Source organism: Helianthus annuus, chromosome 13, assembly GCF_002127325.2.
Source record: "Helianthus annuus cultivar XRQ/B chromosome 13, HanXRQr2.0-SUNRISE, whole genome shotgun sequence".
Taxonomy (NCBI): domain Eukaryota; kingdom Viridiplantae; phylum Streptophyta; class Magnoliopsida; order Asterales; family Asteraceae; genus Helianthus; species Helianthus annuus.
This window is the reverse complement of record NC_035445.2, coordinates 67,378,444-67,450,532: the sequence shown is the minus strand read 5'-3', so window position 1 is coordinate 67,450,532 and position 72,089 is coordinate 67,378,444. Positions and strand designations below refer to the sequence as shown.

Here is a 72,089-nt window from a genome sequence, read left to right as displayed (position 1 = left end):
CTGTGTAGCACCTTCGGCATCGAAGGTGTGAATCTTGATGCCCGCTATCTCCAAGTCTTCCCCTTTTCTCTTGCTGGCCGCGCAGCCACCTGGCTTGATTCGCAGCCGGCAGGTACTTACACCACTTGGGCTGGACTTAGAGATGCCTTCCTTGCTAAGTATTTCCCACCTGCGAAGGCCTCCCGCCTTCGAGATCAGATCCATTCCGTCAGAATGGAGCCTGACGAACCTTATCACTTAGCATGGGAGAGGTTTCAAACATTGCTCTCGCGTTGTTCCCAACATGGACTGTCGGATTGGGCCTTAGTAGAAAAATTTTATAACGGTCTTACCCCTGAGTGCAAGGCCCGATTCGACACATCCGCAGGAGGCCACCTAATGGGAAAGAAAACTGTGGCTGACTGCAACGACCTCTTTGAGAGCTTCGCTCATGCTGATATAGATCATAGTGCTACTGGCAGGAATTCCAATCCTGTGATTACTTCCTCATCTTCTCGAGGAGTGAATCAAGTCGTTTCAGACTCAAAGGTAATATCTCAGCTTGACTATATCACCAAAGAGTTGCTAGAAATTAAGAAGAAGCTAGATAGATGCGAGGTTTGTAGAGGGGGACATGACTCCATAGATTGCCCAACCATCACCCTAGAGCAGGTCGAGTATCTAGCAGGTCAAAATAGGGGTCCAACTAACCCGTTCAACAATAGTAACTCTAATTGGCGTGCTAATAATTATCGCTCCTCAGGTAACCCCCCTGGTTTTCCGTCAGGTCAATACCAAAGTAGGGGGCCAGGTTTTTATTCTAGTGGGGGGTCGGGTCAAACAGGTCAATTTGCTAGTTCAGGTTCAGGGGGGCAGTTCAGAGGTGAGGGGTCAAACCAAAAGGTTCAACCTAAGAGTGAGGGGTCGGGTGGTAGTTTGTGTAGGATAGAGGACCTTCTTTCCCAATTATTGGTTAAGGATCAGGCTACCCAACGTACCTTAGAGGACCACGCTACGCTCCTAAAGAATAATCATTCAAGCTTCTTAGACCTTCAAAGGCAAGTTGGGGATATTGCACGCCAGTTGCAAGAACGACCTCCCGGTCAATTTTCGGGCAACACAAGGCCCAACCCATCTGGCTCTTTGAAGGCAATTTCGACCCGTAGTGGTAGGACCTTAGGAGAGGTAGTGAGACCCGAGAGTGTTGAGATAGAAGATGAGGACCCCGTAGATGAGGAGATTGAAATGGAGACGCCCGGTAAAGTGCAACCTAGGTTAATCCCAGAAAGTACCGCACACACCGAGGGGCCTTCGAGTGAGAAGAGTGTAGGAAAGAAACCCGTTCAAGTCGTTCCATCACCTAATGTTGATATTTCCCGTGCTCCGTTTCCTTCCCGCCTTAAAAATCAAACCTATTCCAAAGAGTACGAGAAATTTTTAGAGATCTTTAAGCAGCTTAGGATCAACCTTCCTTTTATAGAAGCTCTTCAATCAATGCCGAAATATGCAAAATTCCTAAAAGACCTTCTAAAATGCAAGGATAGATTAGGAGAGGTTTCTAACATCCCCCTTAGTGGAGGATGTTCCGCCGTAGTGTTGAATAAGGTTCCGGAAAAATTGACGGATCCGGGCCTTTTTACTATCCCGTGCTTGTTTGGGAGTGATACCGAGTGTAGGGCCCTAGCCGATCTAGGAGCGAGTATAAACCTAATGCCATATTCCTTGTATGAGAGGTTAGGTCTAGGAGAGTTGTCACCTACATGCATGTCTTTGTCGCTAGCCGATAGGTCCGTTAAGTATCCACGAGGTATTATTGAAAACCTTCTAGTCAAAGTGGATAAGTTCGTCTTCCCCGTAGACTTTGTTGTTCTTGATATGGAAGCCGACGAAAAGGTTCCCATCGTTCTAGGACGCCCATTCTTGTGTACCGCCAAGGCCATCATCGATGTCTTTGACGGGAAAATCACACTTCAAGTCGGCGAGGAGAGGGTGACTTTCGAGATAGCACGCTCCATGGAACACCCTAGTGGTTCCGACGATCTTAGTAGTCCTTGTCATTCGGTCTATTTCATAGAGTCTTTCTTATCTTGTGTTGACCATTGCTTTGACTATATTAGTGGAGCCGACCTAGTCGAGAGTAGGATAGAGGAGGTAGTTGAGAAGGTAGAGGAGATTGTTAGTGAGAGTGAAGAGGTAGACGAGGACGAGTGGGTCCCCGAAGTGCTAGAATTGAGTGAAATTAAGAGTGAGAGTGAGAGTACTCCTATAGAGAAACCCGCCCCTTTAGAACTCAAAGTCCTCCCGTCCCACTTAGAGTACGCTTTCCTAGGTGAGGGGTCCGAGTATCCCGTCATTATTTCGTCTAAGTTAGAGGAGGGAGAGAAGGGTAGGTTGTTAGAGGTGTTGAGAGTGAATAGGGAAGCCATTGCATGGCGTCTTTCGGATATCAAGGGCATAAGCCCCGCCTATTGTACCCACCGGATACTCATGGAAGATGACTATAAGCCGGTGGTGCAACCTCAAAGGCGTCTAAATCCGAACATGCAAGAGGTTGTTAAGAAAGAGGTTCTTAAGTTGTTAGATGCCGGGGTGATCTACCCCATTTCCGATTCACCATGGGTTAGCCCGACCCAAGTCGTCCCAAAAAAGGGTGGGATGACGGTGATCATGAATGAGAAGAACGAGTTAATCCCTTCCCGTACCGTTACCGGTTGGCGTGTATGCATAGACTATCGAAAGTAAAACGACGCCACCCGGAAAGAACACTTCCCCTTACCATTCATTGACCAAATGTTGGAGCGTCTAGCGGGTCAACAATTCTATTGTTTTCTCGATGGATTTTCGGGTTATTTTCAGATCCCCATCGCCCCGGAGGATCAAGATAAAACGACATTCACATGCCCTTACGGCACTTATGCGTATCGCTGCATGCCTTTCAGGTTATGCAACGCTCCGGCAACTTTCCAAAGATGCATGGTTGCCATATTCCAAGACATGCTTGAGACTTCCATGGAGGTTTTCATGGATGACTTCTCGGTTTATGGCACCAATTTTGAACAATGTCTTTCTAATCTTGATAGGATGCTTAAGAGGTGCATAGAGACAAATCTTATGTTGAATTGGGAGAAGTGTCACTTTATGGTGACGGAGGGGATAGTGTTAGGACACAAGGTGTCGAGAGAGGGCATAGAGGTGGATAGGGCCAAGATAGATACCATAAGTAGATTGCCTCCACCTACTAGTTTTAAGTCCGTTAGGAGCTTTTTAGGTCATGCGGGCTTTTATAGGCGTTTTATAAAGGATTTTTCCAAAATCACACGCCCGGTGACTAGGCTTTTAGAGAAGGATGTACCTTTTGTCTTCGACGAGGAGTGCATCAAGGCGTTCGACTTCTTGAAAGAAAAACTTGTTAGTGCCCCGATACTTGTTTCGCCCAATTGGAGCTTACCTTTCGAGCTCATGTGTGACGCAAGCGATTATGCCGTAGGTGCGGTCCTAGGTCAAAGAGTCGATAAACACTTTCATCCGATCTACTACGCGAGCAAAACTCTAAACGATGCTCAAGAGAACTATACCACGACGGAAAAGGAACTCTTAGCCGTAGTGTTTGCGTTTGATAAGTTTCGCTCATATCTCGTGCTTTCTAAAACCACCGTGTTCACCGACCATTCCGCTTTGTGATTTCTTTTCCAAAAGAAAGATGCAAAGCCACGTCTTATTAGATGGATTCTTCTGCTCTCCGAATTTGACATAGAAATTAAGGATAAAAAGGGAGCGGAAAACGTGGCCGCCGACCACCTGTCACGATTAGAGGATCCAAAGAGAGAGGAGGTTCGTGAGGATTCCATAGGAGATACCTTTCCCCACGAAACCATAGATTTTGTTAGTGCCGAGGTAGAGGGTTTGCCATGGTTCTCGGATTTGGCAAACTATTTGGCAACCGGAGATCTTGTGAGGGGTATGTCCTACCAACAAAAGAAAAAAGCTTCTTAGGGAGGCTAGGAAGTATATTTGGGACGACCCATACCTCTTTAGGATAGGTGGAGATAGAGTGCTTAGGAGATGCGTTTCAAAGGAGGATGGTGTAGACATCCTTAGACATGTGCACGAGGGTTTAACGGGAGGCCATCACGGGGCGAATGTGACGGCACAAAAGTTATTTGATAGTGGGTTTTATTGGCCAACGGTAGTTAAGGATGTCGTAGAGTTTGTTAGGACTTGTGACCGTTGCCAACGTACCGGCAACATCTCATCCAAGGATGAAATGCCTCAAAATCCCATCCAAGTCTTGGAAATCTTTGACGTATGGGGCATTGACTTCATGGGACCTTTCCCATCCTCTAGTGGGAATAGGTACATCCTCGTGGCCATTGACTACGTTTCGAAGTGGGTCGAAGCTCAAGCTTTGCCCACCAATGATGCCCGAGTGGTGGTGAGATTCCTTAAGAAGTTGTTTACGTGTTTCGGAGTCCCTAAAGCTATCATAAGTGACCGTGGCACGCATTTTTGCAATTCTGCCATGGAAAAGGCACTTGCACGCTACGGTGTCACTCATCGTCTTTCTACCGCGTACCACCCGTAAACTAGTGGCCAAGTAGAGAATGCTAACCGAGGGGTGAAGAGAATCTTAGAGAAAACGGTAGGAAAAAGTAGAAAGGATTGGTCGGAAAAGCTCGACGACGCTTTGTGGGCATTCCGTACCGCCTATAAGACACCGTTAGGAACAACACCCTTTATGATTATGTATGGAAAAGCTTGCCATCTTCCGGTAGAATTAGAGCATAGGGCGTTGTGGGCATTAAAAACCGTGAACCTTGACCTTACCGAAGCCGCAAGGAGGAGATTCTTCCAGATTCATGAGTTGGAAGCATTGAGGGATGCCGCTTATGAAAGATCATGGAGTATCAAGGAGAAAACCAAGGCATTGCATGATAGGCGGTTGCGAGGTTTGAAAGATTTTAAGGTAGGTGACAAAGTACTTTTGTTCAATTCACGGTTGAAATTGATAGCAGGAAAATTGAAATCGAGGTGGAGTGGCCCGTATGTGGTGAAAGAAGTGTTTCCATACGGCACGGTTGAGCTATACGATGAGGTCGACAAAGGTCTGTGGAAGGTAAACGGCCATAGACTGAAACATTACTTGGGAGGTCTTATTGATACTACTGAAGAGGAAGAAATTCCTCTAGGGGACCCACCTACCTTTGCCGAACAGTGAGCGCGAAAAGCTTCGCGTGTAGAGTATGTACCGTTTGTAAATTTCTTATTTTTTCGTGTTTTTCGTAGTTTTTCGTAGTTTTTTCGGTGTTTGTTTTGTGTTGTTGAGAATTTTGCAGGTTTCATCGCCGATACGGAACGGAGAAGGCATGAGAAAAGAGGTCCCAGGTAAGTGTCTTGGACACTTAGAACCATTTTTGAGGGTCTTGGATGGGTTGGGAAACTTTCAAAAAAAATTCTAAGGCATGGAACAAATTTTTGGACGAAACATTCTGTGAAAAACGATGCCTCGCGTGACGCCTAGCCCCTTCGCGTCACGCGAGGGGTAAAGGTTCAAAAACAAATTTTCTCGGACATGCCGCGTTACGCGAGGCCCCCCAGGGACCCCCACTGCGTCACGCGACGCCTTGTTGAACCTTTTAAATTCGTTTCTTTTGACCCTGTTCACTGCATTTGTTCCTTTCCCTTTTTCCAAACCCTAGAACGCGAAATTGCACTAAAATCACCATAACTCACTCATTTCTTCACCAAATCACTCCGTTCTTCCTCCTAATTCACCACAATCACATTCCCCACAATCTTAACCATCTATTTCACCCGATTTCGCACTCCATTTTCACGTTTTTGGGCAAATTCGTGTGCAAAAAGTTCAAGACTTCATTTTTCTTGTTCAATCCGATTCCAAGGTATGTTTTCTGTGATTTCTCACTAGTAGGTAGCTTTATTGCTTTGTTTTAGTGTCGGGTCAGTCTTGTCTTGGTTTTAGGGTTTGTGTAGGGTCTTAAAGTTAGAATTTTTTGACCTTCTTCTCATGTTAGTGGTATGCGGGTGGCTATGTTTGGATGTTTACATACAAATCGGGTCTGCGGATGGTTCGGGTTGGTTTGCTTGAGGGTGTTTAACACTTGTGGGGTATGTTTGTACTACTAGGCATCACGTTTGAGCTTTATGGGTTTGTTTGGGTATAACTATGAATTGTTGCTAAAAAAAATAAGTTTTTGAACTGATTTTTGCAAATGAAGTTAGTTTGCTAAACAGATTTTGTTGCCACCAAAGTTGTGTCAAGGTTTAAAATGTCAAACTCTCACATGTGTTCGCCTCCAGTGTGGGGATACTTTGGCACTTAAGCTTAATTGAGGACAATTAAAGTGCCGGGAGGAGATAATGTACATTGAGTCGTAGGTCATTCGAGTCGTTGAGTTTAGAAGTGTCTTTAGGATAGTAGTTTGAGTCTAGTGTCGGGTTTATTTATATGCGTGTACAAGTTCACAACTTTTTGCCCGTACTCAATCTCCATTCGGGTAGAATGATGTGTAACTTAAGCTTTTGTAAACGGTAACCCATATTTTCGAAATTAGCCGCGAATGAAATGCTATACGACTATTTTTTTAAATGTTTTTATTTCGAAAAAAAAAATTAAAAAATTAAAAATACCAAAAATAGCTTGTGATACTAACAATCTGCATTGTTTTTTTCTTGTCAAATATTTCTTGTTTTGCAGATCATGTCAGGTGCAGGTTCCTCGTCAAACCCAAGGAAAAGAAAAATTAAGTATCGTGGGAATGACAGGAGAGTGTATGCCCGGATTGAAAGGTTGGTTGATCATCCGATGTTGGATTTTGAAGAAGATACCGAAGAAAGGGTAAAGCTCAAAAAGTATGTGGTAACTCAGACTCTGGAGCATCGTGTCATAGACTGGGAATGGTTGCAAAGTATAGGGGCAAGTGAGCGGGTGGCAGGGTTGTTAGGACCGAGGTTGAGGATGGCTATGGATGCTTGTGACGAGACGCAATATACTGAGCTTACTATCGAGTTTCATTGTACCTTCCATCACAAAGAGAGTGCTTTTTCTGAAGCTAATGCGGTGTCGTTTTCTTTGGGTAGAAATCTTTATGAGATGACCATACCTCAGTTTGGAGTGGCGTTGGGTTTGTACTCTCCGGAAGAAGTGGCGACGGAGGAGTTCATTAATGGTTTAAGGGGTGTGTTTAATCACCCTTGGCCCAAGTGTTTGAATTCGGTGGATTTGGAAAGATTTTGGGATACAATTGCGTCTCAACCATTTTCGCGTACGAATCTTATCACATCGGTTCGTGATCCTATATACAGGTATATTTTGAAGATGTTGGCGACGACAGTTGTAGCGAGGAAGTCGGGGGAAAACAAGGCGAATTGGTTGGATCTTTTTCGCATTAATGTGTATGGTGGAGAAGCGGAACTGGAACTTGGCTAGTTTCTTTGCGTGGTCGTTCAATAGGCCTCGTCGGGGAGGTAAAAGGGCTGCTATGGATCTAGGCCCTTACATAGCTAGGTTGGCGAAGAATATCCGGGCCCTTACAAAGTACAAAACTGAGCAGATGAATGTGGGTATGCCAACGGTTCGATGGGATGTTGCGAACCTACAGTTGGCAGGTATTCTTACACACTCGGATCCACCAGAGTGGAACTTCGAGGTTGGTGCTCCTCCGCCACGACAGCCAGCGCCTCGACAGAGGCGTGAGATTCCACCACCACAGCCAATTAGACCGTCGAGACCCGACCCGTTCACTCCTGAGGCTGCTTTTGACTACATGCAGCAGAGGGTTGATCAGATGGAGAGCAGGATGCGGGTTGACCACCAGTGGACCATGCAGAGCCACCACCGACAGGATGACATGCTTAGGTACATGATGTCGGGTATGTCACTTAATGCTCCGATACCCCCACCCTTTGCAGGATTACTACCTCCACCAGTTTATGGAGGCGAGCAGCAGACCCCGTACGTTTACGGTCAGTATCGGGGGTATGACCAGGCGGGAGGTCAGAGTGGGTATGCTTATAGTGGTCAGTTCGGGTGGCAGCAGGCTGGTGGGTCAGGCACGCAGCAGATGGAGGAGGATTCTGAGGAGGAGTGATGTGGCAGACTGCAGCAGCATATATATCCTTTCATGTTTTATTTTATTTATGTTGTTTCTGTAGTTCGATATGGTTGTATCTGTTAGACATATTTTTATTTTCTTTTTGAACTTGGGATGTTGCTACGATGAACGTTTGTATAAGTATGCTTGGTATGGTACTTATGTTAGGTTGATGATTTGGAGCCGCTTTCCGTTCGTGTGAGAGAGAGTTTGGTATTGTTTGCTGAGCACGGTCGGTATTGGAGGGCCTATGTGGAAACGACTGGCACTTTGACAGTCTCACATACTGAGTTAAGTCGTTTTCCTTCTTTTTGTTGTTGTATTTTTATTTTTATTTTTATTTCGTCGTCTAGTCTAGTTAGTTAGTTCGTTATTTATTTCGTAGTTTTAGGTAGTGTCGAGACGTGTTTTCGTTCTTGCATTAGGGACAATGCAATCTCTAAGTGTGGGGATGGGAATACATGTACATAATCGAGTCTTAATTATAAAAATCAAAAAAATTAAAAAAATAATAAAAAAAAATTGAAAAATCAGAAAATGTCTTTCGAAATAAAAAGAAGTTTGCAAAATAAAGCGGAAAATGATAGAAAAGAAAATTTTTGCTTGGGTTCGAATAATAATAATATGAGATTTAAATAAATCGAGCTTGCGTCTACTTAGGGATATGTGGGTAGGCCCGGGTTTGGTTTTAAGTCCCTTTGAGCTAAAATACCTTAATTGTCGGTCCGCTAGTGGGTTTTCGCCTGGGAGATATGGGAAACTAAAACCGCCAATAATAGTATAAGGGGCACCGTTATAAGTTAAAACCGTTAGAGTTTTTGATCATAAAAAAATAGAATAAAAAGTGGGCTAGAAACTAAATGAAAGTAATGCATTCCTATGTAGTTTGTGGTTGGGGATAGCGACTCTACAGCCGAATTACCTCTAGGGTGTGTGAAATCGACCGTGCTAAAAAAATAAATAAATAAATAAGTACCGAAACCTAAGTAATCTGTGGTTGGGGATAGCGACTCTACAGCCGGATTGCCTCTTGGCTAGGGAAAGCACCGTCTAGTCTCATGAAAGAAAAAAAAAGAGAAAAAAAAAATTGATTGTAAACTCTCTTGGTTTTGATATAAGACGGTTGGGAATTGGTCAAATGATCGTTCTTTTAGTCCTATAAGCTTGAGGCGGGAGTAGGTGGACTGTTGATTCTAGTGTGAGACCCTAGGTGGATTGACCGCACTTAAATTAAATTCACATGATAAGGGTTTGGGATTGGATCCGGTTTTAAAGTGGATAAAGTATATTCGCAATCGCAGCTAACGCAAGCCTTGGTTTTAATTAATTATACCTATAATTCTCGACCCAAGTGAATATTTATCTCTGATTCCATTGCATAATTCTTTTTCGGGGACGAAAAAAGAGTAAGTGTGGGGATGTTTGATGTACTGCAAAGTACATATGTTTATAGTGTATATTTCGGTCAGTTTTCAGTCGTTTAGAGTCTAATTTAGGTTAGAACTGCGATACTGCTGACGTTAAGCTTTGATTTCAGGTCTCGTAGCATAAAGTATTGAAAAACGAGCAAAACCGAGCAGTTTGGAAGAAAATCGGGATTCGTACGCGCGTCGGGAAGAGCCGGAAGCTGATAAGAATAAAAAAATAAAAAAAAATATATACTGGAGGCGCCGCGTGACGCGACCCCCCTAGGCGTCACGCGAGGGGTGTGAAATCCGGAGAAAATTAGGGTTTTGTTGGATTGAAGAAAAAGAAACCGAACACAACTCTGAATACGAATCAAGAAACCCTAGGACGATTTTCGGAGGTGATTTTGAGCATTCTGGAGTATTTTGCCGAACGGGAATCATCCGGTTGAAGCTTGGATCGTGAGAGTGAAGATCTTTCGGGTTTTATCTCCCGGTGTTTCTTATTTTCGCGTTTTCGATACTTTACGATGAATTCTTGTTTTGAACTTGTTTTGTTTGTTTTGAACATCATGTTTCTTGGCTAGACTTTAGATACTACCTAGATTTAATGATGGTTTAATTTACTTATGGATCTTCTAACGGTTTTTATTGAATTGATTATGGATTGACTTCGAAAGTAACGTGTTCTGGATTTTCTGATTTGGTGCGTGTGCGTATTTACTTTTGATTGTGGATTGTTACTGTTTCACATAAATTTTGGTGGATGTCTTTCACATAATAGATCTGTGTTGATTATTTGCATCCTTGCGGGTTCGGGTGATCTTTGGGTAAATCGGCCGATAGCCTTAGAAACAGTAATTAAAATATAATTAGAAGTAAATATTCTGCTTAACTTGTCGCTAAGAGGCTCGAGTTAGTTATTAGGTCGCGGTGCAGTATATAGCTAATTTAGATTTTGAGAGAAGTCGACGTTAGTTCCCTAATTGCATTTGTGTTTAGTAAACCAAGTCAGAACCTAGAATTGCCTTAGATTGTCGCGCTGAGAGGTAGATAGTCGTATTAGGGCACTTTTAGAGTCGTTAGAGGACTGAGAGGAAATCTAACAGTCGGTAATCATAACAGCCTTGTAGGGTTTCCTAGGTTTTTTCCTGAGAAGGGTCGGGAAGTCTTAGCATTGAAATACCTTAAGGTTTAGTATTTTACGATCCCGGCTCCATACATCAATAAAACCGTTAGAGGTCCATTTGTAGTTAAACTGGATTCAAGTCTAGGTAGTCCTTAATCGCATCTGAATTTAAACCCTAGTTTTATTCGTAATTTGTTTAATTTCAATTTAATTGCAATTTTAGAATTTTAGTAAACCCCCCCCCCCCAAACACATTATTTGTTTAGTCGTGTCAGTGTCTAGTCTAAGTTTAGTCGTTAACGTAATTCATTAGAGTCCTTGTGGGTTCGACATCCGGACTTACTTTGCTGTGCTAGAGTCGACCGGTACACTTGCCGGTGAGTAGTTTAGTCAGGTTAAAGAGTCTAGATTTTTATTACTTGAGTCTTAATTTAGGGTAATTTAGTTTATTTAGTTGAACTACTTTTTCCACATCACGTACCTTAATGAACCGTTCCACTCTTTAAATGGTTTTCAAAAGCTCTCACCAAGGACTCGACCACCACAACGACTCGAGCCACGTGATGACTAAGAGGATGAATGCCATGAACTGCATCCCAGTGGAAGCATGAGTCTCCAAGGTCAACGCGCGTGCACGAACTTGTTGGGTGTGATTGGGTTACCTTGGATAGTTGACGCCTAAACACCCGAGGCACTCCGAGTACTTTACTAAGCCTATGACCCGCCGAAATTTTTCGATTTGATAAACTTAGTTACGTTTTATGTGTTATCAATTTTCGCTCCCTGTTTTACAAAACGCACAACTCGCACAGCCATCGCAATCCAAAAAAAGACCGAATGTTCGCAACAAAACTAATGTCTAATTGTCTGAATTCCTCTGTATACTCTCTCTCTCTCTCAACGCGTCCTCGCGCATTCTAAACCATAATATATGTGTGTAAGTATGAACTACTACTATCTATATCTAAGTACAATCAAAACATTGTGTGAGAATCTAGGAAGTTTCGTGACTCCTATGTGGCTCCTATGTGAAGTCTATTTATATTGCATGTTACAAGTTTCGATCGCGCTCCATCGCATCGTAAGCTCAAAAAAAATCATTATGATCGAATCTCATTCCAAATCTATCTGTCTAGATGCCTTCCAACAACTCTGCCTCGAGACGAACAGCTAGGAGAAGAGCCAAATGAAGCGCTGATAAGAGGATTGCCTCGCTTGTGACCATGGAAGTGGTCAAGCTCATTCCTCAAATTGTCGCTCAAGTGCACTCTCTCAGTAACTCTCGAGCCGCGAAGGACTCTAAGACGGAAGCGCCGTAATCTACTTTTCTCTATAAACACTTCAAAGCCTGTGACCCGATGGAATTCACAGGTGAAGGAGGTGTGACCCAACTACTCCAGTGGTTCGATTCTATCGAAGTTACCCTTCGTCAAAGTGGGTGTCCCGATAGTTTCCGTACTACTTGTGCTACCGGAGTATTTCAATCGCGAGCACTCGACTGGTGGATCGCCGAACGCAACAAACGTGGGATGTCCGCAGCTTACGCCCTCTCTTGGGACGAGCTGAAGGAACTCATGAGGGAAGAATATTGTCCTCCTCACGAAGTCCAGAAGCTAGAAAACGAATTTTGGGAAATTAAGCAAACCGAAGGCGACATTGCTGGTTATACAGCAAGGTTCAAGCAGCTTAGTACTATCTGCCTAAGTCAAGTCAACACTTCAGAGAAAGCCATTCCAAAGTACATCCGCGGCTTACCTGAGTGTGTGGGTGATTTTGTCGAAGCTGCAAGACCTGCTACCATCGAAGAAGCCTACCGTTTAGCCGCAGAGATCAACAGCAAACGAGTCTTGGACGGGTTCTTCTCCAAGAAGCCTGTCAAACAAGCTTATCAAGCAATCATCATCAACTCATCCGACGATTCCTCTGGCGAATCAGTCGATACTTCGTCTGACAACTTCTCTGAAGATTCTTCTGAGGATTGCTCTGACAATGTTTCCGTCGAATCACCAGACGAATCCGCCGACGACACTGCATCATCTCAGGAAGCACAACCTAGCCGCAAACGAAGGACCGTGAGCCCAAACTCTTCAACAACTGGACTGCCGCAACCAGAACCCCTCCAAGCAGTCCCAGTTCAACTGAAACGTGCTTACAATGGGCCTCATCCCCTGTGTTTCACGTGCGCGTATCATCACCCGCCAGAAGCAATTTGTCGCTATTGCACAAATTGCCACTGGTATGGTCATCATACGCAGTACTGCCGCGCAGGACCGCAGCTTTGAAGAATGTCAGCAACGCCCACAGTCTCCGCAGAAGCCCTCCACAGCAACGTCACTTCGTTTCTAATGTTGTTGTAATAACACGACTTATCGCTGTCAATTTCTTTTATGTTTGGGACTTATTTCGTCTATCATCGCATGTGAGATCTATTTCTCTTATACTCGCGCACCATCTAAATACTAGCACTATGTATATACTTTACCCCTATCATGCGTTCTTGAGATAAGGTACGATAAACGTGCAAGAGTCAGGTTAATCACGGGTGCACACAGGATTATCTTGGTTAGTGCACGGAGATCGTAGTGAATCTCAATGATGCCTAACGAAATGTGACACCTACTCATGGGACAGAGGCGCGTGGTTGAAACATGGCGGTGTTTCGCTATGCTAACCGAAGTTTCGTGAAGAAAGTGCCATGTGGAGTTGGACGTTATTAGACCTATTATATAATTATGGTTATTTTCGACACAATACAAATCGATCGCAAGGCGTAACAAAACTAAATCGCATCGCTGCGAGACCTTTCGTAAGTCTGCGAACGCAACACAATTGCCACATCGTTGGACTTAGGTAAGTTCACCCCGAAGAGCAATTGGAGCAACGCAAGACTGGTCGTAAGTCTATAAAACAACTAAATCGCAGTTTTGCTAGATCTATCTCGAAACCAAAATCACTCGATATATGGCTCGAAATCGCAATCACATCTTGTATTTATCTCACAATCTCTACCGCTAGTTATCAACCATTGGGTGAACTTCTACCGCCTGGTGTAGATCGCTTATTGTGGATCGCTAGACGAGTATCGAAAATCACTCGCCGCTTTTCGCTATCACTTGTCGATATTCGTGTTATCTGTGTTATGTTAGCACGCACGACCTCGCTTCACGAAGATAAAACTAAGAGGGGCGAAACATGGTAGTGTTTTAACCATATTAGCAGACTTTCGTGGAAAAAGGCCATGTGGGCTAGAATTAGTTAGTATTTCTGGTATATTCAACTCAATCAAATCGCATATCGCTCGCAACGCAACAATCGTCACTTATCATTTATTTGGGTTCAAATTGCTTATCGCTCTTCAAATCATCGTTCATCGCTTGGGAGTCATCGCAGTTGTGTAGTATTAGGGAACATGACATCGCTTCACGAGACAAAACTAATATGGGAAACGTGGTGTTGCCATATTAGCAACTCTCGTGGAAACATGCCATGTGGGTTTTATGTGGAATCGAATAAAAAACCGCATCATTCGGCATCGCTTATCAGTCGTCGTCTAACCCAGTGTGCCATATCAATGTTTCATATGATCGAACTACTCACACTCGCTATCTATGCTTTGTTTTCATCCGACTCGCTTCTATTCACGACTCGGTCTAGCATCCCATCACTTGGACTGAGGGAACGAAATTCCATCTGTGTCTTATCAGCACGCGTGACACCGCCTCACGAAACAGAGGTAATATGGGTAAAACATGGTGGATACGCCGCTGGTACTTCCTATATATATAAGTGTTTTAATCATATTAACAAACTTTCATGGGAAAGTGCCACGTGGGGCTCGATGTAAGTTATTTTTCCGTACAGTTAAAGAAAACCAATTTTTATAAAATTTTATTTTATTAAGACCGTTGGACGAGTGAAATTTCCTTATGACATGAAGAAAACATCGAATCAGTTTAGCTCCATGCTCAATGGAAGTTCCATAAGTCCAGTTTTCCTTAAAACTTTCGCGATTACAAAAAGAAATCTCCCCGAAAACGATGGTTCGACAATCGAGTTTCAGCTCGAACCCCGTTTATAGGAGAGCTTTTCTTAAAACAAATTTTACCGCTAAATCCTTTAAAATGTGTAAGTCTTTTACTAAATTAACAAAAACCCTTCCCATAGCGCTGGTGTGGACATCGAAGCAGTTAACGCCGTACCGTGGGGAGATTTTCTTAAAACATCTTCGCAGGTTAATCGACTATCTGTAAGTTTAAAACGCTATGGAATCGCTTTTGTGTGTGTTATCGTTTTGGTTGTTCGAATCGTGTATTCTCACCACCCTGGCTCGTTGAATCTTAATCGAACGCTCGCTAATCTAGACGCTTTTAATCGCTACTCGTTTGCATCAACTCTTACGACCCTACTAGTGGATTAATTTCGGGACAAAATTTCCTAAAGCAGGGGAGACTGTAACAACCCGCACTTTCGTGCCTTGTTACTACTCGTTAGACTCGTTACGCCTAGCACCAGAGATTCAGATCATAATGTAACAATATCAGATGCATCGCTAAATCGAAGTATAATCGAATAATTACGCATATTCTATCGCTATTAGAAGCTATTTTTCGTAAATAATAACACTCACGATGATGTTGAGTGAGGACCTATTCTGCCCTCCTCGATAGCCGTGAGGTGTCAAAACGTAAACAAGTAACGCTAACAAAGACTTTCGGGAGAGTACCATGCCTCCAGCCGTCGTGACGATGATGGCAATACGAGCAAGTAGTACCCCGATAAGTCATTATGGCACATCACATCGAAGAACGCACTCGAAGGCACGCGCAACTCGATCACCGCACCAAATATTGGAAATATAGATACGTATATACGGCCCTTTTGTGATTAATAATAATAAATAATAAATAATAAGTAATTCTGAATAAAACGAATGCCCGAAAATATCGCAACGCAAAATGCCTAACGAAACTGGCCAAAGCACCTCCGAACGGACAGGCTGTCCGAACGGAAGGCCTAGCCGATCGAATGGGCCGTCCGAACGGACAGGCCAGCTGATCGGATGGGCCATCCGATCGAACAGGCCGTCCGATCGAACGGGCCAACTGACCCAAAAACCCCTTCCACCTCTCCTTCCCTCTCTTGCCTATAAATACCCCATTTCACTCACCTTTCACCCTGATGAGAAGCTCCCACTCGACCAGCACGCTCTTGGGCTATTTTCTCTCGATCCTCGTGACTCTTGTAAGTTTCTAACCTAAATCTTGTACTTCTTTGAGCTAAACTCAATTCTACACCTTTCTACCTTTCAAATCTCCACTTTTAACCGTGAAATCTCTGGATTTTGAGCATTCTAGGGTGATGTCACCTTGGAGTTCTTATGAACTCCAAGGATAATGTCATCCCATGAAAGAACGACCTGGATCTGGGAGATTTCCATACGTGTTTATTCAGATCTAGTCTAAATCTATGTTTTCTAATCAAGAAGTTGTGTAATTCCAAGGATTTGAGGAGTTTTAAAGATGATGTCATCATAAGTTCCCAAGAACTTCAAAGAGTGACCTCATTTTCACCATAAACGACTCGAATCTAAGTAATTCCACCTGTTTTATAACGAATCTCACCTAAATCTATGTTACCTAGCCAAAGTGTGTGTGTGTTCGGGTTAAACATGGGAAAGGCAGTCAAGAACGGCCAGATCTGATGGAACGGGGTGGTTCCCGGCCGTAGAACAGGTCGGACTTGATGGGATTCCAGTTGTTTAGCATGAAGAAACACCGCCACGATCAAAACCGTCAAGAAGCATGCAAAAATTGTCGAAAACAGTGGTACGGGCTAGTCGATCGAACAGTCCGTTCGATCGAACAGGCTGGTCGATCGAACAGGCTGGTCAATCGAACAGCCCATTCGATCGAACAGGCTGGTCGATCGAACAGCCCATTCGATCGAACAGGCCATTCGATCGAACAGCCCATTTGATCGAACAAGTCATTCGATCGAACAGGCCATTCGATCGAATAGCCCATTCGATCGAATAACCCATTCGATCGAACAGGCCATTCGATCGAACAGCCCATTCGATCAAATAGCCCATTCGAACAAACCATCCATCCGACCAAACTTTGGGAACTTCGTTATCGTTTAACGCGCCATCAAACGCTCATGTAATCAGTCTGTAACCAGGTTAAATCAAACGCAATCTCAACCGACCCAAACCAAGTTGTGTTTACTTGCCGAATACGAACTGCGAGTATACTTGACCCCTTTTTATCGAACTTTTGGGTGTAACATACGTTCCTTATAAATCGAACTTATCAAACGAATAATTCAATCGGTCAATTTATCACTTACGAATAACTGTTTGCATAGATATACGTGATGTTGTTACATATGTGCTAGGACTTATACTCGTGACGTCCCACCACGACTAGTATAGTACTATTTCGCCCGACGGGGTCTAGTTATGCCATCGAAGAATCGAGCATCGAGGACTTAGCTGGTAGTATCAGTTTTGTGAGTATATCTGTCGTGTATTACGATTATACATGTGGAAATTCGCAGCTTTTAATCTATTACACTATTACACTATTACATATCAAACCTGTATACTCGCAAATACTTTTGTATTGACAATATTTTAACGTATGTTGCAGGTTAGTCGAAGTCTACATCAATTCAAGCTAGGAAGTCTAGAAACTCACCTAAAAATCTAGGTTGTCGGATTTGAATTGTTCGAGAGGACAAGAAATATGTGATAACTTATGTGATTGTATTAATTGTTAGCATGGGATAACGAATGTCATAAATATTATCGCAATGTAGTTGTTATGGATTCTCTTGAGCAATCTGATTCGCCTAGTGCCGCGCCCCGATGATTACGTCATCGATTGGGGTGTGACAATATCCACCTGTGTGGGGAGTGGTTTCCACTACCCACAATGTTTTCACTTTCAGGTCATCTATATTTTTTAAATGCAAATAATAATGATAGGTTTTAACAATTTGTAAATAAAAAACATTACATGATGCTAACAAACAACATGCTTAACTATTTATAAACCATAGGGTTGCGTCTTGTTATCAAAGTTTCCATTTTTCATTATTTTATAAAAGATATTACAAGGTTTTATAAGATTATAAATGTCACACCCCAACCGATGGCGGAAACATCGGGATGAGACGAAGTGTGTATAGATTGCTAGAGACGTCATAACACTATGTGACAATAATTAATTTAATTCAAATTTCATTTCAAAACTAAATGTCATACAAAATTTAAAAGGAAATAACAACATTGTTTCAACAAGTAACATAACAACAAAAGTTAGATAAATTTAGGTGTGTATCTAGCCACCCTAAACTTGTTTCATCAATCATCCATACTTCAATAATCAACATGCAACATGTATTAAAATAGAGTTTCAATGCAAAAGAAAAGAGCGAGTATACAAGTTTGTTTACATAGCATAATAGAATAAAAACTCATATCCAACATGAACATAATAAAATAGTTTCAGCCATGCTAGTTTACGCAGTCCAAGTGATAGCCCAAGTTTCCAATGCGTTAAAGTACCTAACCCAAAGTTTCACGGGAGGTTAATATGTCTCCTCCTAACAATACCCCTCGACTACAAATGGGGGAGGTGCATTACCCCTATAGCGCTACCATTGTTAAGGCGGAACTACACACAGGGATTAAACGTTCACATAGCACAAAATAGTCTCAAGTATCACAAGTTTCATGTTTCATGTTTAAAAGGATAGAGCATGTTTCAAATAAGTTTCAAGTGTCACGTGCGTTTAATATAGAATACATGTTGCACCCAAAGTGTTTAAAAGTAGAAATGGGTTCGAGTATACTCACGGTGGTTGCAAGCTTTCCCACTTGAAATCCCGCGAGCGAGTTTGGTGGATGGATTAAGTTGGAGCACCTAGTCCTTCTGCACAAGGAAACGTAGGTGTGTGAGTTTGGCGTATAACGGAAGATTATAAATTTGGAGTTTAACATAACATAAAGTATGATATCAAAATAATCATCTTAAACTTATACTCTTATATGACACTACGTAACCACTAGGGTTATATTGTATTTCATGGGTAGTAAGCCCATTAGAATCATATTTGGAGTGTTAAGTCTTAGATGTCATTCTACTACTATAACATATAAACACAAGTTTAATATTAAAGGTTCGAATGTGGGCATATATATATTTAAGTATTACATATTATTAAGTTTAATATTTCAAGTAGGAGGTAGAAGATTAAGATCTTCGTTTAGGTACCTCGAGTCATTCATGAATGTCATGTATGGGGTAGGAAGAACATGCTTCCATTTAGGGACCCCTTGAATGTTCACCACTTCTCTTGATGTAAGGACAACCAAGGAGGGTCACGAACTAGGGTTAATACAAGTATGTAAATAATCTAAGCTAAAAGAAATCATCAAATCATGTGAGGATTTTATGTTGGAACAACCCAAGTTGTTCTACAATCACTCATTTATCAAGGTCTAAGCTTGACATGACTTGTGGGTTAAATACCCTAACAAAACAGGAAGTTTATGAGGTTTAATCCTCTGATTTAAGTGTCTCAACCATGTTTTTAAGCTTAACCAACCATAAGAGGGGTTGTAAGCATTAGGACATTGGTTTGAGTTGTGTTAAACACAAGTTGGATGAAGTTTGCATAAGATGTAACAAAACAGAAAGTTTTTGGTCAATTTCGGAGCAATTCCAGGCCTGATTTCTCCAAGGAGAAGTCAAGGAATCAAACTCCATGATTAACCAAGCAAATAGGAAGAAGAATCAAGTGTTTTCATCAAGAAATGAGCAAGTTATACCAAGTTTAGTGTAGAGGTATGAATCTGTCCGAAAATGCAGATTCTTGCTGGAACTTGAGAGTGTTTTTGAGAGATTTGAGTGTGATGAAAGTGTCCAAGTGCTTAGAGGACCTTGGGTACTTATAGGGAGGTGATTAGGGTTGATTAGAGGGGTTAACAAGAGCCAAAACTCGGTTTAAACAGGAAATCCCGCTCAAACACGAAGCTGGTCGCGACTGTCCACCTTTCTGCAGACCTGGGGGTCCACGCGGCCCGCCTGGGATATCCAGGCAAGTTAACGCGGGCCGCGAGCCCTTTGTGGTTCCGGGTTAAAGTTTCATTTATTACAATTTAGCCCCTATAGTTGTGTAATTGATATTTTTTAAGGTATTTAAGGGCTATATTTGCCATAAAGGCATAGTTTAAGATATGATTAAGTATGAGGAGTATAAACCAAGTATAATCAAGCGTATAAGTATTGATTCAAGTGTCGTTCTCGTTCAAAACACGATCCATGCATAAGTTTAGATTAATTACAAGTTTCGCACATAGTTTCCAAGAATCACGATTAAACATAGATTGATTCACCAAGTCGAACATACGAGCATACATAGAATGCGTATAACATAGATATAACAAAATATAAGCTCCATTAATGATCCAAGTCTCGGTTTGATAATGATTACAAGGAATGAAACGATAACAAGAATACAAAGTTTCTAAAAATAGAAATACGAACAAAACTTTCTATAAATGGAAAGTACAAAAGAGCCAGGCGTTACAGTCTCCCATCCTTTAGGAAATTTCGTCCTGAAATTTAGGAAGACGCAGGGAAAAGATGAGGATACTTTGACTTCGTATCCTTTTTGAGTTCCCAAGTAAATTCGGCGCCACGTTTTCCTTCCCACCTAACCTTGACGATAGGAATCTTACTGCGCCTTAGTAACTTGACTTGCTGGTCCATGATTTCTACAGGTTTTTCCACGAAATGCATAGTTTCGTTGATTTGAAGATCTTCGAGAGGAACTTGAAGTCCTTCATCAGCGAGACATTTCCTTAGGTTAGAGACGTGGAACATTGGATGAACGTTGCTGAGCTCTTGAGGTAGATCGAGTCGATAAGCCACTTTACCAATCCTTTCGAGTATCTTGAAAGGACCAACATAGCGAGGGGCAAGTTTTCCCTTTTTACCAAAACGAACCACTCCTTTCCAAGGAGATACCTTGAGTAGGACATGGTCACCAACGTTGAATTCCATAGGTTTGCGTCCCTTGTCAGCGTAGCTCTTTTGACGACTTCGAGCCTTGAGTAGATTGTCACGGATTTGAAGAATCTTATCCGTTGCTTCTTGTATGATCTCAGGGCCAGTAAAATTCTTGTCACCAATCTCATGCCATCTTAAAGGAGATCGGCATTTGCGACCATACAATGCCTCGAAGGGAGCCATTTGGATACTGGAGTGGTAGCTATTGTTGTACGAGAACTCGATCAAAGGTAAATGCACATCCCAACTACCACCAAAGTCGATGACACAAGAACGGAGCATGTCCTCTAGGGTTTGGATAGTACGTTCAGTCTGTCCATCCGTTTGAGGATGAAAGGCCGTACTAAGATTCAAATGAGTACCCATAGCGGAATGAAAAGTTTGCCAGAGACGCGAAGTGAATCAACCATCACGATCAGAAATGATGTCGAGAGGAACACCATGATGGCGTATGACTTCATTGGTATAGACACGAGCAAGTCGTTCAACCTTGAAATCCTCGCGAATGGGAATGAATTGTGCGGACTTAGTCAAACGATCAATGACTACCCAAATGCTATCGTAACCAGAAGGCGTACGTGGGAGTTTAGTTATAAAGTCCATCGCAATGCTATCCCATTTCCAAACAGGAATTTCGGGTTGTTCGAGTAGGCCAGACGGTCGTTGATGCTCGGCTTTGACTTTCGAACAGGTAAGACACTTGGAAACGTACACAGCAATGTCTCTCTTCATACCAGGCCACCAATAGGATGTACGTAGATTATGGTACATCTTGTCAGCGCCAGGATGAATTGAGTACTTAGATTTGTGTGCTTCGTTCATGATAAGGTCACGAAGATTGTCACGATCTGGTATCCAAACGCGATCCCAACAATAGAGGAGACCATCAGGTTTTGAAACGAGTTGACTTTCAGATGTTCCACGTATTTCTACAGCCATGGAACCTTCATTGATAGATGAGTACTGCGCTTCACGAATACGATTGTGAAGATCGCTCGAGATATGAAAACAACGGATGACATCTACATGAGCCTTACGACTAAGCGCATCGGCCACGACATTCGCCTTACATGGATGGTAGCGAATTTTACAGTCGTAGTCGTTGAGCAATTCCACCCAACGTCGCTGACGCATATTGAGTTCCTTTTGGTCAAAGATGTGTTGTAGGCTCTTATGGTCAGTGAAAACCACACACTTAGTACCATATAGGTAGTGTCGCCAAATCTTCAACGCAAAAACAACAGCGCCAAGCTCGATGTCGTGGGTAGTATAATTCTTCTCATGTATTTTGAGTTGGCGAGAGGCGTAAGCGATGACTTTGTCTCGTTGCATGAGCACACAACCAAGACCACGATTCGATGCATCACAATACGCCACGAAGTCATCATTCCCATCAGGGAGAGCGAGGATAGGAGCGTTGCAAAGCAAGTCCTTGAGAGTTTGAAAAGATTCCTCTTGTTCAGGACCCCAAGCAAAAGGTTTCTCTTTTTGAGTCAACGAAGTGAGAGGAATGGCGATTTTTGAAAAGTTCGATATGAATCGACGGTAATAACCCGCCAATCCTAAGAAAGAACGGATTTCAGAAGGAGACTTAGGCGCGGTCCAATTCTTCACGGCTTCGATTTTTGAAGGGTCAACATGGATTCCTTTTTCACTAACAACGTGCCCAAGGAATTGTACTTCTTTGATCCAAAACTCGCATTTAGAAAACTTAGCATATAAACGTTCAACACGCAAAAGTTCAAGTATAAGGCGGAGATGACGCTCATGATCGGCTCGAGATTTAGAATAAATGAGAATAGCATCAATGAAGACGATCACGAAGCGATCCAAGTAAGGCTTACAAATACGATTCATGAGATCCATGAACACAGCGGGTGCGTTGGTCAAGCCAAAAGGCATAACCATGAACTTGTAATGTCCATAGCGTGTGCGAAAAGCGGTTTTGGGAACGTCCTCTTCAAGGACCCGGAGTTGGTGATAACCAGAACGAAGATCGATTTTGGAGAAACAGGTAGCGCCTTGAAGTTGATCAAAGAGGTCGTCGATACGCGGAAGAGGATAACGATTCTTGACGGTGAGTTTATTGAGCTCACGATAGTCGATACACATGCGGAAGGAACCACCTTTCTTTTTAACGAAAAGCACAGGAGCACCCCAAGGAGAGGTACTTGGACGGATAAAACCCTTATCGAGGAGTTCTTGAAGCTGAGAAGACAATTCTTGCATTTCGGAAGGTGCAAGACGATAAGGAGCCTTGGCAACAGGAGTCGCACCAGGTACGAGGTCAATACGAAAATCAACAGATCGAGGAGGAGGAGGACCGGGTAGATCTTCAGAGAAGACATCAGGGAAGTCGCGCACCGCTGGAACATCACTTAAACGTTTTCCCTTGCCCTTTTCTTCCACAACGTGGGCTAAAAAGGCATAGTACTGTTTGCGTAAGTACTTGTTCGCTTGTGTGCAGGACATCAACTTTAGTCCCTTTGAAGGTCGGTCTCCATAAACGTGCAAAACGTCACCGGATGGAAGAGGTAAGCGAACGAATTTCTCGTGACAAGCGATCTCAGCATGATTCTTTTGAAGCCAATCCATGCCTATGATGACGTCGAAACTACCCAATTGCATGGGTATAAGATCAATAGAGAAAGCATGCTCGTTAAGAGTAAGACGACAATCGAGGAGAATGGAATCGACTAAGATAGACTTGCCATTGGCGACTTCAATGGAAAACGACTTAGGTAGCTTAGAGCGTGTGCAATTTAACAATGATTCGAATTCTAAGGACACAAAGCTTTTGTCCGCACCAGTATCAAATAGTATCGAAGCATAAAGATGGTTAACAAGAAACATACCGTTAACGACATCATTGTCATTGCGCGCTTGATTCGCGTTTAGGTTGAAGGCGCGTCCACGAGGAGGTTGTTGCTGCTCTTGATTCCATTGTGGGCATTGAGGACGAAGATGATTAACATCCCCACATTTGAAACAAGCTCTAGAGAATCTTGCGTTTTGAGGAGCAGGTAGGGCTTGTTGCGCTTGCTGGGCTTGCTGAGCTGGTGGTGCTTGTTGTGGTTGTTGGCGACAAAAATTGATAGTATGACCATAACGGTTGCAATTGCCACAACGACGGCACCTAGCATTGACGGGATGATGGAAATTTCAAGTGGCACACTTGGGGTGAATCCCAGTGTACGGCCTTTGGGTGTTATCAGGAGCAACAGGGTCCGGGTTAACAGGCGGCACAATCGCGTTACAAACGGGGTTGGATTGCTTTCGCTTCTTTCCCCTATTGTTATTCGATTGTTGGGTGATTTGATTGGCTGGCTTCGAAGGAACGAGGTTTGCGGCTTGCTTATCGCGAACACGGTTGTTGTTCAAGGACGCGGCCAAACGGTAAATGTCTTCGATGCTATCGAGTTTGGCTGCCTCGATTGTGTCACGCATACTAGGGGGTAAACCATTGATATACTTGCTATTCTTGCGATCAGGGGTCGAGACAAGGTGAGGGACAATGAAACAGAGTTGTTTGAAACGGGTGGTGTAGGCTAGGTTGTCATCACCAATCTGCTTTAATACCCAAAATTCTTCCTCCAACTTTCGTTGCTCATGCGGAGGACAAAACTCATCCATCATCAGGGCCTTGGTCTCTTCCCATGTCAAAGCATATGCCAGCTCGTTCGAACGGATGTTTCTTTCATTCGTCCACCACTCGAGAGCTCGGGCTTGGAATACCCCAGTCGCGCTGCGCGTCTTGAGCTCATCGGGGCACTCGCTATTGATGAATGTGACCTCTATGCTGTCAAACCACTCGAGCATGGCGGTCACCCCATCATTGCCAGTGAATGGCTTTGGATTGCACGATGAAAAGTGCTTGAAGTTGAACGAGACGGGCTTGCGTGCTTCAACCTTAGAGTCGACGGAAGAGTGAGGAGTTTCAGAGGCTCGAATCTCGGAAATGACCTTTGGGACGACGCGAGCAAATTGATCGGCCATGAAAGCCATCATCTTCTTGGTGGAGCGAGACTTTGACTTCTTAGACGCGTTGGAGTGACGAGAAGACATCTAAGATTCAAAAGAACGATTAGGTGAGACTTGGTCATAATGTTTGTTTAAGAAAACGAAATTGATCACATAGCATAAAGGTTCAAGTTGTAACAACTGTCACTAAAATCCCTAATTAGGATAGTAATTAGCTATTAAGAAAACCCTAATTGAGACACCCAAGTGATTCTACACTAACCCTAAAATTTCCAGAACAATCAGAATCAGGATCAGGGCCCCTAAAACTCAGGGGGGGCAAAACCCTAGTAACGATTATCCTCATAACTATGTGTAAAATTCGAAATTTAAGAAACTAACAACACAGCAAGCCTACCTGCACGAAGGGCTACCCTATGAAAATAGGGTGGTCACTCGCGTAGCGCGACGGCTAAGGGGGTACCCCTCGCGCTACGCGACGGTGTCAAAATCTCAGTATAAATAGCAGGGGTTGGGACTTGAATTTTGGCACTTGAACGACGAAAATCGGAGTTACATAGGTCGAGTTATAAGCAAAACAGTCCAACACACACACACACAATTATCGAATCGCTGCTGCAGAACAGGGTAATTACTCGATCGCTATTACGATTCAGTTTCCGGAATCAATACATTCAAAGAATGTCTAAGTGCCGCCCACATTGGGCTATGCTTTATCGTTGTCGATAATTCGATAATGAGCCGAAGCATTGTACTTTGTCGTTGTCGATAATTCGATATACGAGTTGAAGTACTATACTTTATCGTTTGTCATTTTGATAAATGAGCCGAAGTATTGCACTTGGACATTCATTGTCAAAATTGATCTCGGGGAATTATCGTAACTGCTGTATTGATCACTAATCCTGTTTTGTGTGCATTTTTGTTAAATTAGAAATAATCAAGGCTAATCAGTAGGCTTATACACTGCTCGTTAAATCTGCAATGTGAGTCATTCTCCTTTTTATCAACTGTTTTACAATACTCCAAATTATTTTCAAAGTGTTATAAATACAGGGACTAAGTCGTGGATATCTTGATTTATTGGTTAGTGGGGTATTGTGCACATTACTATTTCTCCCAGTTAGGTTCATTGACCTACTAGGGAGAAACGTCACTATTAGAGTTCATTAACCTAATAGTGGTATGACCATCGTCACCATTGTGACTTGTCACCATTGTGACAGAAAGCCAGATAAAAATAAGATATGAACCATTGTAATCGCTCTTATGCTGTAATTTATAACTATGAGTCATTTCCTAAAAACTGAATGAACTCACTCAGTATTTCCCCGCTGACAAAACCTTTTTCAAACATGTTTCAGGTAATATGTTGTGAGCAAAGAAAAGTGCCAGGAAGCACTACCAGCTTAGAAAAGTGGCTCAGTGTAAATAAATAAAGAAACATGTTTTGGAAAATAAAGATTTCCATTGAAATCACATTATTGTAAATTACTGGGTTTTATCCCTAAATTATATAATGAGCAGTTTTACTACTAAAGATCCTGTTTTAAAAAGACTTCCGCTGTCGCCTAAATTAAATACCGCGGGATTTCTGTTCCGCGGCTCCTGAAACGGGTCAAACCGGGTCGGGGGCCGTGACAGAAATAAGGTGGTATCAGAGCCACTTCTCAAGCCACTGATTTAAGCCAATTAAGTATTTAGAAAATACTTAATTTCCATTAATTGCTATTTTGTGATTATTTGTTTATTTATCTGACTAATTGTGTACAGTATGAGCAGATCTTTATATGCTAGTCAATGTAGTAAGTCATACAAATTCTTAAATAATTTGATTCAAGTATTAGTACCTTTATTATCTACAGTCTAGAAGTCTTATCAAGAAAATCATAAAATTTACAAATAAAACCTCGTGTGATGTAAATTCCAATAGTACCCAGTAGGAACTAATATTTGAAAAGTTTTCTATAAATTTTATGAATTCTGACTATGTCTATTTTGCTAAACAGCATGAGTAACTTGTCTGAGGCCCTTCAGAATTTAAATCTCTATCCAGTAAGAGTAGAGGTTTCCAGAGATTTCAATAGGTATATACCAGATATAAAAGAACCTATAGAATTCGATGCTTTACCTCCCAAGAAACCCACGCCCAAGGAAATAGAAATTGGGGAAAGTTCTAGGCAATTTGAAAAGTTACCATCTCAGGAAGAGTTAGATTCTATAATGGCAAGCCCTAATACTATTAAGCCTGTTAATGAAATTATTTTTAATCGCTCTCTTGAAACACCACTACCAATGAACTTAGAACCATCTATTCCAAACCCTTCAATCCACTCGCAAATAGACGAATGGTTAATTAATGAAATACAGTTACAAAACTATCCCTATAAGCTTTTTCCTCAAGTTCCATCTAGAACCTTTACCAAATCCACCAATAAGTAACAAGAATACGGCTGAACTTCGCTTTGGGGAAGAACTAATGGATACTGGGAATAGGATCCAAGAGATTGGGGGACAAATCTCCTGGAACTACGATAAGAGGGAACACAATTACTAGAATATCATTGACAAAAAGAATAGGGGATTTATGAAACTGTTATTATGTAATAATAATAATAAAATCAGTATGTGTAAGATAAATAATAAAACGGTTGTATATAGAAGCATGAAATTTTAGAAAATTTACAAATTTTGTTCGTATACGTGATTATGTGCAATTAAGTGTGATATTGGATTATTTCTTGTATACTAATTATTTATCTATAACTTAGTTGTCAAATGGAAAACGCTAATAATGAACCAGTTAATGAGGTTAATGATTCCGAGCAACAACCGGGGGATCAATATATGACTAGGCAGGATATAGAAAATATCGTTGCTCAAGGGATAGCCAACACTATTCCAACAATGATAGCTCAAGGGATAGCCAACGCTATTCCAGCCATCGTTGCTGCTGTTAAAAATCCAATAGAACCACAACAACCCGTTCCTAGCAAACGTATTTCTGAAGATAACTTCAGTAATAGCGTAAACGGAGGCAATGATCATGTTAATCATGACAATGAACCACAACCAGCGCCGCTCCCTAAGAAAATGAAAGTTGCAACGCCTGGTTGCACTTACAAGGAATTTCTTGCTTGTAAACCATCTGAGTTTGCAGGCAACGAAGGAGCGACTGCGGCACTACGTTGGTTAGAGAAAACTGAGGCAGTAATTGCCATAAGTAAATGTGCTCAGGATGATCAGGTCATGTACGCGTCAAACCTTTTCAAAGAAGGAGCGCTAGAATGGTGGAATACGGTGTTACAATCAAAAGGAAGAAGGATGGCGTATGCTATGAACTGGGAAGAATTTAAAAGCTTGGTAGAAAGAAAATTCTGTCCCGAATATGAAAAGGAACAAATGACAAACAAGTTTTTAACCCACCGAATGGTTGATGTAGATTGTCGAAAGTATACTACGACATTCTTCGAATATGCTCGAGTAGTACCAACCCTGGCTTCGCCAGAGCCAGTACTTATTTCTCGATATATTTGGGGATTGATTTCTGAAATCCGTAACATCGTCAAGGCTGCGAAACCTCGCACGATTGATGATGCGGTGGATTTAGCCAATACTCTGACTGACGAACTAGTACGGACAAGGGAAGAAAATAGAAGGAAGGAAGTAGCCCAAAAGATTACCCAGGTAATCCGTTCGGATAACCATAACGATTTTAAGAAAGGAGGGAATGGGCAATCTTCTACTAGTTCATTTTGCAATTTTTGCAAAAGAAAGCATTTTGGAAGATGCAAAGGATACTGCAATTTTTGCAAAATTCCGGGGCATCAGGAAGAAGACTGCAGGAGGAAGAAATTTTCAGTTTGTTACAACTGTGGAGAAACTGGACATCTTAGGCCAAATTGTCCAAAACTGAACAAACCATCTGACACTAAAGCCAAACCTGCAGAAGAAGCAAAAAGGAATGCAAGAGCCTTTCAATTGACTGCTCAGGAAACAGAGCTCATTTCAGATGTAATAGCCGGTACGTCCTAGGTTACAACGTTTACACAAAAAGTATTAACTGAATCTGATGCACACCAAAGTTTTATAAATACCTCATTCTCAGACAAACCTTTACAGTCAAAACATGCAAAAAGGAAAATATAACTCTCAGGTCATATAATTCTTCGCTAACCTAATTCCTATGAAATTAGCCAAGTTTAATGTTGTGTTAGAAATAGATTGGTTAGTAGCCAATCCTACTCGAATTCTCTGTGATAAGAACTTTATAGAAAATCCAGGTAACCGCCGGAGAAGTATTTATGATTATAGGAAATAAACCACGTAAGGTCACATGATGAATCATGAAGATATTCACTTAGATCCTGCTAAAATAGCAATGGAAGAGTTCGCAATCATTAAATGGAAAGTAGGTATTTTGTAAATTTAGCCGAATACTATAGGCAGTTTATTAAGGATTCTTTTAAGATAGATACATCCTTAACTAAGTTAACACAGTTAATTCTAAATAAGAACCCAAACAAAAAGAAGCCTCTAGCTAGCCTTACCAGAAGGAACAGAAGATTTTAAAGTATACGGTAATGCTTCAAAGTTAAAATTTGGATATATGGTAATGCGACACAAAAAGGTAATTGTGTATGCATCAAGGCAATTACAAAAGCACGAAGAAAGTCTTACCACTTGTAAGCCTAAAAATTAGAAACCACAAGTTATCCTTAAGATTAGGAAACATTATCTAAGCAAGCTTACTATCCATATGGGTCATAAGAATTTAAGATACATATTTGAGCAACAAGAATTAAACATGAGGAAAAAGGAAATCCTCGGTGATTACGACTGTGATATTTAGTATCACGAAGGAAAGGCTGAAGACGGGTAGAAGAATTATACAAATAATAAACAAAAGCCGTCGAAGTTCGAGTTGGAGACAAAATGCTATTGAAATTTGAAAGTATTTCCTTGGAAAGGAATTTATAAATTCGGTAAGAGAAGAAGTTAAGTCTCTTATACGTAGGACCATTACCAGTAATCCAACGCATAGGACCAGTAGCTTATCATTTACAACTACCAGAAGAGTTAGCAGGAGTACATGATGTGTTTCATATATCCAATCTCAAGAAATGTCTATCAGACGAATCCCTGGTAAGTACCTCTTCAAGATATAGAGATAAATGATAGAGAAACCCCTACAAATAGAAGATCGGAAGATTAAGTTTCTCAAAAACAAACGACTAGTGCTAGTGAAAGTCAAATGGGAATCCAGAAGAGAACCGGAATACACTTGGGAATTAGAGTCAGAAATGAAGCGCAAGTATCCTCATCTATTTCAGTGAATCTCGAGGACGAGATTTTTCTTAAGGTGGGGAGGATGTAACAACTGTCACTAAAATCCCTAATTAGGATAGTAATTAGCTATTAAGAAAACCCTAATTGAGACACCCAAGTGATTCTACACTAACCCTAAAATTTCCAGAACAATCAGAATCAGGATCAGGGCCCCTAAAACTCAGGGGGGGCAAAACCCTAGTAACGATTATCCTCATAACTATGTGTAAAATTCGAAATTTAAGAAACTAACAACACAGCAAGCCTACCTGCACGAAGGGCTACCCTATGAAAATAGGGTGGTCACTCGCGTAGCGCGACGGCTAAGGGGGTACCCCTCGCGCTACGCGACGGTGTCAAAATCTCAGTATAAATAGCAGGGGTTGGGACTTGAATTTTGGCACTTGAACGACGAAAATCGGAGTTACATAGGTCGAGTTATAAGCAAAACAGTCCAACACACACACACAATTATCGAATCGCTGCTGCAGAACAGGGTAATTACTCGATCGCTATTACGATTCAGTTTCCGGAATCAATACATTCAAAGAATGTCTAAGTGCCGCCCACATTGGGCTATGCTTTATCGTTGTCGATAATTCGATAATGAGCCGAAGCATTGTACTTTGTCGTTGTCGATAATTCGATATACGAGTTGAAGTACTATACTTTATCGTTTGTCATTTTGATAAATGAGCCGAAGTATTGCACTTGGACATTCATTGTCAAAATTGATCTCGGGGAATTATCGTAACTGCTGTATTGATCACTAATCCTGTTTTGTGTGCATTTTTGTTAAATTAGAAATAATCAAGGCTAATCAGTAGGCTTATACACTGCTCGTTAAATCTGCAATGTGAGTCATTCTCCTTTTTATCAACTGTTTTACAATACTCCAAATTATTTTCAAAGTGTTATAAATACAGGGACTAAGTCGTGGATATCTTGATTTATTGGTTAGTGGGGTATTGTGCACATTACTATTTCTCCCAGTTAGGTTCATTGACCTACTAGGGAGAAACGTCACTATTAGAGTTCATTAACCTAATAGTGGTATGACCATCGTCACCATTGTGACTTGTCACCATTGTGACAGAAAGCCAGATAAAAATAAGATATGAACCATTGTAATCGCTCTTATGCTGTAATTTATAACTATGAGTCATTTCCTAAAAACTGAATGAACTCACTCAGTATTTCCCCGCTGACAAAACCTTTTTCAAACATGTTTCAGGTAATATGTTGTGAGCAAAGAAAAGTGCCAGGAAGCACTACCAGCTTAGAAAAGTGGCTCAGTGTAAATAAATAAAGAAACATGTTTTGGAAAATAAAGATTTCCATTGAAATCACATTATTGTAAATTACTGGGTTTTATCCCTAAATTATATAATGAGCAGTTTTACTACTAAAGATCCTGTTTTAAAAAGACTTCCGCTGTCGCCTAAATTAAATACCGCGGGATTTCTGTTCCGCGGCTCCTGAAACGGGTCAAACCGGGTCGGGGGCCGTGACAGAAATAAGGTGGTATCAGAGCCACTTCTCAAGCCACTGATTTAAGCCAATTAAGTATTTAGAAAATACTTAATTTCCATTAATTGCTATTTTGTGATTATTTGTTTATTTATCTGACTAATTGTGTACAGTATGAGCAGATCTTTATATGCTAGTCAATGTAGTAAGTCATACAAATTCTTAAATAATTTGATTCAAGTATTAGTACCTTTATTATCTACAGTCTAGAAGTCTTATCAAGAAAATCATAAAATTTACAAATAAAACCTCGTGTGATGTAAATTCCAATAGTACCCAGTAGGAACTAATATTTGAAAAGTTTTCTATAAATTTTATGAATTCTGACTATGTCTATTTTGCTAAACAGCATGAGTAACTTGTCTGAGGCCCTTCAGAATTTAAATCTCTATCCAGTAAGAGTAGAGGTTTCCAGAGATTTCAATAGGTATATACCAGATATAAAAGAACCTATAGAATTCGATGCTTTACCTCCCAAGAAACCCACGCCCAAGGAAATAGAAATTGGGGAAAGTTCTAGGCAATTTGAAAAGTTACCATCTCAGGAAGAGTTAGATTCTATAATGGCAAGCCCTAATACTATTAAGCCTGTTAATGAAATTATTTTTAATCGCTCTCTTGAAACACCACTACCAATGAACTTAGAACCATCTATTCCAAACCCTTCAATCCACTCGCAAATAGACGAATGGTTAATTAATGAAATACAGTTACAAAACTATCCCTATAAGCTTTTTCCTCAAGTTCCATCTAGAACCTTTACCAAATCCACCAATAAGTAACAAGAATACGGCTGAACTTCGCTTTGGGGAAGAACTAATGGATACTGGGAATAGGATCCAAGAGATTGGGGGACAAATCTCCTGGAACTACGATAAGAGGGAACACAATTACTAGAATATCGTTGACAAAAAGAATAGGGGATTTATGAAACTGTTATTATGTAATAATAATAATAAAATCAGTATGTGTAAGATAAATAATAAAACGGTTGTATATAGAAGCATGAAATTTTAGAAAATTTACAAATTTTGTTCGTATACGTGATTATGTGCAATTAAGTGTGATATTGGATTATTTCTTGTATACTAATTATTTATCTATAACTTAGTTGTCAAATGGAAAACGCTAATAATGAACCAGTTAATGAGGTTAATGATTCCGAGCAACAACCGGGGGATCAATATATGACTAGGCAGGATATAGAAAATATCGTTGCTCAAGGGATAGCCAACACTATTCCAACAATGATAGCTCAAGGGATAGCCAACGCTATTCCAGCCATCGTTGCTGCTGTTAAAAATCCAATAGAACCACAACAACCCGTTCCTAGCAAACGTATTTCTGAAGATAACTTCAGTAATAGCGTAAACGGAGGCAATGATCATGTTAATCATGACAATGAACCACAACCAGCGCCGCTCCCTAAGAAAATGAAAGTTGCAACGCCTGGTTGCACTTACAAGGAATTTCTTGCTTGTAAACCATCTGAGTTTGCAGGCAACGAAGGAGCGACTGCGGCACTACGTTGGTTAGAGAAAACTGAGGCAGTAATTGCCATAAGTAAATGTGCTCAGGATGATCAGGTCATGTACGCGTCAAACCTTTTCAAAGAAGGAGCGCTAGAATGGTGGAATACGGTGTTACAATCAAAAGGAAGAAGGATGGCGTATGCTATGAACTGGGAAGAATTTAAAAGCTTGGTAGAAAGAAAATTCTGTCCCGAATATGAAAAGGAACAAATGACAAACAAGTTTTTAACCCACCGAATGGTTGATGTAGATTGTCGAAAGTATACTACGACATTCTTCGAATATGCTCGAGTAGTACCAACCCTGGCTTCGCCAGAGCCAGTACTTATTTCTCGATATATTTGGGGATTGATTTCTGAAATCCGTAACATCGTCAAGGCTGCGAAACCTCGCACGATTGATGATGCGGTGGATTTAGCCAATACTCTGACTGACGAACTAGTACGGACAAGGGAAGAAAATAGAAGGAAGGAAGTAGCCCAAAAGATTACCCAGGTAATCCGTTCGGATAACCATAACGATTTTAAGAAAGGAGGGAATGGGCAATCTTCTACTAGTTCATTTTGCAATTTTTGCAAAAGAAAGCATTTTGGAAGATGCAAAGGATACTGCAATTTTTGCAAAATTCCGGGGCATCAGGAAGAAGACTGCAGGAGGAAGAAATTTTCAGTTTGTTACAACTGTGGAGAAACTGGACATCTTAGGCCAAATTGTCCAAAACTGAACAAACCATCTGACACTAAAGCCAAACCTGCAGAAGAAGCAAAAAGGAATGCAAGAGCCTTTCAATTGACTGCTCAGGAAACAGAGCTCATTTCAGATGTAATAGCCGGTACGTCCTAGGTTACAACGTTTACACAAAAAGTATTAACTGAATCTGATGCACACCAAAGTTTTATAAATACCTCATTCTCAGACAAACCTTTACAGTCAAAACATGCAAAAAGGAAAATATAACTCTCAGGTCATATAATTCTTCGCTAACCTAATTCCTATGAAATTAGCCAAGTTTAATGTTGTGTTAGAAATAGATTGGTTAGTAGCCAATCCTACTCGAATTCTCTGTGATAAGAACTTTATAGAAAATCCAGGTAACCGCCGGAGAAGTATTTATGATTATAGGAAATAAACCACGTAAGGTCACATGATGAATCATGAAGATATTCACTTAGATCCTGCTAAAATAGCAATGGAAGAGTTCGCAATCATTAAATGGAAAGTAGGTATTTTGTAAATTTAGCCGAATACTATAGGCAGTTTATTAAGGATTCTTTTAAGATAGATACATCCTTAACTAAGTTAACACAGTTAATTCTAAATAAGAACCCAAACAAAAAGAAGCCTCTAGCTAGCCTTACCAGAAGGAACAGAAGATTTTAAAGTATACGGTAATGCTTCAAAGTTAAAATTTGGATATATGGTAATGCGACACAAAAAGGTAATTGTGTATGCATCAAGGCAATTACAAAAGCACGAAGAAAGTCTTACCACTTGTAAGCCTAAAAATTAGAAACCACAAGTTATCCTTAAGATTAGGAAACATTATCTAAGCAAGCTTACTATCCATATGGGTCATAAGAATTTAAGATACATTTTTGAGCAACAAGAATTAAACATGAGGAAAAAGGAAATCCTCGGTGATTACGACTGTGATATTTAGTATCACGAAGGAAAGGCTGAAGACGGGTAGAAGAATTATACAAATAATAAACAAAAGCCGTCGAAGTTCGAGTTGGAGACAAAATGCTATTGAAATTTGAAAGTATTTCCTTGGAAAGGAATTTATAAATTCGGTAAGAGAAGAAGTTAAGTCTCTTATACGTAGGACCATTACCAGTAATCCAACGCATAGGACCAGTAGCTTATCATTTACAACTACCAGAAGAGTTAGCAGGAGTACATGATGTGTTTCATATATCCAATCTCAAGAAATGTCTATCAGACGAATCCCTGGTAAGTACCTCTTCAAGATATAGAGATAAATGATAGAGAAACCCCTACAAATAGAAGATCGGAAGATTAAGTTTCTCAAAAACAAACGACTAGTGCTAGTGAAAGTCAAATGGGAATCCAGAAGAGAACCGGAATACACTTGGGAATTAGAGTCAGAAATGAAGCGCAAGTATCCTCATCTATTTCAGTGAATCTCGAGGACGAGATTTTTCTTAAGGTGGGGAGGATGTAACAACTGTCACTAAAATCCCTAATTAGGATAGTAATTAGCTATTAAGAAAACCCTAATTGAGACACCCAAGTGATTCTACACTAACCCTAAAATTTCCAGAACAATCAGAATCAGGATCAGGGCCCCTAAAACTCAGGGGGGGCAAAACCCTAGTAACGATTATCCTCATAACTATGTGTAAAATTCGAAATTTAAGAAACTAACAACACAGCAAGCCTACCTGCACGAAGGGCTACCCTATGAAAATAGGGTGGTCACTCGCGTAGCGCGACGGCTAAGGGGGTACCCCTCGCGCTACGCGACGGTGTCAAAATCTCAGTATAAATAGCAGGGGTTGGGACTTGAATTTTGGCACTTGAACGACGAAAATCGGAGTTACATAGGTCGAGTTATAAGCAAAACAGTCCAACACACACACACAATTATCGAATCGCTGCTGCAGAACAGGGTAATTACTCGATCGCTATTACGATTCAGTTTCCGGAATCAATACATTCAAAGAATGTCTAAGTGCCGCCCACATTGGGCTATGCTTTATCGTTGTCGATAATTCGATAATGAGCCGAAGCATTGTACTTTGTCGTTGTCGATAATTCGATATACGAGTTGAAGTACTATACTTTATCGTTTGTCATTTTGATAAATGAGCCGAAGTATTGCACTTGGACATTCATTGTCAAAATTGATCTCGGGGAATTATCGTAACTGCTGTATTGATCACTAATCCTGTTTTGTGTGCATTTTTGTTAAATTAGAAATAATCAAGGCTAATCAGTAGGCTTATACACTGCTCGTTAAATCTGCAATGTGAGTCATTCTCCTTTTTATCAACTGTTTTACAATACTCCAAATTATTTTCAAAGTGTTATAAATACAGGGACTAAGTCGTGGATATCTTGATTTATTGGTTAGTGGGGTATTGTGCACATTACTATTTCTCCCAGTTAGGTTCATTGACCTACTAGGGAGAAACGTCACTATTAGAGTTCATTAACCTAATAGTGGTATGACCATCGTCACCATTGTGACTTGTCACCATTGTGACAGAAAGCCAGATAAAAATAAGATATGAACCATTGTAATCGCTCTTATGCTGTAATTTATAACTATGAGTCATTTCCTAAAAACTGAATGAACTCACTCAGTATTTCCCCGCTGACAAAACCTTTTTCAAACATGTTTCAGGTAATATGTTGTGAGCAAAGAAAAGTGCCAGGAAGCACTACCAGCTTAGAAAAGTGGCTCAGTGTAAATAAATAAAGAAACATGTTTTGGAAAATAAAGATTTCCATTGAAATCACATTATTGTAAATTACTGGGTTTTATCCCTAAATTATATAATGAGCAGTTTTACTACTAAAGATCCTGTTTTAAAAAGACTTCCGCTGTCGCCTAAATTAAATACCGCGGGATTTCTGTTCCGCGGCTCCTGAAACGGGTCAAACCGGGTCGGGGGCCGTGACACAAGTTGATTCACATAGCATGAAAGTTTCAATTTGATTCACATAACATAAAAGTTTAAATGTTTCATATAGCATAGTCATGAATTCCACATAGCATAACATGAATAAACGAAAGCATTGTAAATTTAGTTCGTTCACGAGGGATTATCATTGTTTGTGATTGCGATAACGTGCGAAATGATTAAAACGACATTTGGAAATGAATGAACGTTCAAGTATAAAATCACATGTAAATTGAGATACATAAAAGAGAGGCTCAATAAAACATTGGATTGTTTCGGGTAGAGAAACGTCGACTATTCCAAAGTGGGTCGAAAGTTCTTTCGATTTAGAGATATTGTGCTTTGGCCTATAAGTAAGATACTCTCGTCGAGAAGCGATTAACGGTATCTTACACTTCCGGTTACTATACATCTCTAAATGATTGAAACATTCGGGACTTTGTCGAGAATAAAAATCGAGGAATGGGACTTAATCGACGAGATGCGGGTTTCACCCCTAACTTGACGATTTCGTACCCTAAATGTGGTTGGTACTCGTCGATCAAAATAAAATTTTGACACCTTGACGAGGGTCCACTAGAGTTGAAATGGAAATTACCATTAAGTTGTGGATGTCACTCCTAGCTTAATGGTGAAATTTCGTGCAAAATAGATTAAAGGTAGAATGAGAGTCGTTTACCAAATTGTGGGTTTCACGCCTATTTTGGTAAATTCTTCTCGTTGGTGTTACAAGAGCATAAAAATAGCATAAGTGTATTAGTGTTAGCCTTAGGAAAGGCACATAATTTTAATAGAAAGTATAGCTAGGAAGCATGCATGGTAGAGCACAAAAGTTTTAAACAACAAATAAGAGGCAAAATTCGTAGAACTTTAGATTAGGGCAAAAGCATGGCAATTTTCCTAATTCCCTATAGTTATGGCTCTGATACCAATCTGTCACACCCCAACCGATGGCGAAAACATCGGGATGAGACGAAGTGTGTATAGATTGCTAGAGACGTCATAACACTATGTGACAATATTTAATTTAATTCAAATTTCATTTCAAAACTAAATGTCATACAAAATTTAAAAAGAAATAACAACATTGTTTCAACAAGTAACATAACAACAAAAGTTAGATAAATTTAGGTGTGTGTCTAGCCACCCTAAACTTGTTTCATCAATCATCCATACTTCAATAATCAACCTGCAACATGTATTAAAATAGAGTTTCAATGCAAAAGCAAAGAGCGAGTATACAAGTTTGTTTACATAGCATAATAGAATAAAAACTCATATCCAACATGAACATAATAAAATAGTTTCAGCCATGCTAGTTTACGCAGTCCAAGTGATAGCCCAAGTTTCCAATGCGTTAAAGTACCTAACCCAAAGTTTCACGGGAGGTTAATATGTCTCCTCCTAACAATACCCCTCGATTACAAATGGGGGAGGTGCATTACCCCTATAGTGCTACCATTGTTAAGGAGGAATTACACACAGGGATTAAACGTTCACATAGCACAAAATAGTCTCAAGTATCACAAGTTTCATGTTTCATGTTTAAAAGGATAGAGCATGTTTCAAATAAGTTTCAAGTGTCACGTGCGTTTAATATAGAATACATGTTGCACCCAAAGTATTTAAAAGTAGAAATGGGTTCGAGTATACTCACGGTGGTTGCAAGCTTTCCCACTTGAAATCCCGCGAGCGAGTTTGGTGGATGGATTAAGTTGGAGCACCTAGTCCTTCTGCACAAGGAAACGTAGGTGTGTGAGTTTGGCGTATAACAGAAGATTATAAATTTGGAGTTTAACATAACATAAAGTATGATATCAAAATAATCATCTTTAACTTATACTCTTATATGACACTACGTAACCACTAGGGTTATATTGTATTTCATGGGTAGTAAGCCCATTAGAATCATATTTGGAGTGTTCAATCTTAGATGTCATTCTACTACTTTAACATATAAACACAAGTTTAATATTAAAGGTTCGAATGTGGACATATATATATTTAAGTATTACATATTATTAAGTTTAATATTTCAAGTAGGATGTAGAAGATTAAGATCTTCGTTTAGGTACCTCGAGTCATTCATGAATGTCATGTATGGGGTAGGAAGAACATGCTTCCATTTAGGGACCCCTTGAATGTTCACCACTTCTCTTGATGTAAGGACAACCAAGGAGGGTCACGAACTAGGGTTAATACAAGTATGTAAATAATCTAAGCTAAAAGAAATCATCAAATCATGTGAGGATTTTATGTTGGAACAACCCAAGTTGTTCTACAATCACTCATTTATCAGGGTCTAAGCTTGACATGACTTGTGGGTTAAATACCCTAACAAAACAGAAAGTTTATGAGGTTTAATCCTTTGATTTAAGTGTCTCAACCATGTTTTTAAGCTTAACCAACCATAAGAGGGGTTGTAAGCATTAGGACATTGGTTTGAGTTGTGTTAAACACAAGTTGGTTGAAGTTTGCATAAGATGTAACAAAACAGAAAGTTTTTGGTCAATTTCGGAGCAATTCCAGGCCTGATTTCTCCAAGGAGAAGTCAAGGAATCAAACTCCATGATTAACCAAGCAAATAGGAAGAAGAATCAAGTGTTTTCATCAAGAAATGAGCAAGTTATACCAAGTTTAGTGTAGAGGTATGAATCTGTCCGAAAATGCAGATTCTTGCTGGAACTTGAGAGTGTTTTTGAGAGATTTGAGTGTGATGAAAGTGTCCAAGTGCTTGGAGGACCTTGGGTACTTATAGGGAGGTGATTAGGGTTGATTAGAGGGGTTAACAAGAGCCAAAACTCGGTTTAAACAAGGAAATCCCGCTCAAACACGAAGCTGGTCGCGACTGTCCACCTTTCTGCAGACCTGGGGGTCCACGCGGCCCGCCTGGGATATCCAGGCAAGTTAACGCAGGCCGCGAGCCCTTTGTGGTTCCGTGTTAAAGTTTCATTTATTACAATTTAGCCCCTATAGTTGTGTAATTGATATTTTTTAAGGTATTTAAGGGCTATATTTGCCATAAAGGCATAGTTTAAGATATGATTAAGTATGAGGAGTATAAACCAAGTATAATCAAGCGTATAAGTATCGATTCAAGTGTCGTTCTCGTTCAAAACACGATCCATGCATAAGTTTAGATTAATTACAAGTTTCGCACATAGTTTCCAAGAATCACGATTAAACATAGATTGATTCACCAAGTCGAACATACGAGCATACATAGAATGCGTATAACATAGATGTAACAAAATATAAGCTCCATTAATGATCCAAGTCTCGGTTTGATAATGATTACAAGGAATGAAACGATAACAAGAATACAAAGTTTCCAAAAATAGAAATACGAACAAAACTTTCTATAAATGGAAAGTACAAAAGAGTCGGGCGTTACAATAAATATATTGTTGCGATGTGTTTATTTTCATATACAATTTGATTTTTTTTGAACGGCCAATGAATCATTTAGATGAGCTACTGGCGAAATTCATCACATCAGGATACACTAGCCTCCGAATTAGGGAAAACCCCCACCTAGGGCCGAAGCCCGTGAACACTCGCTCGAAGGCATGACAGTGCGGTGAGGTAAAACCCGTTCAGTTCAAGGATCGAACTAGCGATCTCCGCTTACTCGCCTAGTCTCTCATCATCATCAGGTGTCGCAGAAAATAATGGAGAGAGCAGGAATTGAACTTAGGTCTCTTAGAACACCAAACCTCTCCCTTACCACTCCACCACCACCTTATTGGCGCGGACGAGGCCGATAAGTGTTGTGATTGAATTTTTGGCATCCCATAACACGAGTGCATGACAAGATAGTTAGGGTGCCCGTATATACAATGATGACGTTAGCAAGCTATATATTGCGTAAATAGGTTACCCTCAAAGTCCAATTCATCACGTTACAAAGGACCCAGGGCTGGGCTTATTTTATACAAAGATTCAGGCCCAGGCGGCTCATGGTCCTGGCTAGCCTAGCTATGCCTATAGGGCTGATTGGTCTATCGGACCCTGACCCTGGTCCCTTGCCCCATCTTTATCCATACATTACTCCATTTTCCCTTTACGGAACAACATTTCATTTTCACCAACTACAAATCCTGATTCTACTTTATGATAATTCACCCCATTTTTCTTTTTATAATAGGGTGTTATGAACACACTTAAAAATCTTGTTTTGACACACTCTATACGGGCCCTAGGTTATTCGATCCGTATAAAATCATATGACATGACAAAGGCTATGGACGCAAATTTTTATTCAAATCCAACGAGTAAATAACTGATTAGATTTCGAGTAACATATTAACATAGTAGAATATATTTTAACATAAGTTCTCCCTGCGGTGTAGTCCAAGTTTAACCTTACTAGATGTAATGCTTCTTTTTATGTATAGGTATAATTACGTTCATATTACGACTTTGTTTTTTAAGAATTTCTCTTTCGGTTGCTATATCGAGTATATTTACGGTATTGATACCGTGACAAAAACGAATTGATTGCAACCGATTTCCCGCTGTGTAGCGCGGGAAAATTTTGCTAGTTGTAACGTGCCATTAAATTTTGTCATGTTATATGGAAATTCGCATCGTTAAGAGTGTTTGGACATTATTCGTGGTGGTTTTATTTCTTGTCTTTTAGTGTATTTGGGCTTTTATGGTTTTTGTCTATTTATGTACGTCGCCCCCCTCAACTTTTAGCATTGACATTTACGTTCCCTCAACTTTCTAAAAAAATCTTAAAATGTCATTTTAAAGCCCTCGAGTTTTATGTGCTTATTGTTATCTACATATCGTTATAAGTTGAAGTTGTTTACGGTTCGACGTAAACTTTTTTCGTTGGTTTATGTTTCGACGTAATTTTTTTCGAAAAAGAGTCGGGTGCTTATTTTATGTACGTTTTCAATTAGTCTAAGTTTTGATGTTTAATCATTCTTTTTTTTTTCTTTTTCTTTAACCATTTACGTTTCTACCCTAACCTTTAATAAAATTATCACACAGAGCCTAAACTTCAATAAAGTTGTCATTTGACTTCTTTTGTGTTTTACGTCACGTGAGTCACTCGGTGTTAGAAATTCGTGTTTGGTGTGTCACGTTTTCCCCCCATTTTGTCATGGTTCAGTTAGCATGGTGTTACGCAACCCCACCCAACGCTTGTAGCACGATTTTACGTCTCCTGGCCTGCAACGCGAGGACTTAACACTAGTTATAATCTCTTTGTGAATATTCAAACGTTTAAAATACAAATAAAAATAAATAATGATCTAACTTATAATAAAAGACTTCAAATAATGCAACATGGCATTCTCTCCTTTAACCTTATAAATTTTATTTATACTGTTTAATTAATAAATTTCTTTTAATATTAATAATAATTAATAACAAATATATAGATATCACTTATTTTTATCTTTATCTTTATCTTAAATTAATAAATAACTTTAATTTTGCAATTTAGACCCTTTGTTTTTTTACTTTTAAACCAAAAGTTTTTCGTCTTTTGCAATTTAATCCCAACTCTTTTTTATTTTCAATTTTGGTCCACCATACTTTTCATCTTTCCCAAGTTTTTCGTTTCATTCCAAATTTTATGAGTTAAAGCACCGCAACGTGCGTGTGGGGTTCAATATTTTTTCGTATATTTTTTTCCCGTTTGACTAGCCCGTCGCGTCACATCTATTTTTCTACATTTGACACGTCCATCCAACACGCGGGTCCTGGATGGACTTAGTTATTTTTCTATGTTTTACGTATCGGTTTAATTTCTCAGCAACGAGCGTGCGTGATTCAAAGATTTTACGTCTGCTTTTCGCTCGGCGTTATTTTTTTCCCGTTTTTATTTATTTTGATTTTACAAGCTTTTCCGGTGTTAGTGGTCGCTGACAATGGTATAGTATCGCTACTACTTAACACGGTTTTATGACAACCGCTACAACGCAGGGGCTTGATACTAGTAACTTAATATTAAAAAAGAAAAAAAAAACACTCTTTATGCTTCTCTTTTCACGTTTGTAAAGTTTGGACTTTTTTCGTTCCATGAATTAATTTCTTTTATACAAGTGTATCTAACTCAAGATGTGGACACTTTCTTTTATTATTTATAAATGTCTATGATAGTTAAATTATTTATTTGGGGTTGGTTCCGGTACAAACCATATTTATTTTATAAATCGTAAGAACAGACCGTATCACTTAAAAAAGGTTAAATTAGCACATACTAAAACAATATATACATAAAAGTAGCACTTTTGAATTATATTAGCACATGAAAATTAATCAAAATAATTGATTTTAGCACATATGTGAAATGATATCAGCACTTTTCTTTATCAGCACATTGAAAACAAAAGTAAGATTAAAATAAAGAATTAATTGTTTGTTAACATAATTATAAGGAATTCAAGATAATTGATATTAATTAGGTTATCATTTTACAATTTCTCTATAATTGGTTGGATGTCACATGAGACTTTTAAATGGTTCTTACAGTTTGTATACGAAATGTGGTTTATATTTCATCTTACTTCTTATTTATAAATGCAATTTAACTCGAACCATCTTTACATACTTATAAGCGTTATGTAAACTTATTATTTGTATGTGTTTATATTAAGGGTTGAGAAATCACATATTGGTTGTGTATAATTGTTATAAGTACGACTTATATTTTCTACCAATTTATAAAGAGTAAGTTATATAAAAGATTAAAAAAATGAACCTATACTTTTTTCGCATTCATTATGTATTTAGAAAGCCATATGTAGGTTATTAAAGTTGACTTATCCTAGCGATTTACCCATTTGGTGACCTAATGACCAACTAGAAATTGTGACACCTTTGGTTTTAATTTTTTGTCGTTATTATTTTTGTTATAATGTGAGTTATTAGACTATTTTAAAGTAACTTAATATTTGTAAATACTTCTTTTACTTTATTTTTAACATTTTAACCAAAATAATGAAAAGATTAAACTGTCATTTTGGTCCCAAATCTCAAACTTTTTGTATCTAGGTCTCTGTGGTTTCAATTTTATAGTCATTTTGGTTCAAAAACAAAGTCATCTCAGATTTCACAAAAAAAAAAAAAAAAACAGGTTGTTTGTCCTTTTCTGAAGGGTATTTTGGTCATTTTAAGCATTAATATATATATATATATATATATATATATAAAATAAAAAAAGATTATAACAAAATCCCAAACACCCCTAAAACTCTGCATTTTCTCTCTCTCTAAACACATCTTTTCTCTCTCTCTCTCTCTCCTCTATCTCGAACATCACCGCCACCATGAACACCACCACCACCACCTCCTCTCCCCTTCTCACCACCGACACCACTACCTTCCCCGCCGTCAATATAACATTCTCCGTCGAAACCCGGCACCGTCTCCCGGAGCTCAACTTCACATCCCGATTCAAATCCTATATCGCAATCCCCGATTCATCATCATCGTCTTCAAAATCTAACCCTAACCCAAACCCACCGTCACCGACACCCGAAAACGGCCAAACCCTCCTCCCAAACCCAAACCCAAACTCCCCATCTTCAAACCCACTCCCTTGACTCCCATTCAACAACGTTGGTGGTGAGGCGTGATCGTTTGGCGTTTTTGCGGCTGCCGCCGCCGATGGGGATGTCGCGGAGAGTGCCGCCGTGGGTCTAGTAGCGGCGACAAGCTTTGCATAAGTGACGGAGTTGGGAGAAGTTGTAGTTGTTGTAGTAGCAGAATTTGGTGTTGGTGGAGTCGCAACGTGGGCATGGGAGGTGTTTGGGTTCAGGTGGTGGTGTGTCAGTGGTGGTAATGGTGTTGGTGTTTTGTGGTTGTGGTGGGTGGGCGACGTTGGTTGGTGGGCTCTGATGGCATTTTGATGGGTTTTGGTTTTGTGTTTTAGATAGAGAGAGAGAGAGAGAGAAAGACTCTTTGCTGCTCATTGTTTTGTTGGAGACAAAAGGAGGAAGAAGGGGAGAGTTTTATTATTTTTAATTAATAATCAGTTATAATAAAATGAAAATGACAAAATTACTCATGTGGAAAAGGATAAAGCTTGAGGGTTTAATTTGATGAATCTGGTCTGATTTCACTTTTGGACTAAAATGACAACAAAAATGAAACCACAGGACCCAGATACAAAAAGTTTGAGATTTGGACTAAAGTGACAAAACTGCCCAAATCTTAGGGACCAAAATAACAGTTTACTCTAATGAAAATAACTTGATACTTCATAAAATATTAGTTCTACTTTTTTCCCCTTTTTTTCTTACATTTGTTGTTTTCCTCAATAGAATTATTCATTTGTGTATAAAGTTTCCTTAGCCTTTGATTAAACACATTTTTTATTAATCTTTGCATCAACATCATCGTCGTCGTAGTAGTAGTGGTAGTAGTGGTAGTAGTGGTAGTAGTAGTAGTGGTAGTAACCAGTCCACCACCATTACTAGTATGTTAGCTTTGTTTATTGAAAGTATACCATAGTTAGCACCGTTTCATACCATCACCCCCTTTCTTCGTATGTCAAAAGTAAATTACATAGAGAGTGACATCTTAGGTAAATTTTACATCGTTATATTCAATAATATTTTAAAACGGTATTTAATATAACACAAGTTCAAGGCTTTTCATTTTCTAAATTACATGTTTAGTTGCTGGAGCGTGACGCCCGGATATATAGGCCGAATTCTCATTTTATTAGTCTACTTAGGCCATGCAGCCCAATATATTTAACCACACCCATATAATAATAAGATAACAATATATCGTTATGAACTTATAATCACAATCACTTCAATAAAGGAGGGGGGGGGGGGGGGGGATACTCTTGAACAATGTTGAATTGTTACATGATTATCTATAATTGTGAAAAGGGAGAGAATTAATATTTTTTAGCTTATGAAGACAACAACTTGTTTGCAACACTTGTACGCAAACCAATATGCAAAGCAGAACCACAGATTATTTAAGCGTTAGTCCGAAATGCCATAACAACGAATTGCAAAATCGTCATGATGCCAGAATTCTTATGTGTGCAACTAAAATCTGGAATCAAAGTGCATTTTTTCTGACGCCATTATTATCAGTGGTTGATTATGATACAATTTACTAGGAGAGGACAATAGCTAATTGAACAGTGTAACTCGAAACTTACATGTTAGGGATTCCTTGAATTGAACATGGTCCTAATATTAATATTAGTGTTGACCCAACCCTGAGAAAAATCCATCATCTAGAGTTTCAATTTTGAACTCAATGGTTTTTCTCAATTTAGTATTTGATATGTTTCCCTTTGATTATAAAAACTCGGCTACGGGGTGTGGGGGTGGTTTTGAAACGAAGAGCACCAAACTGATTTTTTTTTTATTTCAACGAATTAACCTATGAATGTGTGGCTTGATATTTAGAATCAATTTTTGGTTTTAATTTTGGTTCAATATCGTTGATTTTGATTTTAATTATGGTTTGGTAACGTTCAGACATTCCATAGGAATGTTTTAAATTCCATCACAAGAATGGAGGATTGTTGAATTCCATCAATCATGAGTACCGGCGTAGCTTGTTGCCCGTTTACCAACTATCTCGATGTAAATTTTGATAATCTATTGAAATAAACAATTCCATATTTGAACCAAACACAATACTGAATGGAATTAATTCCAAAATTCCTATGAATTCTTTGAACCAAATGGGTCATAAGTATGAGATACCACCAACCACTTATATGATTTGCTTCAACTTTTAAGTCACTTAATCCCAATTGGTTCCAATCTTGATGTACATGTTAATGGATAAAAGCTTCAAATACCTCTTTTTTTGTTATTATCTTATTAGTCAAAATGATTTACCAATGTTTCTAGTGTTTCCTAATGTTTCTGCTAGAAAAAATAGTTACAATGGCAATTCTTAAAAAAATTAACCTGTGAAACAGTTAAAATGATTAATGATTTAGAGTAAACTATGGTTTGCCTAAGTTACATATTTAGTCTCTATTATTTTCGGAATTAGATGTTTCATTACAGATTTGGTTTTGAAATGTAAAATCCATTTTTCCTTTGTATAGCTAGAAAACTTTAAGTTTCAAGATATTTTGAAAATTAACAAGTCGGGGGTCTCACTGGAAGCAGCATCTCTATTCCTACGGAGTAGAGGTAAGACTGTCTACATCTGACCCTCATCAGACCCTACATTTGTTTTGTTATTGGTAGGATTTACTGAGTATGATGATGATGATATTTTGAAAATTAAGAGACAATGATCTAAGATTATAAGCACAACATAGATAACATAATTAGCTAAAACCACTTAGGCTTTGGCCCAGTAGTAAAGAGAAAATCCTCTAGGTGTTAAGTAGGAGGAGATTATAAGTTCAATACTTGGAGAATGTAACGTTTAGCCGTTAAAAACATAATTAGCTAAAAAGTTCATTACAAAATTAGTCTATAATATATACAACAAAACTACATATTCCCAATCATCAACATTAATTTGGACTAGTTGCTACCCAGAACCTCCACGTCAAATCATAATGTTATGTAATGTTACCCATTTCTTCTATTTTAGCAAGATCCTAAAAGCACTCACAACGCATATCAGCATATCAGGTGGTTTGGTCCGTAAACCAAGGTCTTCACAAACTTCCGGCATTGTGACACTAGTCTGAAGCCCAAGTCCAAGTCCGGTGGTGTGGTCCATGTTTGTGGACTTCAAGTGGACCGGAAGGGTGGGGCCCCCTCTCACATATAATAAAATGTTTATATTTTTTAATGAGATTTGAATTCTTTACAGTGATACGGGAAAAATGAAGGGTTTTGATGAAGGTTTGAAATCTGACTTGACATGCTAAGGTGAAGGTTTGTAGCTCTTAGCTTTGTGGATGCTTTACATATGGTGTTAAGAAGACAAAGAGTCTGTCATAATCGACACTCATGAAGATCAATCGACTACATTAAATTCTTTTATCGACTCTAAAGTGTGTTTTGTTGGCGAGATTCAACAAAATTGGTATTCGAGTTCCGTTCTTATTGTATTTGTTTGTAAAAATGAATTCATTCATTCAAATCACTTCATGTAAAAGAATTCAAGATTTCTTTCAAATTGTGAATTAATGCGATAAAAAGGAATTGAAATATTTGACCAGTCATCATTGTCGTATTTGCCACCCCACCCTGCCACCATCACCACCGTTGCCACCCATGCCTTCATTACCACTACCACCACTTGTCACCCATACCAACATGGCGACCATTGTTACTTCTACTACTATTGACATCGTCGCTCCCTCGCAACCCCTTGCCACTGCCACCACCAAAATCGCTATTGATGGCGGTGGTGGCAGTGAAACTTGGTAGACTGGGGATGGTGATTGCAGAAGTGATGGCAGAAGTGACGGTCAGGACAACAACGAAGACTGTAGGCAATAATAGGGAGAATTGAAATGAGATTCCACATATGTAAAAGAATCTACTCATAGATCATTTTTCAACAGTTAACGAGCGTTTCCACCGGTTAAGTTAGCAACCATTTCATTTACATTGATGACACTTGGAAATAGAGAGCTTATAGATGCATCCGCTTACATGCACTTAATAACACAATAGAAGTTGGGATAAATTTTGACTGCCAATGATTTTTTTAAAATTAGGACTGTTGAGGCCAACAATGAATAATTGAGATTATAACACTTTTTAAATAAAAGTAGAAATCTAAACCACAAGAGCCATTTTTATACTTTACTCTAAATATATTAACTAACTTAATCCCAAAGGTCAAGTGACAATAATAGCTTCAAACAACCTCACATTCCTTTTAGTCAACCCACTTCCATCCAACAAAACACAACAACAATGGAGATCAAGAAACCAAATCATCTTCATCAATATCATCTCCCCAACCCGACCCGAATAATATTCATCCTCATCACCATCCTCTCTCACTCCACCACCACCACCACCACCACCACCACCACCACCACCACCACCACATCTTTCCCAAAACCACCACCAATTCCCATTCTACCCCTACCCACATCCCACCAACTCTCATGGCAACTCTCCGAAATGGCACTCTTCCTCCACTTCGGCACCAACACATTCACCGACACCGAATGGGGCACGGGTCAAGCCGACCCATCAGTCTTCAACCCGACCCAGTTAAACGCAACCCAATGGGTCACTGTTGCAAAGGAAAACGGGTTCTCTCGGGTCATCTTAACCGCCAAACACCATGATGGGTTTTGTTTGTGGCCGTCTGATTACACGGACTATTGTGTCAGATCGAGTAATTGGAGAAATGGGAGTGGTGATGTTGTGGGTGATCTGGCTATGGCTGCTAGAGAAAATGGGGTTCAATTGGGGCTTTATCTTTCTCCATGGGATAGACATGAAGGTGTTTATGGGAAAACTTTGGAGTATAATGAGTATTATATGGCTCAAATGACTGAATTACTCACCAGGTAATTCAATTTTTTTGAGTTTGTTTGCATGTTGTTGACACCAATTGGTAGGTAATTCATGATCAGTTGCATCATGTTTAGGAAGGAGATATTAGTTGGGGTTTATTGTAATTATCTATATGCATAGTTGTTAACAGCGAATAGCAACAAAGAGCGATAAGGCGGCGCCTATACGATACATAGCGATAAATATATATGTGTTATATCAAAATACCTTGTTATATGCACTATTTTACATATATATTTAACAAAAACCTAAAATCCAACTATTTTGTAGCTATATTTAATCGCTATCTATATTTTAAAAAATATTAAAAATAACTGAAATCCTGCTATTTATGGCTACATATCGTGTAGCAACCTTCGGCCTATGCGCTAAGCTATTCGCTATAGCGACTGCTATTGACAACCATGTTAGGATATATGATTTGGTTAAGGGATGTTGATTGGGTGTATTATTTGGGTTTCAGGTAGTTCGGGTCGGGTTATTCAGGTTTTTTTGTGTGATGTTGTATCCGATGATCGATCTGTATCACAATCGGGTTCGTTGGGTCGGGTTATTAGGGTAGTGCGGGTCTGGGCATATTTGTTAATTTATAGGATTTTTTGTTTAGATATTACACTTTTGATCCGAAAGATTCCAACCATAGTTGTCAATAGCGAGCGTAGCAATTGAGATATAGCGTGCTACTTAGCGTATAGGTATAGGCTCGCTATTATTAGCGGATAAATATCCGCTAATAGCTATTAGGGTTGTAGCGATAGATAGTGCACTTTTTTTTTTGTTTTTTTTTTTTAAATATAGCAATTAAATATAGCTTTAAAATAGCTGGATTTTAGGTTTCGTTAAATATACATGTAAAGTAGCATATATAAGCAGGTATTTTGATATAATATACATATAAAATTTTTAAAACTTTTTTCTAGTGTATCGCTATTTATAAAACAGCCACCTGCTATTTGCTATGTAGCATATAGGTACCTTATCACTATTTGTCGCTACTCGCCATTAACAACTATGGACTTAAGGGTTGTTGATCAGGTTTATTATTTAGGTTCGGGTGGTTCGGGTTCAGTTAGTCAGTTTTTTTTTTTTTTTTTTTTTTTTTTTTTTTTTTTTTTTTTGTGTGTGTGTGTGTGTGTGTGATATGTTGTATCCGATGACTGATCCGGATCACAATCGGTCTCTTTGGGTTTTGGGTTATCGGATTCGTTGGGTTGGGATATTTGGGTAGTTAATGTAACTCAAGACAAGAACATTAATGTGTATTCAGCGAATTCTTGATAACATGCCAAAAGTTAAACCGATGTAGCACTGGTTAATCAGGTTTCGGGTTAAATCGGTTTGGGTTCTTTGGGTTTTTGATGTTTAAATGTCTAACTGATACCAGACCCTAACAACATTCGGTTTAACAAGCCTTCGGGTAATGGGTTTGTTTGGGTCTGGTAAATTGGGTACAAGTAGAATCGACGGGCCTACTTTGGTGACATTTCCTTGGTAATTATGGACTCCTATAAATAGTTGATCAATCAATATTCAATACTACACAATATCTCAATGGGTTTTCGGTTTTCATTATTCTATGAAAATGAAGGCGAAACTGTAAGGCTCTAATACCATATAGAATAATAAAAACATCGTGAGGTATTGTGTATTATTGATCAACTTATATATTTATAAATTTTATAGGAGTAGGGTGAAAATAATTACAAAAGAAACCTAATCTAATCATAAAATTTAGGGAAATTGGATTCTAAGGTAGCGTTCGTTTCATGGAATGAAATTAGGAAGTTTTTCTTTGTAAAATTGATCTTGGTTGGGGGAGGGAGGAATTTGAAATCCCATGAATTTCTTTAATCAATGAAATTTGTGACTATTTCAACATTCCTTAGAAATCCTTCACTCTAATGAAGGAATGGAATGGAATGTTGAAATAGTCACAAATTTCATTGATTAAAGAAATTCATGGGATTTCAAATTCCTCCCTCCCCCAACCAAGATCAATTTTACAAAGAAAAACTTCCTAATTCCATTCCATTCCATTCCATTCCATTCCATGAAACGAACGCTACCTAATAATCCCTAATAGACGTCATTGGCCATTGGCAGTCCCACTTTTTTTTTTATTCCCACTGGCAGTCCCACCTTTCAAATACTTTGCCTCCACCGGTACTCGGTGTATGTTTTAGGGCTTTTGATCAGAATGAGGATACGAGATGATTGATGTAAAATTTACCTCGAAATAGTGCTCCAAACGACGAAACCAATTCGGGTGTTTAAGCTTCCAATTAACAAAAATCAAGCCGTTCGGAGCACCGTTTCGAGGTAAGTTTTACATAACTCATATCCTTGTTTTGATCAAAAGCCCTAAAACAACAGTTTGTAATTCGGAAAAAAAACTTAACTCCGTTATGTTCTTTTAACTGAGGACCGGTGTAGGCAAAATATTTGAAAGGTGGGACTGCCAATGGCCAATGACGTTATGACATTATGGATTTTGATTATTCACATATCGCATAATCACCCCTAATTATATACTAATTGAATGTGACAGATACGGGAATGTAAATGAAGTATGGCTAGACGGTGCTAAAGGCGAAGGAGAGAAAGACATGGAGTATTTCTTCGAAAACTGGTTCAGCCTGATCCACCAGCTGCAGCCCAGTGCGGTCATATTCTCCGACGCAGGTCCGGATGTCAGATGGGTCGGTGACGAGGGTGGGTACGCAAGCACCACTTGTTGGTCCCTTTTCAACTGCAGCAACGCCGCCATTGGCAACACCGATTCCCGATACTCGCAAGGCGGTGATCAGCTCGGACACGACTGGGTCCCGCCCGAGTGTGATGTGTCCATCCGACCCGGCTGGTTTTGGCACCCGTCTGAGTCTCCGAAATCCGCTACGGAACTCCTTGAGTTGTATTACAATTCGGTGGGGCGAAACTGTCTTTTACTACTAAACGTGCCACCGAATTCTTCGGGTCTTATTTCCGAAGAAGACGTTAAAGTTCTTAGAGAGTTTACCGACCTAAGAAGATCGATTTTTTCTCATAATCTAGCGAAGACCGCTATCGTTTCCGCTAGCAGCACGCGCGGTGGTTATAATGATACGCGGTTCGCCGCGCGTTTGATTTTAGACGAAGGTATTTTTACTTACTGGGCGCCGAATAAGAACAAGTCTCCTTGGGAAATATATCTTGATTTTCAAGAACTGGTGAGTTTTAACGTTGTACAAATACAAGAACCGATTCAAATGGGGCAGAGGATTGCGAAGTTTCATGTAGACGTTGTTAACGAAGACGGTGGATGGTCTGAAGTTTTTAATGGGACCACAGTTGGATACAGGAGGCTTTTACGGTTCCAGATGGTGAAAACCCAGGGTCTACGGCTTGTTATCGACAAGGCTCGAGCAGACCCGTTGGTTGCTTATTTGGGAGTTCATGTTGATACGGTTTCTATAAATCGGGCCGTGAAGTGTAACACGAGCTTGTTTTCTAACTTTAATGATAGTCAAGTTTTGCATCAAATTGTTCATAACCATACTCGTGTTTCTTCGATATAGTCAAGAAGCATAGCAGCCATGGATCCGTCGTATCTTCATCTTCGGTTGTAAGTAGTTGTGGGATCAAGATTCACGATTCGTTCAAAGTCGTGATGCAATGCTGTATGCTTGGATGCTGATACTTGATTATGAAGAACATTTAAACATGTTGTAAAATTAGTGTACTTTTGATATAGGCATTATTCAATTCAGAATACTTTATACATGGCTGAATCGTTTGTTCATGAACATTTGTTGAACGAATTTCGTTACCTCAAACGATTAAGTGATAAATTTTTAAAGATTTACCAAATATATGCATACATGTTATGAAACTGAAACTAAGAAATATTCGATTTTAACGTCCCGTAACGCGGGCGGGCAAAAATGTAATTTTTATTCGTCCAGACATGCCTGACACATGCTCATTTGTCCTGAAAATTACAGTTTTGTTTCGAGTTTAAAATTATAGTCTTTCCATCGTTTTAGTTTTTTGTAGCAAAAGTATGGTAATGTTTTGTTTCAATTGGTTGACACGATGTAATTTTTTTGAGATTGTGTTATGAGAGAGAAATACTTGGCTTAGTGCCCCGCAACGCGGGCGGGACAAAAACTAGTATAAAAACACAAAAAGCATTTTCGAAAAAATATTTGCGGTGAACGTGGATCGAACACGTGACCTTCAGATCTTCAGTCTGACGCTCTCCCAACTGAGCTATCCCCGCTTCATGTTTAACATTCTTGGATTAATATATACAAAAGATACACTTTCAGCCAAGTTGGAGCCAGCAGCCATGAAAACGAATCATAATTCACCTTCACCATATCAACAACAATATACTTAAAGAAATGAAAACACTTAAAAAGAGTCTTTGATTGATATCTTTCTTTCTTACATGTAAATACTTGCGCAAATTGATGTCTAATTACAAGTAAAATAACAAAGACTTCAAACAGTTACAAGTATAAAATCTTTATGTGTTCAATACTTTTTTTTGTTCAATTATGGGAACTAAACACCCCCTTTCTCGTTGTAGTAAGTTTTCCGCTAGTCCAGAGCTGCAACATATGTAACGCAGCAACCGGTTGATCCATTGGAACCATATGTCCAGCGTTATGAACCTTAAGAAACGTAAGCGGCCCATAATTCTTCATTACTCCAGCTTCTTTCCCACCAACAACAAACGAAACATTCGAAGCCTCAACAAACCTTTTTTGACCAGACCACACCATTGCGTCAACCCATCTCAAATTTCCTACAAATTTCCCAATATTCGATAACAGTGGCGGATCTAGAAAATCTTCGTAGCGGTAACGTTTTATAAAAAAGCGGTAACGAAAAGGTCAAAAAAAGTCAAATTTTTCCAAAATTTACACTACCGCCGGAGCGCCAAGCGGTAGCGGAGGCTACCCCTTCCCCTAAGGTAGGTCCGCCCCTATTCGATAATAAAAATGTCATAATTAATCGTTTTGTAATTTTTAAAATAAAAAAATGGATATATATGTATTTATATATATATATATATATTATCTATGAAGTTTTAAATAATTTAATTAACAAAATAATTATCTATAATTAAGTAGGAGAGAAAGACGAGAAAACTATAAAATAGATATCTCCAATGAATGACGTGTGTCCCACATTAGTTTCTTTTATTATATAGTATAGATATAGATATTATTTAAGAACCTTAGATCAAGTAGTTACCAAGCCAATTGCAAATAAGATCATATTCTCCTGCATATACAAGCAACTCAATTCCTTGCTCCAAAAGTGCGGGAATACCAACTTCAAGATCTCTCATCCAGTCATTTAACATTGCATTGTGCACTGTATCGCTACACGAAACAAAATCTATGTCGCTTGGTACACCTAGCGCTGTTTTCACCGATGTTTGACTCAGAAAGTTTTCCATTTTCGAGAAATCATAACATAAACTCCCCTCGCATTGCTTCCTGATATCATAATACTACAAATAGAGAATAAGAAAACATATATCTAATATTAAATGATTATGTTTCTAGGGTAATTAACAATTTAACATTGTTTGTTCTTACGTTTATATTGCCTGCGATGTTCAATATATCGTCGAAAATTTGCTGACAAGCATCCAACGCCTGTATACATGTGGTTGTACCGGTTGTACCTAGAGACACAATGACACAAATGATCACAATAACAGTCTAACTACTCTTTTTTTTCGTTGGTAACCAACAGGGTCAGGTAAATCGCAACTTGCGCTGGGCCAGGTGGCTTTTAAGGGATTATGACATGAAGCCAAACAAATGGAAAAAAGATTCGAACTTAAGACCTCTGCTAGAGGTAGGGCTAGCAATTTCTACACGAACACAATAACACGACACAAACCTACACGAAGTTAACAGGCTTCGTGTCTATAACAGGTTGATACATTAAGACCGGTTTAATTTCGTGTCTTAACCTGTTAACCTGTTAAGACCCATTGATCACATCTTTATAATTTTATAAAAAAAAATATGTGGGTATCCTAATTATAAATAAAAAAGTACCTGTAAGTAAAGTTTATATATTTAATAACAGGTAGTGTTCGTGTCTTAATAGGTCGTATGATACGTTGGTAACTTTTTCATGTCTTAACAGGTCATTTTATGTAACTTGTTTATTATCAGGTTCAGGTTCATGTTTACTTGTTTCGGGTTTGTCTCTTAACAGGTCGGATTGCCAGCCCTAGCTAGAGGGAATCAGGTATTACTAATCTTTAACAAAAGTGTTACTCTAAAGAAAGTTAAAATAGCTAGACATATGTGTTTACCACATTCTTTAGTTGTCACTTCACATTCTGGGATTTGTCGGTTTATTCGTGTGTAATCTGATTGTGAAATTAACTTATTAGCCAAAGCATAATCCGTGTAAGATTTATACTGGATTCCAGGATCTGTAATCCCATTTCCGATTCCAAAACCCTTTAAGTTTATATGAATCCCTTCTTTGTTCTTGTTTCCTTCGTTAACTCGAGCAGCAAATGCCGGGATGTAATGCCCGGCATACGATTCTCCGGTTATGTAAAAATCATTGTTGACATAATCCGGGTGCGCTTTGAAGAATGCCTAAATTCATGCAAAATTTTCTAGATTAATCAACAATACGAGGGCAAACCTGGTGCACAAGGCTCCCGCATGCACGTCCTCCAATATAAGGGTGTTGCTTAAAAGACAAAAGATATATTAATCTAACCACAAACCTGTAAGAAGAAGTAAAGATCATTGCTGACACCAGTTTCATCATGGCGGATGTCTTCATCGCTAGAACTATAGCTAAAACCGGTTCCTGTCGGTTGATCAACGAATATCAAGTTAGAAACCTGTCACGAAAAGTAGCTAGTGAGTGTCGATAAATACGTTTGAAGTTTATGGTTCGAAATGTTATTAGAGTTTCGTTTTGGTTAAATGAACCTTATCCCAACCGTAGTCATTCCAGATAAGAGACAAGTTGTTGGTGAGTTTAAAGGGGCCATTTTCATAGAAAAGAGCCAGTTCACTACTGCATCCTGGTCCTCCAGTTAGCCATATGACCACTGGGTCAGCTTTGGACTTTCTTGATTCAAAGAAGAAGTAAAACATACTGCAAAATCAAATAAAAACACCATAATAATATCTTTTTTTAACCCTATAGCTAATAGCACTAACTTCGGTAACTTTGACTTTTGTATACACTTCAATTACAGACCTTATGCTATAAATAATACACGTTTTTAACCATTTAGTTTTGTCTTTTTCTTATAACTTTCGTTTGTTCATTCTTTTATAAAGACTAAATGTGCGGTTGCGTTAAATTTTTTTTTTTCGCTTCAATTTTGAAATGTTTATATTATTGGTAGTGTCGTTTAGAGCTTTTCATCTATGATATATATTAGAGAAATAATTTGGATTTTCTCTTTTGGTTGTTTTATCGAGTGTTGCTACCCTACTAATATCGAAACGTAACGTACATACACCGACCAAATCTTTGTTGTGTAGCGTGGGGGAATTTGCTAGTTTTGTAATAATATGAAAGTTTGTTGTGGGCCTATGGCCACAGGGGCAAAAGGTAATAGACAGAGTTGTTATCTTTTGATTTTTTAAATATAACTAACTTTAATATACTTTTATCATATATTTTAAAAATATTATACCGAAAAACTAAATATTTTTTTTCATTAACTCAAGTACAACATGCTATATGTGTATATATATATATATATATAAAAGCTTTTTTAATCACCGTGCGTGAACCATTTATATAGTGCGTCTTACTTAAGCCTTCATTCAGTATACCTATGTCTAACTCATACAACAACATATTAGACCTATGTGTTTTTGCTGTCAGAATTTTACGTTTTCAGTCATAGACGCATCTCACCCTCGTCCTATAATACATGTGTCACTTTCAATTTCTTTTGATTTAATATAGTTTAGAGTAAGCAGCCTTGTATATATTTATACAATTATGTATATGTATATATCATCAAGTCAATCACATTGTGTATTAAAGTTGACTAAAGAGATTTAAACTGAATAAGCACGACAATTTATTGAAATTACAACCTACATGTATAAATATTTAGACTTTTTCAAAGATACCATGCATAAATCCAATACATACTCCAATCATTAACTAATACTTTTAAAGATTATTATGAGAAAAGAAAAGCTACCAACCAATAGAATAAAGCTCTATTCCCACCTATTATTCCTAACTTTTTCTTAATCATCAAGATATTTTCAAAGGGCAGGTTATCTTTCAAAAGTTAGAATCTTTACATAATACTCATAAACTAAAAGTGATTAGTATCTATCTTTCTTGATCAAAAACACATTTAAATTGCATAAAGACTTTTTGAATCCACAAAGTTTAACATCTTTACATATACTAAAATAAAAGGTTATATATTGATGAATACATACCGGGCATCAACGGTATGTTGAATGCGATAATATCCAGCATGTTGAGCAAGATCATGAACGGTGGCACCCGAGTCACCAAGAACCGATAGAGATAATCGTTTTTCGACAATCTCGGATTGTGTAACTTTGAGTTCTTGATCTATATATGAAGAATGGTTGTAGGACTTAAGGATGTTAACATCAAGATTTGGATGCAAATTGAGGTCTTTGATGAGTTGGTGGCTTGTTTTTCTCAAAGATTTTGAATGATGAAATGAAGAAGGAATAGTTCTTGCAAATGAAGATGAAATGCAAACAAGAATAAGAGGTATGAGATGGAGAATATGAGGAGCACCCATGATTGTGAAGATAGAAGAAAGAAGTTTGTTTTTGGGTGGTGTGTGGGGGCATGATGTATGCTTATATAGTGTTTAATTGTGTTTTGTGATTCTTGAGGTGTGAATAGGTTTTTTTTCCACACACATTATGTGTGTGAGAGAGATAGATGATGTTAATTATTTCCATTGTTTTGTGACACATTGAAAAGGTTTCAACATTTGTATTATTTATCCCAAACATTTGACTCTAATTCTTCATCATATTTTTTTCCTTTTAAAATTCACATGGTAACAACTATTTTAAATTTTGAATAAGATATGTATATGATAATAAGAAAAAATAAGTTTGGTTATAATTTATATGTATTTCAGTATTTGGGATAACCAACACCAAAGGTTTATGTTTATTTGGGATAACTAACACCAAAGGTTTATGTTTATTAGATTTTTTACCTTAAACAATGCCGTTTGTTTATTACAAACAATTTGATATGCTAGCAAAAAAAAAAAAAAAAAAAAAAATGAAGGCGTTAGCTAGTGATACAGGGTTGATAGCAAATGTTTTTTTTTTTTTTTTTTTTTTTTTTTTTTTTTTGCCTGTTTGGGTCAGGGGTGTGTTGTTTGTTTGGCCTTTGCCCTTTTGAGTCGGAGGTGCGTTTTAAAGGACCAAATCATGTGACAATGCATTAGACTGGCCTGACTTCTATGGTATGCGGATTTCGAACTCAACGGGTTTTTTTTTTCCCAATTTTAGCATAATTTAATATTTAACAACAATTTTCATAATCTTATATTAGTTTATAAAAATATACTTATACTTATCATTGTGAGTACATAGAATTTGAAATAATCTTGAGAATTAAAATACAAAATCCGGCATAAACCATTGTGGTCACAAATCAATCATTTCACAAATTCACATGCATTGTTTTCTTGAATATTTGTTTACTTAAAGAAAACCCGGAAATTTGAAGTATATCTTTATTTGTTTTTCACTTAAACCTTAATTAGTGAAGCTTCTAGCTGCCACTTTATCTGTTTTTTACTTAAATCTTAATTAATAAAGGGGTATGGTTCTAGCTGCCATGTGGGTTGCGATCGAACTCTCATGAGCGCAGTACCATATTCACGCTTAATCTAAAAACACTTAGTTGGTCACAATATTTCGCTGAAAGCAACTCCTGTGGGCGCGGGACTACAACAACACAGAGGAGACAATTAGTACAAGTGAAAAGGACCTACAACCAATCAACGTTCGCTAGCTACTGTACATGAAAATCCCCACGACGTGCAATCATGCAGGAAACAAGAAGTACAGACGAAAGCGACGTTAGACCGATCAACGTACACCATTTCACTTCTTCTTAATCTCCACTAACAGCTGATGACAGACGAGACAAGTAGTACATCATGAAAGCAACGTGTAGCCAATCAGGACGCGCGATCGTACTCCCACCTTTGCGCACTTAACTGCCACGACATAGTGGACCAAATGGATATTACTTGATAACGACGTCTCGTCCAATCAGCCATCCTCCTTTTGCAACCATTCGGCTATAAATATCAACCTTCACCAAAGGTTGAAGGATCTGATTTCTTGCTCTCTTACTCTTAACACACACTTGCTTCCTTTTTCTCTAGAAAGAACAATATTTATTCTCACGTCGTAAGGTGGTTACGAGAAGAGCCCTCACCTCTTATTCTTGTAATGAGTTCGTGGTGTTGTTTGAGTTTTATATATCACACTTAGGAGACTCCAACTTACGTTGATCAAGATAAGAGATTTGGAGATAAAAGATTTGGAGATAACCCCGTCGAGATATTACTGGCCTATTCCTGCCAATTAGACTTAGTGTTTCTTTAATTAGCTATTTATTTTCGTTTCAAATTTTTTTTTGAACGACTAATTTCTTTAATCTCTTGTCGTTTGTGGGACTTGAACCCAAGACCTTCCCCTTCCCAACCTAGGTTTTTTTAAAGGCTTTGTCTTGGCCAATGGACCACCACCCCGTTGGTTTTTTTCGTTTCAACTAATAATATTATCTATTTATCTTGAAGTTAAAAATAATGTTTTAATATATTAGCTCGGCTCGGTTTGAGCTTTGTTATCAAAGCTCGAGTTCAGCTCGTTTATCATCTATTAATTAAAATACTAAATATAAATAATAGGTTCGTTTAGGCTTGCGAGCTCAATAAGTGACCCTCGCGCTCGTTTACTGGACAACTTTAAATAAAGGGTATATGTTACTAAATATTAATAAAAACTAATATTACACTAGGGCTCGATAAGGCTCAGCGGGCCTAACAAGCTTCACATGCCAGGCTCGAGCTCGATAAATAAACGACCACTATTTTAGGCTCAAGCTCGATTTGAGCTCGATAAGGCCCGGCTTGTTTCGGCCTGATCCTGACGTCCGGTCGGCCACCCTCCAACCCGTCTTCCGACCGCCTCCCAAGTCCGACCCACTCTTACAATTTTAGTAGTCTTCCACTAATCCAGTTCTAGTTCTAAACTTTTATTGTTTATATGAAATACATTGATTATGGTTTACATTGGATCATGGTTTATGTGGAAATTGGATTTGATTAGGATTTCTGTGTAATTGGTTTTTGGGTTTATGTGTAATTGGTTAAGGTTTATATGCGATATGGAGGGTTCAAATGAGAATAAATTCTTTATAAGAAGAAAAAAAAAGAAGTTTCAACCAATAAAAATGTTTCATTTTATTTCATTTAATATTTATTTTTATTTTTATTTTAAGAGTATATTGCTAAAATTACATAGATCATTAATTTGTATTCTTCATCTTTAATAACTAAGTAAATTAAATTTGTAACTCCTTTTCAAAACATATACTTTTTTCGAATTAAAAAACAACTTAATTTAAAGTGTAGAATAAATTACAATGTTTGTAAGATAAATTACGATGTATGTAGGATATATTTCGAGGTGTGTAGGATAAATCTCGACGTGTGTAGGATAAAATTATATAATGTGTAGGGTATATGTAGAAAAATTTTGATATGTGTAGGTTTTATAGATTATATGTAAGATAATTAATAATTAGTTGACTAATTAATTAAATAGAGAAAAATTAATGAGATGAGTTATAAATGAATTAGTATTTTAACAGTATGTCATTTCTTCTTTTTCTTCTTTCAATAATTTTCTTCTCATTTGATCCTCACCTGTGACTTTTTGTGCAATTGATTATGGTTTACATTTTGTTTCTTCTAAAAATAGGGTACTTGGAACTTGGAATATGGATTTACGCAATTGAATAGGTGAGTAATATTTGAACAATGCTTTAATATGTGTGGTAGAAAGAGGAACTTTTGATAAAGTAAAAGAAGAGGATGTAATGGCTCTATTTTAATCTTTCAAAAACCGAAGAAAAGAAATCAATTAGGTATTTGTTTACATTGTATAAAGTACGGTAAAAAAATGAACGTTACCCCTGAAATTTGGTCACCGATTTAAAATTCTTATGTTACTACGTTTTATTCTATTTAAATTTAAATCAACTAAATATAAATTAGATAAATTTTATATTATTATAAGTATTTACATAATTAAATTAATTTTTCATCGTTTCTAAATCATACAAATTTTATACAACTAGTAAACTGCCCCGCACGTTGTCGTGGCGTTTCGTAAAAATTTTACGTTAAAACATAGATCAACTGAAAATATACATAAAAATAAGCATGAAAACATATTATATATGACCTAACTCATTTCCAGAAAAATTTACATCGAAACGTAAATCAACTTAAATTTATACCCACATCTACATAAAGATAAAAACGTAAAACTCGATTACAAAGTCATTAGAAAGTTGGGGTTGTATGTGTCAATGCTGAACTTTAATAGTAAATATATACAAACATACAAAAAAAAAAACAAAAATAAATAAATAAAATCAAACCTGTTATGAATGTAGCCATTATGTGGTGACTATCCACATCTATAACTCCTATCCCTTTAGTGCATCCATTATGTAGTGACTATCCACCTCTATAACTTCTATCTCTTTAGTTACTATTGTACTAATGTAAGGGCCTATATATAATGACATTTGTATATGATGTTGAAATCAATCAATAAGAAATCCATCTCCCATTCTTCCATTCTTCTCTATACATTGCTAGTAGGTCGTCGTTTCACAACACGTTATCAGCACGAAAACGCTTACATCGAAACCCAATCCCCTTTCATGGTTTCTAGTGAACATAAGCCGCATGAAGCATCAATTTCGGAGTTGAAAAGGTCAAATATCGCATGAAGTTATGCTACAAATTGATTTCCCATCCATGCACAAGAACGAACCAGGTGTCGGATAAGAGGTATTAATAAATTACTTTATTTCCAGCCAAATATGTGCTATGTGCGATTACTTACGAAACCAAAATCAACAAAGTGATTGTCAGTTTTAAAATTTATTCTCTTAGAAAGACGAATGAATTGTTTTGAACACATACATATGAATATCCGAAAAAAATCAATATTCGTAGAATGAATCAAATCTAAATTAACCGCAAAGAATTTATTGCCTAAATGTTAACCGAGTTGAAGGTAATACATAAACATTATTATTTTATACGTATATACTCGGGACTTTTAGATTTTTATATTAATTAATTAGACCAGTTAATAGCTAGATAATTATGAACTATTAGCAATAGCATGGAAATCATAAAATGGGTTTGGGTGATTTTCGACGGTTTAGAATTTTCTTGTGGGAAAATAACCTTAGCCCCTTAGGAACCGCCTCAATGAATTATAATATTAAAAACAATTTTATCTTGTGATTTCAATAAGTTTTAAGATAAATAATTTTGCCTTGTTATTTCATTTAGTTTTAATATTATAAAATCACGACCTTTCATTGTGATATATGGTATGCTTGTATTTATTTCAAATTTGAAATTATTTGAATTTAGTGTCATACCTTTTTTTTCATATGGATTATGCTACAATTAAAATATTATTAATCAATTTATCGTTATCTTGTATAAGTAGGAAAATATATATGAAGCATGCACGTTCTTAAGAAATTTGAAAAGAAAATTAATATAATAAATAATTAACAAATTTCTTATAGTATTTATAAATATGTGTAAGATTGTTGTAACAAATTTCTTATAGTATTTGTAGATATGTGTAAGGCTGTTGTTCCGTGGCTTTCTCCATTTATGATAATAAAAAGTGGTATTTATTTTAGGAGGATTTCTATATAATTTAAAAGATTTTGTTCACTATTATCTTTTAATTGTATTAAATGTATTGTTGCTAATCATCTTATGATTTTTATCTTACATAAATACCCTGATAAATGTGTTATGATTTATCTACTCAAAATATTATCTTGTATAACATTATAGATGAACTTAATACGTCTAGAGATGAAAAGGTTATTGTATTTAATATGCATTTTAGGTCTTTTTTTTGTGTAATATATTCAAATTAGTATGCATTTATACTTAAGAGTAAGTAATTGACTATAAATAAACCAAAAGGTTTATCTCCATTCATATTTATAAGTGTGTTAACAGAAAACCTTTTACATAATATTTTATTTTTCTATTTAATAAGTTTAATCGGTGCACTTATCATTATAAAACTTGTTCTATGGCTGAAGTTATGATGGTATACGTTAAAATTTGTATGGACTGTTGGTGACATATCTATGATATAAGTTGTGTTATGTATATTTATGACTAATAAAAAGGAATCCTATATGACACTCTTTCTAGCATAACTAGTTTGTTTTATATGACACAATATAATGTCTTACATTGTAAAATTCGACTCTATGACATGTGTACTCTCTTCAATAGATAGCTTATATTTAAATATCATAAATATGTTTATATATGTCATACTCCCTAAATTTCATTATCAGTTTATGGACGGTCAAAAAAAATTTGGATTGATAGATCTTATATGACTCGGTCATGTTACTATTTCTCAGTTTATATTATATGTAAAGGAAGATTGTTTATGAGGAAAACTATAGGAAATTTTAATTTGTCATATTTGATATATGCACTAAGGTAGCAATATCACTAAAAGGGTATGAAAAATTCGAAATGATTTCATATTCGTGTGATCGAGTAAAGAATGAAAAGCTGTGAAGCTTGGAAGGGGACATCAAAGTGACCATGGTTGTGGTATATGATCACAAGCTATAAAAACGATTGAATTGTGGTCAAGGTTTACATAAAAATACACCTGGAGTGTCCAACTTCTCAAAGCTTATTACGAGTTTATCGAATCTTGTAAGATTTTAAACCGATAAGTATAAATGTCTCGGTTATATAACTACATCTCGATTTATCTCATGTGATGAGAAAAAATCTATATCATAATCCATTGAGCAAAACAATTTCCATCGTCAAATATCATATAAGCTATTGAAGTACCAAGATTGTTAAAGAATATATATAAAGATTGAAACAACAAGCATGAAAGTTCTGTGGTTGTAATCCATTCCCTGATGTGAATGTGATGATATAATGATCAATTCAAAGGTTATGATCATATACATAACTAAGAAAATTGTAATGATGCCACCATGAATGTTGTATGGGTATAATCTATTCTTTGAATAGTATGTGATGATATAATAATTGGTGTAAAGTTCGTGATGATGGTAATTGAGGAAATTGTTATGATGATCATGTGATAAAATCAACCATGTTAATAGTACAATGACTATACAATGATCGTTATTAAGGTCATGATCATGGTAACTGAGGAAATTGTAATTATCCTCATTTTGACAACCATTTTAATATTGAGATCGACCACCAAAAGTGGCAAACTAAGGAATGACCATATAACATGATGGTTTAAACTACGAAGTTATAATACATCCTCTCATATCTTATATTTTGTATTACATACATACAAGTAATACATATGCGATCATAATCCAAAAGTTTATGGATCATAATTATTTAATTAGTTGGCATGATCGGTTAGACCACACTGAGTCAATGATGATGTGAAACATAATGAAGAACTAGAAGATTCTTCAAGATAATAATTAGCATGTAATGTTTGCTCTCAAGGGAAATTATATATTTGCAAAATAAACTAGGGTGTGTATACCTAAATATTCTGGAAGCAATTAAAGGATATGCATATCCCAACATGATACCATTTAGTGTTTTAAATCGATGCATCGTCTAAATGGTTATCAAATCCACAACATGAAGCTTGTGTGATTATGGCTTTGCTAATGTGATAGCAAGCATATTAATCCAGATTAGTATATTTATTTGATAATTAGTGAATTTGATTCCCAAGTTATTAGCGATCATTGGAATAAGTGTTATTGTTGAGATGATCACTAAACGTCTACTATTGGTTACAAAGCCAATGATCATGAGATGAGCAAAAGTTCATTTAGGTACATGTAATTTTATATATAGTACCAATTCACATCAAGCCAATAAGTTATAGTTCTCCCCGTACAGTTGGTTTTTGGTCAGGAACCAAAGATGTCTCATCAAAGATTTTGGTTGTGCAACATATATTGAAACTCATCCACCACATCGCACAAAGATGGGACTTCTAAAAAGTTTGAGAATATGTTGGGTATAGATAATCGTCTATGATTGAATACTTAAAGCCATTAGTGAGAAATTTGTTTATGGCTCATTGGTTTTCACTTTAGTGAATGAATGTTCCCAACATTAGGGGGAGATAACAAGCAGTTGGAAAGTGAAAAGTGAAATGAATTATCATGTCATCTTGATCCTCAGACTATAAACTATGAACTAGAAGTTCAAAGGATAATTCATTTACCAATATTAAAAAACAAATTACCAGACAAGTTCACTGACCTAAATCATGTCATCTTGATCCTCAGACTATAAACTATGAACTAGAAGTTCAAAGGATAATTCATTTACCAATATTAAAAAACAAATTACCAGACAAGTTCACTGACCTAAATCGAGTGACTAAGTAAGTCACATAATCAACTGCTTATGCTCCAGTAATCGTTGTGTCCCAAGAGGACAACCACATATTTTTGTAATGAGTCTATTGCACGCCTATAGCGTGGTAGAGTAGTTGATTCCAACAATATAATTCCTCAAAAATTGGAGCAAGTAATTAAGATGGTCAAGTCGAGGTTACAGTAATAAGATCCCCTGAAGGGACAATAGACATGATGGTTCAAGAAGAACCCCAGGTACCTAAAAATAAAGAGATCTCGCTAAGTTGTATCATGTCTAAGATATGTATGGAATCGAAATAAAAATCGACGTCGTTATACTTTTGTATATAATGTAGCGCTTATAATGATTAAATGATAAGGATCAAGATTTATGATCTGCCTATGAATGAATATTAAGAAATGATTGGCCAAAATAGAAAGACGCAAATAAGGCAGAGTTTAGTTCTCTAATGAATTGGAAAGTTTCTGGACCAACAGTCCATACAACTGAAGTTGTAAAATATGTTGGATACAAAAGTGTCTTTTACGTGAATCATGTGAAAATCAAATTAAGTGATATAAGTCAAAATTAGTGGCATAAGAATTTTCACAAAGACCTATGATTCATTATGAGAAAACTTATTCTCCAGTGGTGGATGCATTGACTTTCCAATATCTTATTAGTCTGGTAATATATAAAAGAGAATTGACATGCGTCTTAGGAAAGTTATGTATCACTTGATACTAAGTCATATAAAATAAGTTCTCGAGAATATTATGATTATTATATAAATTCAGATCTGAATACATATACATATTGTATATGTTATTGAATTGAATATAATTGGAACTCCCCATGAGTATCCTAATGTATTTGATTGCTTAAGAGGTTAATTGAAACACCTTATGGATGTAATTATAGTGCACCAATACTCTAATAAACATACATAGAAAATATGTACCTGGTTATTATGGCATCTCAATGTATACAGTGTACAAACATGGTACAATATGAATTTTGGATATAAAAACAATTGTTCTTGATATTTTTGCATATGATATAGATATCTATGTGTTAAAAGGGCAAGTTGGGCAAGTTTGTATAGCAAAACTTCTAAGAGTGAAAGCACATGCATATTTGGATAAGACGGAAAGAATTCCCTCATGGATTGATAATGCTAGAAGCATTGGTGATGTCAAAACCTCGAGAACATATTATATGAAGTTGAAAAAATACGTATGGACCAAATAGTCGAAACGAGTGCTGTACAACTCGAGATATTCGCATAAAGAGGGATATAAGTTTGATTAAATTAGCCATGTTTTATCGACGTTCTACTTTTAAAAGTTCACTATAATCGCAGTTTACAGTGATGATGTCTAGGCATCATCGAGAGAAATTGTCGAGCTTTTAGAGGGAGAATTTTGAATGACCTTGGCACGGTCTAATTATTATCGAACTGCAGTTCGAGTATATAGGTAATTATATTTTACTAATCCCTCAAGTATATCTTGAAGATGATGTTTGGATATTTTAGTATGGACATAGTTGAACCTTTAAGTATTTTAAAGGTTGTTAAGTCATTTGTTATAAGAAATGCCTATTATCATCTCCTATCAAAGTAGAGATTCTCATTCTAGAAGGTCCATCGTTAAATGCATAAGTGCATTAATATCTTTTGCTAGCTATGTTTGGTTATAATATCTTTCATTTGTGCTTATTATCATGATATAACATGTGTCAAGCGAAGAGACATTGGAATGAGTTCAAAGAAACATGTCAGGTATAAACGATATTTGATTATATTTTACTAACCCATCAAAACAAGTTTGGTTAGTCTTGTAGATGCAGGAATGTAAACACAGTCATGGACATATGATAATTTTTGGAAAGAGGCACCTAAAGTCTCGTTAGAAGATTATACAACATTGCTCAACATAAAGGATTGCACATTAAGGTATCAAGCAACAAATCATTCACTACAAAGGCTTTATTCGACTTTCAAGGAAGATGGACACACGTCACTTAAAGTATACATGTTAAAATGAGGGGGAGACTTATTCAAGTTGCACTCTTTTTCCATTGACTAAGTTTTGTCCCATTGAGTTTTCTTAGTAAAGGTTTTTAATGAGGCAACATATCTGATCCAAAAGTATCAGGGGGAGAAAATGCGCGCTGCACTCTTTTTCCCTTAGCTGAGGTTTTGTCCCACTGGGTTTTCCTAGCAAGGTTTTTAACGAGGCAGCATCACCAAGCGTATTAAAGAATAGTATATCATGTGGATAGTCAAGGGGGAGTGTTATGAATGTAGCCGTTATGTGGTGACTATCCACATCTATAACTCCTATCCCTTTAGTGCATCCATTATGTAGTGACTATCCACCTCTATAACTTCTATCTCTTTAGTTACTATTGTACTAATGTAAGGGCCTATATATAATGACATTTGTATATGATGTTGAAATCAATCAATAAGAAATCCATCTCCCATTCTTCCATTCTTCTCTATACATTGCTAGTAGGTCGTCGTTCCACAACAAAACCACTATTAACAATAGTTGATAATTGTATATCTAGAACGTACTTTATATATTTATATTTAATAATATAACTTTTGGGATGCATACTTGGACAAAAATGTGTCACTCACTACTAAATCCGACTAACAATTAGGTACCTGTATAAGACATCATTAGATATGTTTATTAAAAAAAAATACAACATGTGATTATTTACCTTCTTAGTACATAAAATGTAAAATTATGTTATAGACATCGGATTTAAAGTAGTTAAATGAGTCGTATTCACGTTTAGCACTTGTATTGTTCGCGTCGTCAGAGACGTATTAAACCTGCTAAGACACAATTTGTCACCCCTAATTGTAAACGTACATAAATCCCTGTGAATACAAGGAAAGTAGGAACAAATTTACTTATTGCTTGAAAGTGCGATTATGTGTTTACTTTTTCTTTCCATCAGCAATGTCACACCCAAACCGATGGCGGAAACATCGGGGCGCGGCACTGAGCGAAACAGATTGTCCAGAAGTTTCCATAACAACTATATTTACCAATTATTTAAAGCATCACGTCCCATACCATGACATAAAAAGTAATATAATTATTACAGACAAAAATCTAGTCAAATTGTTCTGTTCCGACAACTCAGATTTCAAATACAGGCATTTGTTTATTCGTTTCTAGACCTTTCCTACCCTCGATTTCACAGCAAGCCAAACATATAAACACCTTAAGCACCTGCCACATACGTTAAAGTAAAAGTCAATACACATAGTATAAAGGTGAGCATACAAGTTTAATAGATATAATAGAGTTCGAAATCGATTACGCATAACCAGTACGTACACAATGTGAAATGAAGCACGTTAGTTATCGACATGAACCTATCGATACCAATGACTGCGGGTTGACTGCCCAAGGCAGTTCGTAATACACACTAACCACTGTGAGCCATGTAACAAATTGTCCTTAACAACCCCTGAGTGAACAGGTGCTGAGTCCAAACTATAGTACTATCGTTGCTAAGGCATGTAGACATCATTCCATGTGTAAACGTAACAAACAAGCATTCATTAAGTCACGTATAACATGCGGTAACGGTTAGCGTTAAAGTATTGCGTAGTGTGTTCGATGTGATTTAGAATAAGTAACGTATGTAACACCCAAAAGTGCGTAAAGCAAAAAGGGATCGAGTATACTCACAGCGATGATGGATTGAAGGGAACGCTAGAGAGTAAGATTAGCCTGATCAGAATGATAGCATAAACGATAAGCGGCGCGTAAAACGATAAAAAGTGTCAGTGGATCAGACGATAATCCGATCAGGTGGCAATCCGATTAGGTGGCCGGTCGATCGGATGGAAATCCGTTCAAGTGGTCACTAGATTGGATTGTCATCTCGTTTAGGATGGATGTGTTTGTGTATGATGGCTTGTCTTTTGAAGTTTTCGTTGTAGCATTTTGAAAATAGAGAAGTATCTCTACCTTTCAGGTCGGTCGATCGAACGGCTGTTCGATCGGACGGCAATCCGATTGGCGAGGCTTCACAGGTTGAGAACAAGTTCACCGCAGGACGGTCACTTGATCAGGTGGCAATCCGACCGGGTGGCAATCCATGTGCATTGAACATGTTGAAAATTGTTTAAGTGTTGAAGTTAGAACATCACATAGTCGGGTGGTAATCCGATCGGGTGGTGTTACACCCCAACCGATGGCGGAATCATCGGGGCATGACACTGAGCGAAACAGATTGTCCAGAAGTTTCCATAACAACTATCATCACTATTTAGTTTAAATAACATGTCCCATACCGTGTCACAAATAATAAAACAAATTATTACAGATAACAACCAGTCAAATATTCTGTTCCGACAACTCAGATTTTAAATGAATAATATCAATATTGTTCAAATGCTCCTAAAGACTCGGTCGGACAAGATCTACATACAACTATGCTCTAGACGCTTGTTCCTGACAGACAACTATTTGTTGGGGGGGCTCTAGAGCTTTATTCTAGCCTCGCTTTCCTAGCAAGCAAACATCTTAAACACCTGTCACATACGTTAAAATAAAGTCAATACATATAATGTAAAGGTGAGCATACAAGTTTCATAATAGCATATAGAGTTCGAAATAGTTTACGCGTAACCAGCACGTACACAGAGGAAAACGAAGCATGTTAATTATCGACATCGATCTATCGATACCAATAACTGCGGGTTGACTGTCCGAGACAGTTCGCAATACATGATTACCACCGTAATCCATGCAAGTAATTGTCCTTAACAACCCCCGTGTGAACGGGTGCTGAGTCCAAACTATAGTACTACATCGTTAAGGCAGGTAGACAGCATTCCACGTGTAAACACAATCAACAAGCATTCATTTAGTCACGTAATACATGCGAATCGGTCAGCGTTCAAATAATTGAGTAGTGTGTTTGATTGTGATTTTGATAAGTAACGTATGTAACACCCAAAAGTGCTAAAGCAAAAAGGGTTCGAGTATACTCACAGCGATTGATTGATGGATTGAAGGGAGCGCTTGAGAGTAGGGTTAGCCTGAATAGTTCGATAGCATAACGATGAATAACATTCTACACGTTACACGTTAACAAGTGGTGATGGGTCGAACAGCCTGGTCGATCGAACAGCAGGTTCGATCGAATGGGTTGTTCGTTCGGTTAGACAGTCCGTTCGGACAGTCTGTTCGATCGGCCGGTAGGCTCGATCGGCTGGACTATTCGAGTGGATTGTTTCTTCCTTTGAGTAAGATGTGTTTGTTTATGATGGTTTGACCTTTTGAAGTTTTTGTTGTAGTAATTGAGAACACTGAAGTGTCTTTACCTTTCAGGTCGATCGATCGAACGGCCTGTTCGATCGGCCAGTTTAACCGATCGGTTAGGAACTTCAAAAGTAGTCTTTAGCAGGATGTCACTCGATCGAACAGCATGCTCGATCGGGTGGTACTCCATACTACGAACGAGTTGTAAAATCGATTAAGGGTTGAAGCATAGTATCTCATGATCCGATGAGTAATGTTATCAAACAGCTCGTTCGATCGAACATCGCCTCGTTCAATACCATACTTCATGAAATTGTTAAGTGTGGGGCCATTTGCTAGCCGATCGGCTGGCCTGGTCGATCGGCTGACATGTCCGATCGGTTGGGCTGTTCGTTTGAACAGCCTGTTCGATCGGTCAGCCACCTGACCTGGTCGGCCTGTTTGTCTAACACTTGGCTATTCTGATTGTTTGACGTTATATCGAGGTATTTTGACAACGAGTTGAACAGTGGAACCTTCGTTCTTACTTGTTTTTCCTGCTCGGACAGGAACCACCCAAGTCTAGCCGGTGAACGGTTCGGAACGGTAGTTTAACGTTTAACCCGAAATCGGTGAACCTCGTAGATAGAATCCGAATCTTGAACCGCACAACCATTAGAATGATTAGTGGTTGGTTCAAGTTCCGTTTCTTCCGGTTTGAAGGCATTGAGTGTAAAAGAGTTGAAAGAAAGTTGGAAATCCTCCTTTCAATCCTTTATATCATGTAAATGTTTAGATCTGTGATAGATCTTAGCTTATTTATGTGGAAATCGGTTAGATCCAAGCTATTCATAGTGGAATGAGGCCAAAACATGATGTTCTTGAAGAACACCATGATGACATCATC

At 38.1% G+C, this 72,089-nt stretch overlaps 2 protein-coding genes and 1 non-coding gene across 3 annotated transcripts; 1 reads left to right on the top strand and 2 right to left on the bottom strand.

The window, feature by feature from the left end:
• The first annotated feature begins 48,364 nt into the window (after positions 1–48,364).
• On the top strand, positions 48,365–53,001 carry LOC110886553 (alpha-L-fucosidase 1). Its single transcript, XM_022134363.2, has 2 exons — positions 48,365–49,167; positions 51,723–53,001. The coding sequence occupies exons 1-2, from the start codon at positions 48,560–48,562 to the stop codon at positions 52,726–52,728; spliced, it is 1,614 nt and encodes a 537-aa protein (XP_021990055.1). The 5' UTR covers positions 48,365–48,559; the 3' UTR covers positions 52,729–53,001.
• A 358-nt stretch (positions 53,002–53,359) lies between these two features.
• Positions 53,360–53,432, bottom strand: TRNAF-GAA. The gene has a single exon. It is a non-coding gene; the product is annotated as a tRNA-Phe (tRNA).
• A 116-nt stretch (positions 53,433–53,548) lies between these two features.
• LOC110886552 (serine carboxypeptidase-like) lies at positions 53,549–58,143 on the bottom strand. Its single transcript, XM_022134362.2, has 7 exons — positions 57,631–58,143; positions 56,140–56,308; positions 55,929–56,048; positions 55,500–55,794; positions 54,766–54,854; positions 54,416–54,677; positions 53,549–53,963 (listed from the first exon to the last, which is right to left on the bottom strand). Exons 1-7 carry the CDS (start codon positions 57,966–57,968, stop codon positions 53,707–53,709), a joined length of 1,530 nt encoding a protein of 509 aa, XP_021990054.1. The 5' UTR covers positions 57,969–58,143; the 3' UTR covers positions 53,549–53,706.
• Between the last annotated feature and the right edge of the window lie 13,946 nt (positions 58,144–72,089).

What these genes read in the sequence shown, in the direction of transcription:
- LOC110886553 (XM_022134363.2), top strand. Translation starts at nt 48,560, where the DNA reads ATGGAGATCAAGAAACCAAATCATCTTCATCAATATCATCTCCCCAAC. An exon ending in ATGACTGAATTACTCACCAG is followed by an intron (nt 49,168 to 51,722) that starts GTAATTCAATTT and finishes TGAATGTGACAG; the next exon opens with ATACGGGAATGTAAATGAAG.
- LOC110886552 (XM_022134362.2), bottom strand. Translation starts at nt 57,968, where the DNA reads ATGGGTGCTCCTCATATTCTCCATCTCATACCTCTTATTCTTGTTTGC. An exon ending in ACATCGCAGGCAATATAAAC is followed by an intron (nt 54,678 to 54,765) that starts GTAAGAACAAAC and finishes CTCTATTTGTAG; the next exon opens with TATTATGATATCAGGAAGCA. An exon ending in TCTTATTTGCAATTGGCTTG is followed by an intron (nt 53,964 to 54,415) that starts GTAACTACTTGA and finishes GGAAATTTGTAG; the next exon opens with GAAATTTGAGATGGGTTGAC.